Here is a 72,089-nt window from a genome sequence, read left to right on the forward strand (position 1 = left end):
AGCAGACCCCCGTGACCCTGTGTTCGGATTCAGCGGGTTGGAAAATGGATGGATGGATGGATATATATATATATATAATGGTAAAAAATTAGGCAACAGACAGAAAAAGGTTTGTGATGGCCACCCCAAATATTGAAAGCAACACGTCTTTACAGAAGCGAAGCTCCCAACTGACTAGCAGGTTCAGTTTGCTCTATAAATATGCTGGAGAGGAGGAAGAGGTGCAGTCAGGGCGGCCGGAACAGGAACTGATGTGGCAAGAAGGTGGATTCTGGGTACCGTAAATGATGTCATCAGGGTTTGACAGAAGTGATGTCAGCAGTGGTTGGACCGGTGGTGATGTCACAGGGAGGCGGGGCCTTTGGCTGAACTGCAGAGGAACAAGAGGAGAAAGGATTGGGTGAGAGTGCCAAACGCCCAATCCGGCTGATAGAATGACACTATTTGAACCTGTAAACTGTTCCTCCATGTGCACCTGTGTGACAATATGTATGTTGTGACCTTGTGAAGGAATGACAGACAGTCATATGATAATTTGGGGTGCCAACTGGGTCATCCCATGTAGTCACAGCAATCAAACAAAAATAAAAAAACTAGCCCTAGCTTTGGGTTCTCAGCAAAATTAAAGTAATGCAGTAAGTAATATCAGAGTTCCGACCAGCGGCAGCTTCCCTTGGTGAAAAGATGCCCTCTTCTTGGAACCTGGTGGCTTTATTTCCCAGGAGCGGAAGGGGTAGAGTCAGGTGCCCTCATGGGGCGGGTCCTTAGTCCTGCAGGGAGAGAAGCAGAAGGTAGTAATATAGCAGCAGCACCCCCACCTGGTCCGACGGGTCATTACACACTTTAACAGAGCCCATAAGGAGATCCTCAGACGCACATACATGATGCTGTATACTAGCCGTGTTACCCAGATGGTAATGGGTGCCACTTATTGTGCCCTCTGTGCTTTTTCGTTTGTAGTTTACTAAGGGCTAACATTATTGGCAGGCAGTGTGTTGTAGTGGTTAAGGCTTTAGACTTCAAACCCTCAGGTTGTGGGTCCAAATCCCACTACTGACACCATAAGAAAGCCAGAGACAATCTGGTTTGCATACAGCGGAGGCGGCTCTGGCGGATTTTCAGGAACTGGTTTGCGGCTTAGCGGGTGGCGTCGAGTAGTTCATTAATGTCGAGTTACGTTCTGTCTCTTAAATCTGAATGCAACACAAGTCTTCAGTAAAGATTAGTGAAGATTACGTGCCTGGTCTTCATTCCTTTTGTGACCGTTCAAGGTAAGCCTTCCAGAAACATCTCTGTATTTAACCGACAGCCCGTCATGAACGGAGCAGCCTGAGTCAGCGTCCTATTGACAAAGACACTTTGTGACCCTGAGCAAGTCACCTCACCAGCCTGTGATTCAATCCGAAAAACAAAAGAGATGGAACCGATTGTATGTCAGATTTTGTAAGTTGCTTTGGATAAAGGAGTTGGTTCAGCAATAAGTAATAATTGTTAGTATTGGTCAAATATTAGTAGTCCACACCTCTATTGGAGAAGTGTTGTCAAATAAAAAAATAGCAACCCCATATTAAAATGGAAATAGCTATGGAAGAAGAAGATGAAGAAGAAGAATTATTAGTCTGTGGAGCTGCTTACTCTTGAACACGCTTTACACGATAGCCCAGGAGCAGAACATTCCTGCGTTAGCTCAAGTCCTGGTTTTCATGTTCTGCTTTTCCCAGCATTGTGGCCCACCAGGCTAAACAACAAGTGTGAATGAATTGATCTTGGTGCCATCTAGTGGCAGAGTTATTCTCTTATGTTAATGTTGTGTTTAGCACCATCTAGTGGTGTTAGTCGTTGAGGTACACGTTTTGTTGTTTTGTGATTGCCCTCTGACCCCTTGGTAGCCATTTTGTTTACTCTGCACACACTAGTTGATATGCTGCATTCGTCACACAGTTGCAACTGGGAATTTACCATTGTGTCGTTTCTGACTTTGGCACATCTGCGCTACCCAAGTGGGAAAGTAAACATTGATGCCCCCATGAGAGCTGGTGCTCCATCAGCAAACGCTAACTAATAGTTCTGTAGTCCACATTGAAGAAGAAACCAAAGAGAAAGAAAGGAGTTAAAGGTATGTTGTCACCTCTAAAAAAACGATTTTTATGCTCTTGGCAATGATAAATAGTACTGTTTGTGCTTGAATGCTGCCTGTTGCAGAGGAGCTGTCATGTTTCAACCAGCATTTCTCACAGTCATGTGTTTCATCTAATTTTGTATCATTTATTTGTATTTATGTTTCTTTTGTTTATTATCTACTAGACGCTCCCCACGGCTCCACCCGCATAGTAGTGAAACAGCACAAACTTTAAAAATCAATAAACAAACAGGTATCGCTAGCTAAGCGGAGGCGTGGTGCACTCCAACCTGTGGCGAGTGGTAGAGTCACTCAAATGGAGGCTGGCGCGTGAGTGAGGAAGGCCCCCACCTGCTGTGTGAGAGAGGAGGGCCCCGCCCACTGTGTGAGAGAGGAGGGCCCCCGCCTGCTGTGTGAGTGAGGAGGGCCCCGCCCACTGTGTGAGAGAGGAGGGCCCCCGCCTGCTGTGTGAGTGAGGAGGGCCCCGCCCGCTGTGTGAGAGAGGAGGGCCCCGCCCGCTGTGTGAGTGAGGAGGGCCCCGCCCGCTGTGTGAGTGAGGAGGGCCCCGCCCGCTGTTTGAGTGAGGAGGGCCCCGCCCGCTGTGTGAGAGAGGAGGGCCCCGCCCGCTGTGTGAGTGAGGAGGGCCCCGCCCGCTGTGTGAGTGAGGAGGGCCCCGCCCGCTGTGTGAGTGAGGAGGGCCCCCGCCCGCTGTGTGAGAGAGGAGGGCCCCGCCCGCTGTGTGAGAGAGGAGGGCCCCGCCCACTGTGTGAGAGAGGAGGGCCCCCGCCCGCTGTGTGAGAGAGGAGGGCCCCCGCCCGCTGTGTGAGAGAGGAGGGCCCCCGCCCGCTGTGTGAGTGAGGAGGGCCCCGCCCACTGTGTGAGTGAGGAGGGCCCCGCCCACTGTGTGAGTGAGGAGGGCCCCGCCCACTGTGTGAGAGAGGAGGGCCCCGCCCACAGTGTGAGAGAGGAGGGCCCCGCCTGCTGTGTGAGTGAGGAGGGCCCCACCTGCTGTGTGAGTGAGGAGGGCCCCGCCCACTGTGTGAGTGAGGAGGGCCCCGCCCACTGTGTGAGTGAGGAGGGCCCCGCCCACTGTGTGAGAGAGGAGGGCCCCGCCCGCTGTGTGAGTGAGGAGGACCCCGCCCGCTGTGTGAGTGAGGAGGGGCCCCGCCCACTGTGTGAGAGAGGAGGGCCCCGCCCGCTGTGTGAGTGAGGAGGGCCCCGCCTGCTGTGTGAGAGAGGAGGGCCCCCGCCTGCTGTGTGAGAGAGGAGGGGCCCCGCCCACTGTGTGAGAGAGGAGGGCCCCGCCCGCTGTGTGAGTGAGGAGGGCCCCGCCCACTGTGTGAGAGAGGAGGGCCCCTCCCACTGTGTGAGAGAGGAGGGCCCCGCCCACTGTGTGAGTGAGGAGGGCCCCGCCCACTGTGTGAGTGAGGAGGGCCCCGCCTGCTGTGTGAGAGAGGAGGGCCCCGCCCGACTCCTCACTCCTGAGGTCTGCCTGCAGCCTTTCTCTGATTCGCCTGAATATATCGCTCCTGAAGTGAACTATAATTCTTAGCAAGATGAGAGAAGTCGTAAAATCAACGGAATGTTCAAGTTACAAAATTATAGGAAAAAACCCAATCTAAATCTGTTAAGTAGTTCTCTCATTTGCTAGCTAAGCAGAGGTAAGGTAGACGTCCCGAGTCTGGCACGTAGATAGATAGATAGATAGATAGATAGATAGATAGATAGATAGATAGATAGATAGATAGATAGATAGATAGATAGATAGATAGATAGATAGATGTGAAAGGCACTATATAATAGATAGATAGATAGATAGATAGATAGATAGATAGATAGATAGATAGATAGATAGATAGATAGATAGATAGATGTGAAAGGCACTATATAATAGATAGATAGATAGATAGATAGATAGATAGATAGATAGATAGATAGATAGATAGATAGATAGATAGATAGATAGATAGATAGATAGATAGATGTGAAAGGCACTATATAATAGATAGATAGATAGATAGATAGATAGATAGATAGATAGATAGATAGATAGATAGATAGATAGATAGATAGATAGATAGATAGATAGATAGATAGATGTGAAAGGCACTATATAATAGATAGATAGATAGATAGATAGATAGATAGATAGATAGATAGATAGATAGATAGATAGATAGATAGATAGATAGATAGATAGATAGATAGATAGATAGATAGATAGATAGATAGATAGATAGATAATTTATTAATCCTAAGGGGAATTTCACAACACAACAAAGTGCATTCTCTGTAGGTCCTGACATTTTTCACCAGCGTGGCCAGTTCGTTGATCTTATTTGTTAGTGAGTTCACATTTCCCAGGATCACAGAAGGCACCGAATGTTTGTAACGCCTCTTTCTCGCAAGCCGCTGCGTCTTTAGCTTAGCTCCGGCTCTGCTGCCACGATACGGCCTTCTTACCTCGTCAGGTAAATAGGGAACCACTCTGGCGCAGGCATTTGTTCTCAGTGCTTAAAGTTGACTACCTGAATAGACGAGTCTTGGCGTGTAAAAATCCATGTCCAAGTAGTAAAATGTGTCCAGGGAACGAGTCCACATAAAAGAAAGTGGTAGGAGTGATCAGTGAAATAGATAAAAAGGTAGAAAGATAAAGTCGTACACTCGCGGCAGCACCTGAGTCAATGAATTTTATGAAATCAATGGAATGTTCAAGCAAATTCTAGAAAAAGCCCGTTAAGTAGTTCTCTGGTGAAAAGCGGACAGACAGAAAGACAGACATTGGAGTTTATATATACAGAGATATTATCTTTATGTTTATTTGATTACGTGCTGTGTGTTTTGTGGGTGGTTCCCCGAGGGGTGGGGCCACCTGCCAATCACCACCAGGAACTGCCCTCTGCCCTATTTATTGAGGGGGCCTTCTGTAGTTCTGTGGGGGGTTCATTTCAAGCACGCTATTGAGTGGAGTGCCATTCGTAAATTTGCTGTGCTTTATTACTTTTTGTGAATTCTGGGTTTTTGAACCCGTGCTCTGTTTTTGACTTTGCCTTTGGATTCTGCATTGGGACTGTGTTTGCAGCGGATTGCCTGACCTTCTGAGGCAATTCTTATTGTGCTCATAGGAGCTTCATGGATTTTAAGCCTTTGTTTCAAATAAATCCGTTATTTTATAAGGATTATTCAAGGCCCTTTCTAGTTGGGGTTTTGATGATATACCACCCCCCCTCCCCCCCAAGAGGGCAACATTGAAAGTGGTTTTGGGGACTTCTGAGTAATGACAGAATGAGCCACCAGAAGGAACAGACGTTCATTTTGGACCTGGAACTCGATGATGGCAGAGTGCCACTGAAGTGCCGTACCTTCGGCTACTGAAAGACCCCATAAATAGTGGCTGAGGGCACTAGCCTTTTTATTATACTTTCTACAATTGAAGGATGTTGGCACCTCACCCTTTTCTCCTGGCATCCTTGGTCACGTGTGGTAAAATGAAACGCACCATGCACATATGCATTGCATTGCAGTGTGGTTAGCACATTTAAGTCTGGCACATCTACTCTTCCAAAGATGGCAGCTTTCATATCTTTGATAGCTTAACGGATTTCCCAAAGTACCACAAAACTCAAATGTAGTTAGCAGCCGTGTTCAACCGTCTTTTTGACTTGGCTGTTTCTAGAAAAAAAAACAAAAAAAACAGATCAATAATGAGGGGAGGGGCTTCAGTCACTGCCAGTCGCCCCGCCCTCCTCCTCCCCAAAAACCCCACAGCCAGACCTGGCAAACTTGGTGACTCATTGGGGTTCACCAGGGTGATATCTGTCCAGATTTTTCCTGCCAATTTCACTTTTAATGAAGACACCAAAATGTTAAAGTATAGAACAGAATACCATATATGCAAAAACAAAGTACACAAAAAAATCCTTACATATGTCACTTATCTCTAAATGTTTTTCCTTGATGCAGGATTGTATATGTGCATCGTAACTGGCAAATCCATCAAGACATTTGCAGGCGATTCACTTAAACAGGTTGATTCACTTGTAAACTTCCAGCAGGTGGCACTGTTGTATATGATATGCTTACAATTCCACACTAGACAGCCCTGTGCCCAGAATATCTACTGTATGTATCAATTGCTTTTCCATTTCATAAAGTACAAGTACATATTTTTTCTTTGGAAAAACGTACCATTTATACTCAACTAAATCAGTACCAGCAAACTGGCAGAGAGAAGTCGGGGGGACAAAACAAAAACCTGAGGCCACAAAAGCCTGAAGGGATTGCTTGACTTGGATAGCTGGGTGGTTCTCCATTGCCATCGGGGGCTGCATTATTTACATTTGAACCTGCACGGCGCCCTCCTTTACTTCCCATGAGCACTTTCTCCTTCCTCATTTAAGGTAGCTGTGACCCTATTTGAGGAAACTGGAGTGAAAAAGAAGAGTAAAGGACTTGTGAGAGTGATGCCAGTTTTGACCCTAAGTTTGTACAGAGAAATACGAGCGATTTAAGACGAGTTCTTGGACTTGAGAGTACTTGCTGGAGCTGCCTTATGTATTTACGATCGATAAGTCCGGGCAGCAGTGGATATGAAATAAAGTTCTACGCTGGTGGTGTTGGAACAGATCATCGGGTCTTAATTTTAGAATGGATTCTGAGCCATTATTTGTGTGGAAATCCAAGAGAGGAATGTGGTGGAAGTGAAAGAGAGTCTGGTAACAGGAGTTTGGCTTGAAGTAATGCAAATTATATTAAAAAAAAATAGAAAAGTAATTTATTAAGATTGCACTTGATGTACACTTGATAACCATATGACTCAAGGGAAGTCGGCCGTCTCGTGACAGCGGCGTAGGGCAATGCCAGGGATATATCAGAAGGGAGGCTCACGAGGGGCGTTCGATAATTTATCTACCACAGTAGGAAAGAACAGTTTTATTTTTCAATATCGTCCCCCATGATAGCTCCATCCACTTTTCATGCAACGACTTTAACCCCTGTGGAAAAAAAATAAATCTTGGACGTCACAGCTGCCTCGACGTCTTCATCACTTGAGAACCGCCGTCCACGGATAGACTTCCTCAAAACTCGGAACAGGAAACCGTCTGAGGGCGCCAGTGGGTGGATGGTTCAGCTGCTGGAGCCCACCTTAGCGGAATGGCAGCCTGCGATTGACGTGACATGTGAACCGGCGGCTGCCTTGTCATGAAGAAGCTTCATTGATTGGCACCAGGACTCTCCTGATCTCCTCTCTCTTTTAACGTTAGACTCGCACTGTGCAGGAATTACCTTGAGACACGTCACAATGTTCCCAGACTTGTGCCAATATGCTTGCTACTTTCTTTCATACTCAGGGAGATAAATTATTGAGCACCCCTTGTACATTAGGTACTTGTTTTCCACGGTGGGTGGGTGTAAAGACCTGATTGACTTTGATAAGAATCGATTCTTTATGGGCAGACCACTGGGGCAGAGCATTTACCACAGTGACTTATGTGGTGCTCTTGGTCAGCCGTGGTGAGCACCCACTGGTAGAGGTCTGAGGAAGGAGAAAGAAAAAGACCACAAACCACCAAGAGGGCCTTGAGCGGCAGAGGCTTATTGATGGGGTGGGGGGGCGTCCCGTCTGATACAAATCAACAGGAGGGCTACTGTGGCACAAACCGCAGATCATTTGAATAAGAGTTTGGGAGTGTTGTGCTACCACACATGGTGCATATGGGAGGGCATAACCCATGTTGACCCCTGTCCACTGTTAAAAGGGTCTACAATACCAGACCCTGGATCAATGGAAGAAGGTCACCTCTATCTGATGAATCCCAATTCCTATTGGCCGGGTAGGTGAGTTTGCCTTCGGCTGCCTTTCATTTTGTCAGTAGTCCGCCATCCACCAGACATCCCAACATCTCTGCTGGTATCTTTTGTTTTTTAGGACATTAGAACAATCTAGATGAGAACAGGCCATTCACCCCAACAAAGCTTTCCAGTCCTATCCACATTCATTCATTATTACGAATGTGTGTGATGTGCCACCTGTTGGAATGACAAAAGCAATGCATTTTATTGCTACAAATAATTGTGGTTGCACCATCTGTTGGAATGACAGAGACCCAGCAACTGGACAGACACACTTATTAAGGTGGGCAGGATGGGGTGTAGTAACACTGCATATATGAAAAAGTAACATCAAGATCAGGGCGGCACGGAGGTGTAGTGCTGGCGCTGCTGCCTCGCAGTGAGGAGACCAGGGTTTGCACCCCAGCATGAAGTTTGCATGCTCTCCCTGTGTCCGTGTGGGTTTCCTAACTCTGTTAAATGACATGCAGGTTAGGTGAATTGGCCTTAGTGTGTGTGTGTGTGTGTGTGTGTGTGTGTGTGTGTGTGTGTGTGTGTGTGTTCGCCCTTCGATGGACTGACACTTTGCTCAACGTTTGTTCCCGGCTTGCACCCTTTCCTAGCTGGGATGGGCTCCAGCCAATCACAACTCCGGTCAGGATTATACGGCTTCGAAAATCCTGATAACAATAAATGTTCTTATCAAGATGAATGGTTCGGGGAATGGGAGGTATGCCCACACTGTCCTGTTTCTGATAAAACTCTGTGAATATTTTATACTATGGAGAAACGTAATGATGAATTTATCAAACAAAATATTGACATTGAGAGAAGAAAAAAGCAAGATTACAAAAATAAATTCTGCTTGCAGCTGTGCTATATGACAGGGCCTTTCTTAATGTTTTTAATGGCAGCAATAAATCTACCGAAAATGTAATTATGTCATGATAAATCAACGTGTTATCTACTTGTCCGTAGAAAATTTATGAATACATAAGCATGCGGCGATAAGCCTCGTTGTAAAACAGGGTATGACTTATTTAAGGCTCCGGATCATTCCTGGTCTAACTGTTTTTAATGGCTTATCTCTTCAGGTGCTCCCATTCCCCTGGCATGTAAATACAACAGAGTTCTGTCTTCACAGATAATTTAGCAGATTCTTCCCTTTCTTGACACGCAGCGTGGGTTCCGTTGATGCTAATTCTTGGGAGATGGCCTTTGACGATTCAAAATATTTTATTTATGAAAGTGAAACAAATACATCTCGCCTGAAGAAGGGGCCTGAGTTGCCTCGAAAGCTTGCATATTGTAATCTTTTTAGTTATCCAATAAAAGGGGTCATTTTGCTTGGCTTTTCTCTGCAAAGTGAAACAAAAAAAAAAGAAAAGAAAAGATGCCAGTGTTGCTGCGAGTTTTCCAGCTAGAAAGAATATCCTCTGGAGAGCGTTAAATATCTTTACATGGCTGAGCCGGCTCATAATTTAAACCTGATCACATGTGGTAATCTAGAAAATGCGAAGGACTCTCTAACGGCCCTGAAGGTAGTCTAGATTAACAGCCGTCCCAAGGTTTCTGGTTTGGATCGGCGTAGAAATGTAGGACTCGCTATTTTGAGAGCGGAAAAGGTAGCAAAAAATGTGACACAAGAAGGAGTCGCCGACCCACTTTTATGTATTAAGAGTCCCAAAGTGCACTTCAAAAAAAAAAAATACCCACAAGGGGGAAACCCTGCCATAAACCCTGGCCAGACACACAAAGGGTTTTGTATAATTTTCTCTATATACTGTATGTGTGTATCCAACAGGGGGAGTTAGCTCCCTAGGAATGAGATCTTTTATAATCGTGGCATGTTACATAACCCGAATCTATATATAATTATAAGATAAAAAGGCGATACCCCTCCTTTAGTGATACAGCGGTAAGAAGTCACATAGGAGAAATGACTTAGCTTTGTTTAACGATGGCTTACGCTGCATAACAGAAGATGGAAGCCAATGGCAAGAACCCAGTTTGGGAGTGGGGGCCTGATGTGTAGAGTCTGCCATTTTCACCAAAGCCAACGGACGGATGGGAGATAACGTCATCCGATCCTGAAAATCCTTCCACTGCACAGCGAAAATGTAAGACTCCCAAACTGGGTCCTTGCCATTGGCTTCGTTTGTCTGTTATGCAGCGTAAGCCGTCATTAAACAAAGCTAAGTTATTTCTCCTATGTGATTTCTTACCGCCGTATCACTAAAGGAGGGGTATCACCTTTTAAAATCATATGTATATAGATTTGGATAATGTAACATTCCACAATTACAAAAGAACTCCTTCCAACAAGGGAGCTAACGCCCCCTGCTGGATACAATATGTAAAATGTAACATCTGTCTGTATGTCTGTCCGCTTTTTACGAGAGAACTACTTCACAGGTTTAGATCCTTTTTTTATTTTCTATAATTTGCTTGAACATTCCGGTTGTTTCTGCGACTTCTCTCATTGTGTATCATAGTTCAGTTGTGACACCAATTTATTCGCGAGAGAGAATCCGAGAGAGGGGCTGCGGGACCTCAAGACTCTCCTCACTCACGCACCAGCCTCTGTTCGAGTCGCTCTACCTCTCACCACGTGTTGGAGCGCACCTCGCCGCTACTTAGCTAGCAAGGCCTGTTTGTTCAGCAGACATCATCATCATCTAGATATTGTTAAGGAGTAACGTCTGATGTTTTTGAGAGACAGAGATCAGAGCTACATGTGTTTTAGAGGGGCAGCCACTCATTAGCCATGTGCTCTTCTCCCTATGCGGGGGACGCTCTCCCATCAGAGCTGAACACGATCAGATACATTGGCCAAAGTTTGACATCGGAGCGCACCAACCTTCCACTTGGCCAGAGATACCATGCCAACTTTTTACATTTTTGGCAAAGAGATCACAGCTACGTTCTCACCCCTGATGGCAAAACCAAAAATATTGTACATCAAGAGGCCCTCAGATACAAAAAATATCGATATAAATTCTTCTCAATACAAATTATTACATTTTTTCTTATTAATTTTTAAAGTTTTTTTTCTTTCACTACACTGCAGGTGGAGCCGTGGGGGACGGGTCGTTTTAACTCTTTTAGGGTGGATGTCGACTTTTGTCGACAGGAGAGGTTGAGGGCAAAAAGTTGACATCCAGGGGTAGAGGTTGACAATCAGCTGTTAATGGCGGCAAAACTCACTGTTACGTCACAGGCATTCCCTCTCTGCTTGGAGGAATGTTAGACTCATTGACTCGGCATCTAATCCTTGCGTGTGCGTGAGTTATGAAATGTAAACAAACGTACACAAAGGCAAGATGGCATCGACATCTCACGAGGGAGCGAAGCGAGTGCAGAAAACAAAATACTCAACAGACGATGTTTTGCGCACTATCGCCGAGTTGGACTCTGATTTTTCAGAATCTGCTTTTGTTGAGAGTGATCAGGAGGTTGAGCAAGAGAGCGAGGAGCTGGCATCAGCTGATCGGACACCAGCCGATGCCACCCCAGCTGATCGGCTGCCAGCTCAGTGCATTCGCGCAGCCGACGCACCTACGACAAGGTACACGTGGGAGGAATACCCAGACATTGATCCGTGGGAGCCAAACTGGCTACCGGACTTCACAAGACGGCATGACTTGCTGTTGGACATGACAGATTACCAGCCGCTGGACTACTTCATGCTGTTCTCTCACCTGATGCTGCTTTTCAGCTGCTGTCAGATGAGACAAACAGGTATGCAGAGCAATTTTTTGAATCGCGGGCTGCACATTTATCCAAGTGGAAATCCACAACAAAAGACAAGATGAAGGGCGTTGTGGTATTACAAATAGAGACGGGACTAGACTGGCGATATAACTTCAGGGAGCATTGATCCTAACGTGCTTTGTCCCCTGGTGGCATTGGACAGGTTATGCCGCGTGATGATAGCAAGGGGTGAGCCAGGCTATAACCCCGTGTATAAAGTTCAGCCCCTGCTTGACATTGTGGAACCAACATAGAAACAATGTTATCAGTCTGGCCGTGATTTGTCTGTGGATGAATCTATGATAAAATACAAGGGATGCCTTTTTTTTCGCCAATATATGCCAGACAAGCCCACAATGTATGGCACAAAGGATTTTGTACTGGCAGAAGCAAACACTGGTTTCTCCCTGAAAGTAATCACATATACAGGAAAGTATTTATTTCAAAGAGAGAACTGTCCCTTGACAAGTCAGGTTCTGCTGGAGCTGCTTCAGGGCTATGAACATTTGGGTCATGTTGTGTACATTTGGACAATTTTTATACATGACCAGAATTGTTCATGGAGCTACAGAGCTGGGCCATTGGAGCTTGTGGCACAGTGAGGGTGAACAGGAGACACAGGCCTTCACAGGCTGAAGAGGAAAAGAGGTGACAATCCGGTTTTCATGCGGGCGGAAAACTTGTCAAGATGTCAAACGGGTGACTTGTCTCTCTACAGTACACACTAACAATACATGTGAGAAAGTGCAGCAACAGACAATTGAAAAGGAGGCACCAATGCAACACAAATTGTAAGCAGTGCAACGTGGCAATGACTGCAACTGGCTGCTTTGAGCGAGATCAGACTTTGCTGTGTAACATGTATGAGATATGTAATCCTTACACTGGCTCCCGGTTAAGTTTATGGCAGATTTCGAAATCCTCCTTTTAACATATACAGTAATCCCTCACTTATCGCGGGAGATAGGTTCCAAGGCCGACCGCGATAACAAAATTTCCGCGAAGTAGGGACACCATATTTATTTAATTATTTAACGTGTATTTGGACGTTTTTAAACCCTCCCTGTATTGTTTACAACCCACCCTTTACTCTATTAATAACAGGGACAACTGCTAAGCAATATGAAATCGGTAGATAAGTTTACACTTACTGTATAGCGAAGTACACGTAGCTATATATGACGTGATGATGGTGATGAATATGCTGCGCAGTAAAAATGATGACGATGAAGGTGATAATCCCCTGAATGCAGTAGCAAGAGCACCTTAATACTGAATGAGTGAGATGAGACTTCCTGGTTAATGCAGCACTCCGTCGCTGAGCCAATCAGTAGCACACAGGAACTTAACTGCTTGCTCTGATTGGGTAGCTTCTCAGCCATCTGCCAATAGCATCTCTTGTATGAAATCAACTGGGCAAACCAACTGAGGAAGCAAATACCAGAAGTAAAAAGACCCATTGTCCGCAGAAACCCGCGAAGCAGCGAAAAATCCGCGTTATATATTTAGATATGCTTACATATAAAATCCGCAAAGTCGTGAATCCGCGAAAAGTGAACCGCGAAGTAGCGAGGGATTACTGTAAAGTATTAAATGGCAGAGGTCTGGCTTACTTATCTGAACTTATCATGACTTGCAAACCAGAGCACACATTAAGATCTCAAGATGCCAGTCTGCTTATGGTTCCAAAGATTAATAAAATAACAGTGGGAGGTCGAGCTTTTAGTTACAGGACCCCTAAACTGTGGACTGGTCTGCCAGCTACTATAAGAGATGCCCCTTCAGTCTCAGCTTTTAAATCCTGGCTGAAGACTCACAACTTCAGTTTAGCACACCCTGACTAGAGCTGCTGATTAACTGTACAGACTGCATCTCTGTTGTTGGTCATTAGCACTAAAACAGAAGTGACATGATAGTTCTAATTTGTTACTAACCCTCACCTATTCTGTTTCTCTTCTCGGTACTCAAATGTGGCACTTGGTGCCCACGGCCCACCTGCCAAGTTGTTTTGCCTGCCTAAGGTAAAGTCATCTCTGATGGAGGATCACAGGAATCATCAGGTAGAGGGGTCCTTTCATCAGATTGGCTGGCCCAGCACTGGCCAAATGGGAGAGGCTGCTTGATGGATGAGGTCTCCAGAACTCTAAACAAATCCAAATCATATTCTGGGATATCATCTACTGTTACATTCTGCTCCGTATTTGTAAAATTTTTTATTTTCATACTGTATTGAGGATTTGTTCTGTTCTGTGTATTGTATTGTACTGACCCCCTTCTTTTGACACCCACTGCATGCCCAACCTACCTGGAAAGGGGTCTCTCTTTGAACTGCCTTTCTACTCCTAAATTCTCTAAATTCTACTCCTCTCAGGACCACCCAAAAAAGACATAAATCATTTTCAACGAGTGCAGAATGCAGCTGCTAGAATCCTAACTAGGAAAAGAAAATCTGAGCACATTTCTATCCAAATCTTATTATGGGATATCATCTACTGTTAAATGCTACTCTGTATACTCTGTGTTGAGGATTTGTTCTGTTCTGTGTATTGTATTGTATTGACCCCCTTCTATTGACACCCACTGCACGTCCAACCTACCTGGAAAGGGGTCTCTCTTTGAACTGCCTTTCCCAGGGTTTCTTCCATTTTTCCCTACAAGGGTATTTTTTGGGAGTTTTTCCTTGTCTTCTTAGAGAGTCAAGGCTGGGGGGGGCTGTCAAGAAGCAGGGCCTGTTAAAGCCCACTACGGCACTTCTTGAACATATTGCAGTGCATATTGACAAGCCGCAGTGCTTCTGGGAGAGAAGAGACACAACTGGAGCTTTATGGCAAAGTCACGTCAGCTCTGTGTCCAATGAAGGGTCCAACGAAAAGAATACCAGAGCTACGGTGAAACATGGAGGAGGCTCGCTGGTGTTTTGGGGGCTGCTTTGCTGTGTCTGGCGTGGGGTGTCTCGAGTCTGTGCAGGAAACAATGAAATCTCAAGACGATCGAGACATTCTGGAGTGAAACGTGCTGCCCAGGGTCAAAAAGCCCATCTCAGTCGCGGGTCAGGATAAGGAGCCAAAACACACAGCGAAAAAGCCCCCAAATGACTGGTGAAGAACAAAACGTGGGACTGTTCTGATGTGGCCTCCTATGATCCCATCAAACATATCATCTGGAGAAGACCCCTTCACACCTGACACCGCTGGAGCCGTTTGCTCAGGATGAGTGGGCCGGGCGACCTGTGGACAATAGCAGACGTTTCATGGAGAGCTCTGGGAATCGCTGGTGGGCAACATGAGCAAACAAAATATGAGGTGAAGGGTCCCCTCATTGCTGTCCAGGCCGTTTTCATCTGTGCTCTTGAATGTTCCACTGAGTGGAAACGCTAAAGCAAAATCTGATTTTTGTTAAATATGCAATAAACAATAAACAAACAATAAACAACCCGGACACAGACAGGTTTCGCCACACTACACACGTTTATTTACAATCTAAAGTGCCCAAAATACCAGTCAACACCATTCAGTCCCTTCTTGCCTCCAGTCCTCCTCAGGCTTTGTCCTCTTCCTCCCGACTCCCACTCTAGAATGGTGGGGACTGGCCCCCTTTTTATAGGTGCCCAACAAGCTTCTTCTAAACACACTTCTGCAACAAATAAGGTCCTGGAAAGGTCCATGTGCCCCCTGACCCAGGCCAAGGGTTCCAACAAGGTTGAGCTCCCATGATTCATGACCAGTGGCCATACTGGTAACCAAGGGGGCTGCCCTTTATCGGCCCGGGGGAGAAAGTGCCCTATGCTGAAAAAATACTATTTCCCCCAGTCCTTCCACACTCAGGGCATCCCAGCTGGGTAAAGGTTGCGGCCGCCCATCACAAAGGATCGGGGGCCAATTACCTTTGCCGGTGTCAAGTTACAGCATGGTGGCGCAGTGGGTAGCGCTGCTGCCTTGCAGTTAGGAGACCCGGGTTCGCTTCCCAGGTTAGGGTTAGGGTTAGGGTTTGCATGTTCTCCCTGTGTCTGCTTGAGTTTCCTCCCACAGTCCAAAGACATGCAAGTTAGGTGCATTGGCGATCCTAAATCATCCCTAGGGCGTGCTTGGTGTGTGGGTGTGTGTGCCCTGTGGTAGGCTAGCACCCTGCCCGGAGTTTGTTTCCTGCCTTGCACTCTGTGTTGGCTGGGATTGGCTCCAGCAGACCCCGTGACCCTGTAGTTAGGATATAACGGGTTGGATAATGGATGGATGGATGGGTGTCAAGTTATTTCCAAAAAAAATTGTGGGTTCATCTTTTTTTCGTGGAGGGGTGCCAACAAATTTTGTCCATTTTTTTTTCATTAAATAAATGATTGCAAATTCAATCTTTTTGTTTCAATCACATCACCTTCACCTAGAGATTCTGTTTAAGTGATGACATTTTACGGGGCGCACTTTCTTTTTCACACGACTGTAAATATAATAGCTACTTCTATGTATTTCTAGAGAGAGTGACTGATTAAATAAATCTAAAAGGTTTTACTCAGAAATGGGGAAAGTAGGGATTAATTAGATTTACCGATGTTTTTATTGGCGCCATAGAATGGAAAATAATCCAGTTGCAATTATTTGTGTAATTGACACATAATCAATGCCACCTGCACTTGGCATGGAGTGCTCATGGCCCTGATCCATGCATTCAGAATAAATGTATAGCTACCCACTGGTGCGCACGAGTTCCTGTCTCTGATTTTATTTGGCATCGGATTCCAGCTAACATTACGTCCCATTTTACAGAGTTAAAGAAGTACACAGTAAGGTTCTGTCGGATTAATCAGAGCCTAAATTTTGCAGGCCTAGAGACGAGCAGGTAGCTGTTTGTTTGTGACGTCTGTATGGACGTTTAGAAGTCATTTAAAGTTGAGCTGAGGTGGTGCAGAGGTGAGTGCTGCCATGTCACGCAACTTCTAGCCGTTGGGTCACACTTGCTGATTTTGTTGTTGGGCCGTGTCAATTTTTGCGACAGCGCATGTCACATTTAGGGACAGCTATGCTTGCCCCCTTTTGGTGCCAGCCAATAATACACTGCCTGGCAGAGCCTGTGGCTGTATGCCAGATTAACAGGTGTGGCAAGTTCTACCACAAAGTTACCCCCCTTTTTTTTTAGTTTCTGTTGTGGTAGGTAAACTACGAGACATCAGACAGACGAGCTTTCTCATCTCTTTTGCAGTCCAAAAATGGCCGCCTTCCTTATTTCTTATCGCTGCTTTATACGCATTGAGCCGAATGCTCATTGGTTGTCAGTTCTCACGCACACAGAGCCCACCACTACGACTAAAGATGAAATCAAACCTGTTTGAGGGGCAGGTTGTGGACTTGTTGGATTGAGCCGCAGGGCACATCACATCATGTGAACGGCTGCACGGGAGCACACTGACCACTGCCTCGCTAAGATTACGTAAATGATGGAAAAATTACTGAGAAAGTCATCCAATCTGACATCATCCGGACTCAGCAGGCAAAAACAGGTCGCTGATTTTTTGAGTAAACTGGGAGAAGTGAGCAAAAAAGGCAAAACAAAGGGAAATAAAAATAAACTGAAGTGACCGAAACCCAGACGAAAGGTAAAATTCAAAGTCAACAAAAGACGTGAAAACGGTCGAAACCAAGCAAGACGAGAAAAGGAATCGCGCGAAAGGTCACAAATGTAAATGAGGATTTTACCCGCTCAGAGCAAAAGGCGGACCTTTATATGGCGTTTACGACCCTGGAGACCACGTCCCTAGAAACACGGGACATAACCATGACAACGGCACCCAATATGGCTTTCCCTATAAGCAAAAGGCTACAAAACGTCAATTTTCAAGCCAAAATCACGACAGACTTGGCCTTTCCAGTGTCGGTTTATGCAAATCACGATTATTTTTTTATTGCTATTTTATGATTATTGTTACTATTATTTCAGTGGCATGCTGGACAATGAAGAGACAGAAATAACAACACAGGCAGTCGATCAGGAACTCTCCGTTTTTATGGAATGCTAGCGCGTGTTTCGTGAGAACTTTATCTCGTTGGTAAACGTGTGACCAAAATAGGAAAAAAAATAATTATAACTGAACTGAATTTAGGGGAAAAAAAGAAAAAAAAACACGCAATTTCACTGGCACTTACCCAATTAGCAGACAAAACGGCAAAAACATATGACAATAATTACAATAAACTTGGTGCTTTTATTGACTTATCCAAAGCATTTGATACAGTCCGTCACGGCGTATTACGAAAAAACAACTTCACGGTGTTTTCAATAATGGACTGGACCGGATCCAACGCTTTATACGGAGTCTTACAAAAAATAAAAACAAAGAGGCAAATCACTTGTATGCCTGGCGTCTCTCATGTACAGTACTGGGATCATTATTTAAAAAAAACTGTTAATTTACCCTATATGACATTGTATTTCCATCCATCCATTATCCAGCCCGCTATATCCTAACTACAGGGTCACGGGGGTCTGCTGGAGCCAATCCCAGCCAACACAGGGCGCGAGGTAGGAAACCAATCCCGGGCATGGCGCCAGACCACTGCAGGGCATACACACCAAGCCCAATTTAGAATCGCCAATGCACCTGACCTGCATGTCTTTGGACTGTGGGAGGAAACAAGAGCACCCGGAGGTAACCCATGCAGACACGGGGAGAACATGCAAACTCCACACAGGGAGGACCCGAACCCTGGTCTCCTAACTGCGAGGCAGCAGCACTACCCACTGCGCCACCATGCCACTCACATTGTGTTTCATTTATGTTATTATAGGACATTGACGCACAGTAAATAATTCAACAGAAAAACACTTTAATATCAAATTGGAAATAGGTCGACATTAATTATTAATTATTTATTAATAAATTATTTTACTTATTTGAGTATCCCTCCCCCCCATCCCGGGAACAACTAATGACTGATCACAAGTTATAACAGCATTAAGGATCAAGAAACCCCTAGCCGTCTCACTGGGGTTCGTTATGTAAATTTAGGACCCTGTCGATGAGGGTTGGGTGGCTCCCCCCCTTTTCCACCGTCCCAAAATACAAACGTAGCCCACCACCCACCTTCACTCTTTTACTTGTTCTTTCTCTCCTCCATGTGGCCCATAAGGCTCCCCCACCAGTTGAGGCGACTGCCCGACTGACCTCCTTCATGGAGCTCCTTCTACCGTCTCCATGTCTCACTGATATCCTGAGCCCCAATACGCCAATCCTTGGGCTGGGCAGATGTGGTGGCACAAGTCATGAGCTCCAATGTACATTCCAAGGGCTAGACGTATGTGGTGGCACAAGTCAGGACCTTGAACTCCCAGTCTAAGTGCCAGAAAAAAGATGGTGACACAACAATTGAGGCTCAATACACACTCAAAAGGTCAAGCCAAGCGGTGGCACGAGTAATAAGCCCCAAAGGTCCTGACGTACCTGGCGACTCAAGTACTAAGCCCCAATGAACAATCCAAGGGCCAGAAACACCTCTTGGGTGGCACAAATACTGAACCAATCCACAGTCCGAGGGCTATGTATATATGTTGGCACAAGTAATGATCCCCAATATACAGTCCAAGGGAAGACAAATTTTGTGGCACAAGCAATAAGTTTGTATACACTGCCCAGTGACCAGGGTACCCGATGGCACAAATACCTACTTCAAGGTTCAAGTATACCTGTTAGCACAAGCACTGAGCCCCAATACACAGTACAAGGGCAGACATGCCTGGTGGCACCAAGAAATGAGTTACAATACGTGGTCCTGTAACAAAAGTACCTGGCAGCACAAATACTGAGCACAATATATAGTTCAGGGTTCAAGAATACCTGGTGCCAAAAATAATGAGTTCCAGTTCATGGTCCAATGGCCTGGGTACCTGGTGACACAAGTAATGAGCCTCAATGAGCACTTCAGGGGTTGGGCATATGTGTTGGTATAACCCAAAACACTGTGCAATGGCCAGGGTACCTGGTGGCACCAACTCACATTCCAAAGGCAAGCATACCTGATGGCACAAGTAATGAGCCCCAATACACAGTCAAAAGGCCTGGCATTTGGGGTGACACAAATACTGTGCCCCAATGCACTGCCCAATGGCCAGGGTATCTAGCGACACAAGTACTGAGTCCAATACACTGTTCAATGGGCTCTGGGTGGCACAAGTAATGAGATGCAAGGCAGAGTGCTAGGGCCAGGCATACCGGGGGGCACAAGCGCTGTGTGCCCAATTAAACATGCGCCCATACCGGAGCCCTCAGCTGTGCCCCAGTGGCTCATTCCAGCTCAAATGGCTTCTTCCCACCCCACTATAAACGTTTCACTATACCAGTGCCCACAGCTTAATTACTCGAGGGGCACACAGCCCACCACATCATGGATCCCCTCAGGAACTAAAGACGTTTCAGTGCCATTAGTGGGGTCTTTTTCTTTTCTCCATGATGGGTTCTTCTCTGTGCTCCTTTCCTGCCTGGCACCTCCCCATTATAGTTCACAGTTTATGAATGTCTTATTTCTTCCCTTTTTCTTTTATTTAACTAATAAAGTTTTATAAGGTGAGTGTGGTCTTATTAATTATAAAAAGAAAGAAAATGTGCCTAAATAAATCTTTGGTTTCCATACAAAGCACAACATACATTTGTACGCGGAACTTCACATGGAGGCAAAGACGGCTGCCTGCTGAAACTTGAACAATGCATTAATGTAGACGTTGGTAAATATGAAAGCCAGCAGAATCCAGACTGCTGACCACAATATGAGCCATTGAATCAGTCGTATTGCCAGGAGATAAAGACAACAATATTCCCTTTATGCTATAAACAGTTTTAAGTACCCTCTCTAGCTAAGTAAGAGCATAAGTTACAGGGCCCAAAACCATTTCTCGCAGACGAATAATCAGCTCTTTATATCAGTGGGCACTGGCTGCAGACACCTGTTTATTATAAAGGAAAAATGCCTTTTGTTCTTATTAAGACAACCACAAGGCACACAGATATGCAGAGGGGAAAAAAAAAGAAAACGAACCCGCGCAGCAGGAGCCAAGTCAAATAAAACGCGCGTTAAAGAAAACTAAAACGGAACGGGGGAACAAACAAGTCAATAAAACGAGAATAGACTTACGCAGAGGGAGACACTTTGAGTCGACAGAAAAATTGGGCTCTCTTTTCAGCCCCTGGTTGGAATGGCACGGCTCCTTCTGAGACTGAAGAAATTACCCCTGACTAATTACTACACCTTGGGTGGCATGGTGGCATAGTCACCCCAGGGCAGCACCTTGGGTTCAAATCCCCTAAAACTGCGATGGTGTTTGCATTTGTGTGTGCATTGGGTGCAAAGCCCAGGAACCTTTGTCATCAGTGTGAGTCTATGTGTGTGTGTGTGTGTTTGGGTTGGTACTGTGAACATTTCAGTTTGTCTTCCTCATCTTCAAGACGTTCTTTTTAATGGTTGACCATGAACTGGCGACATGTGATGGAGCTTCTTATTTTCATTGTTGGGTCCGGTTCTGCATGATGTGCTATCTATCTATCTATCTATCTATCTATCTATCTATCTATCTATCTATCTATCTATCTATCTATCTATCTATACTGTACATGTACACTATATTGACGAAAGTATTTGGACGCCTGCATTTTCTCACACATGAACTTTAATGTGTAATTTATATACATATAAAACTTTATATTACTATATATGATGTTAATATGTATATTTATATACATATACATATTTTTTATCTATGTATATTGTGCATGTGCACATGTATACATGTAATAACTATAACCTTGTGGTGCTGTGACTAGTGCTGCTGTCTTACACATGTAGTGTCTCTGACGTGTGAACATCTCACAAAAACTGAACCTTTTGCAGCCAGGGCGTATTATATGGGTGTCTGCCCCAAACCTTTATCGATGTCTTTTTGTCATTCTTGTGACACTATATATGCTGTACATGTGCACTATATTGCCAAAAGTATTGGGACGCCTGCCTTTACACACATATGAACTTTAATGTGCAACTTATATACATAAAAAACTATGTATATAACTTTAATATGTATATTCATATAAACATATGCATTGTTTTATCTATGTATATTGTGCATGTGCGTATGTATACATGTAATAACTATAACCTTGTGGTGCTGTGACTAGTGCTGCTGTCTTATACATCCAGTGTCTCGGGTTCAAATCTACGGCCATCTCGCTGTCCGTGTGGAGTTTGCATGTACTACCAATGTCTGTGTCTAAGTCTGTGTCTAAGTCTATGTCTGTGTCTGTCTGTGTCTGTGTCTGTGTCTAAGTCTGTGTCTAAGTCTGTGTCTGTGTCTAAGTCTGTGTCTATGTCTGTGCCTAAGTCTGTGTCTGTGTCTGTGTCTAAGTCTGTGTTTGTGTCTGTGTCTAAGTCTGTGCCTGTGTCTAAGTCTGTGTCTGTGTCTAAGTCTGTGTCTGTGTCTATGTCTAAGTCTGTGTCTGTGTCTGTGTCTATGTCTATGTCTATGTCTATGTCTATGTCTATGTCTATGTCTGTGTCTAAGTCTGTGTCTAAGTCTGTGTCTGTGTCTGTGTCTAAGTCTGTGTCTATGTCTGTGCCTAAGTCTGGTCTGTGTCTGTGTCTAAGTCTGTGTTTGTGTCTGTGTCTAAGTCTGTGTCTGTGTCTAAGTCTGTGTCTGTGTCTAAGTCTGTGTCTGTGTCTATGTCTAAGTCTGTGTCTGTGTCTAAGTCTGTGTCTGTGTCTGTGTCTAAGTCTGTGTCTGTGTCTGTGTCTAAGTCTGTGTCTGTGTCTAAGTCTGTGTCTGTGTCTGTGTCTAAGTCTGTGTCAGTGTCTGTGTCTGTGTCTGTGTCTAAGTCTGTGTCTGTGTCTGTGTCTAAGTCTGTGTCTGTGTCTGTGTCTAAGTCTGTGTCTGTGTCTTTGTCTGTGTCTATGTCTATGTCTATGTCTATGTCTATGTCTATGTCTAAGTCTGTGTCTAAGTCTGTGTCTGTGTCTAAGTCTGTGTCTGTGTCTGTGTCTAAGTCTGTGTTTGTGTCTGTGTCTAAGTCTGTGCCTGTGTCTAAGTCTGTGTCTGTGTCTAAGTCTGTGTCTGTGTCTATGTCTAAGTCTGTGTCTGTGTCTGTGTCTATGTCTATGTCTATGTCTATGTCTATGTCTATGTCTATGTCTATGTCTGTGTCTAAGTCTGTGTCTAAGTCTGTGTCTGTGTCTGTGTCTAAGTCTGTGTCTATGTCTGTGCCTAAGTCTGGTCTGTGTCTGTGTCTAAGTCTGTGTTTGTGTCTGTGTCTAAGTCTGTGTCTGTGTCTAAGTCTGTGTCTGTGTCTAAGTCTGTGTCTGTGTCTATGTCTAAGTCTGTGTCTGTGTCTAAGTCTGTGTCTGTGTCTGTGTCTAAGTCTGTGTCTGTGTCTGTGTCTAAGTCTGTGTCTGTGTCTAAGTCTGTGTCTGTGTCTGTGTCTAAGTCTGTGTCAGTGTCTGTGTCTAAGTCTGTGTCTGTGTCTGTGTCTAAGTCTGTGTCTGTGTCTTTGTCTGTGTCTATGTCTATGTCTATGTCTATGTCTATGTCTATGTCTAAGTCTGTGTCTAAGTCTGTGTCTGTGTCTAAGTCTGTGTCTATGTCTGTGCCTAAGTCTGTGTCTGTGTCTGTGTCTAAGTCTGTGTTTGCGTCTGTGTCTAAGTCTGTGTCTGTGTCTAAGTCTGTGTCTGTGTCTGTGTCTGTGTCTATGTCTAAGTCTGTGTCTGTGTCTGTGTCTAAGTCTGTGTCTGTGCCTGTGTCTATGTCTGTTTCTCTATCTATGTCTGTGTCTCTGTCTATGTCTGTGTCTAAGTTTGTGTCTGTGTTTGTGTCTAAGTCTGTGTCTGTGTTAAGTCTGTGTCTCTGTCCATGTATGTGTCTGTGTCTGTGTCTATGACTAAGTCTGTGTCTGTGTCTGTGTCTGTGTCTGTGTCTAAGTCTGTGTCTGTGTCTGTGCCTGTGTCTATGTCTGTTTCTCTATCTATGTCTGTGTCTCTGTCTATGTCTGTGTCTAAGTTTGTGTCTGTGTTTGTGTCTAAGTCTGTGTCTGTGTTAAGTCTGTGTCTCTGTCTATGTATGTGTCTGTGTCTGTGTCTATGACTAAGTCTGTGTCTGTGTCTGTGTCTGTGTCTATGTCTGTGTCTGTGTCTATGACTAAGTCTGTGTCTGTGTCTAAGTCTGTGTCTATGTTTGTGTTTGTGTCTATGTCTATGTCTGTGCCTGTGTCTATGTCTATGTCTAAGTCTGTGTCTGTGTCTGTGTCTCTATCTATGTCTGTGTGTAAGTCTGTGTCTGTGTCTGTGTCTATGTCTGTGTCTGTGTCTGTGTTTGTGTCTATGTCTATGTGTAAGTCTGTGTCTGAGTCTATGTCTATGTCTGTGTCTGTGTCTATGTCTGTGTCTGTGTTTAAGTCTGTGTCTGTGTCTGTGACTTTGTCTAAGTCTGTGTCTGTGTCTAAGTCTGTGTCTGTGTCTTTGTCTAAGTCTGTGTCTGTGTCTATGTCTATGTCTAAGTCTGTATCTGTGTCTGTGTCTATGTCTGTTTCTCTGTCTATGTCTGTGTCTAAGTTTGTGTCTGTGTCTGTGTCTAATCTGTGTCTGTGTCTATGTCTGTGTCTGTGTTTGTGTCTAAGTGTGTGTCTGTGTTAAGTCTGTGTCTCTGTCTATGTATGTGTCTGTGTCTGTGTCTATGTTTCTGTCTATGTCTATGTGTAAGTCTGTGTCTGTGTCTATGTCTGCGTCTATGCCACCTTACCTATCGTACAGTTTCTGAATTGACCGTTTCCAATTGCAAGACACCAGTCATTTGGGATGAGAGTAGAAAGTGCTTTAAAAGCTCACACTTATTTTTACTCGTTATCATAAGGGTGTCATTTCCAGCAGAAAATGTGATCTTAAAGTGAACTAAAATGAGTACTTCAGGTCTAGGGGTCCACAAATAGCTGGGAACAGCAGAAAATATGGATGTAAAAATGAGATAAGATGAAGTGACGTTCCAGAATGCACCTGAATGCTATGCGGTGGGCCGCGGTGCGTCTGTTCTCTAACTTGTTCAAAACGAGGTTGTTCTCAGAAGTTTACGCGCACAGCTACAGCTTTGGCACGCCGTGTCTTTCATTTTTCATGAGTTTGTAGGAAACGGCTGCTCCTTCCCAAGTGGGGCGCACAGACTGCTTTGTGACCTTTTCATTCACAAGCTCCAGTGAAGTTCCTGTGTAAACGCAGTTGACAGACTTTATACAGAAGCAAAACTGTTTCAGAGTCACTGCAGACATGTTTATGTAACCTCTCCCAAAGTTGAGCTGTTAATTTAATCAATTTCTTCTAATCTAATGTTCCTTTTATAAATGAAGCAGTGCTTATCTTTGGCCTTCCTTTTTGTATATCGTTTTTTTTTTTTTTTTTTCCAAATTTCTGGGTCAGTGGCTCAAAGTTTTGCTTACATAAAGCAGCAATGCCTAAAGCCGATTTCTAGTATTTAGGTTTTATTCATCTATTAGTGTAAATGAACAGAAACATCAGAAGATCTATACAAGTTACTGCGGCTCAGGGCAGGTTCTTTGCCAATTTAAAACCAGACTGAGGGATATCTGGTTCAGACAATGGATGGATGGATAGCTGAATTGAAAAAAGGGAAGGAAAAACACAAATCAATGAGTTCACCAGGAAGTTCAAGGGAGACAGCAACTTCAATCTTCTTCAGACGCAGTAGGACCAATCCAACTGAAAATAGTCTCAGGTCAATTAACTGCTAAAGTAAATGTGAAAGAACTGATGATGTTGATGATTATTATTATTATTATTATTCATCCAAGGCAAATTACAAAGCAAGTTATAATACATACAAGAATACAGAGGCAAGAAGGATGGTGCAGGGATAGTATTGCTGTCTTGGGTTTGACTCATCTCATCACATTTTCGGAAATGGCTTTTCCTGCTGATGGTCTTGGGGGCACGGTGGCAGCAGGCCAAACAGGGCAGCCCAGACTGCCCTGTCCCCAGCTTTAGATTCCAGCTCTACCGTTCCCAAGCCAGCCGAGAGATATAATCCCTCTGGCATGTCCAGGTGTCAGTGGGATTTCACTGGAGCAGCTCTAGGGGGACCTGCCTGGAATGGAAGGGGTGGGGGGGGAGGCTTTTAGACAGGAGGCACAACTAGTGCATACATATTTATAAATACATTTGTGTTTACTGTTTGTACACACCAGATAACTTGTGGTCACTAGTGGCTTTACCGAGCCCTAAACCCCGGACACAATTACTCCAACTACAGTCCCATTGTCCAAAAATTACCTCTTTTTTTAACTAAATACCTCCTTCCATATGTCTTTGATATTCCAACAGGTGGAGCATTACAATCATTTGCAGTAATAAAATGGCTAGCATTTGTCATTCCAACAAATGGTGCATCACAAACATTCATAATAATGCATTATATTTTACTAGTCAAAGAGCCCGTTTCGACAACGTAAGATGAAACAGGTATGAGTTTGTGCCAGCAGTGTATGAAGAACAAATGATAAGTAACGAAGAAGTTGTTTTGTAATGATTGTAGTCCGCTTTACTCATTACTGTACAGGCTGGTACTGTTAGTTGGTGAATTTTCCAGGCCTATAGCATAATATTGAATGATGAATGTTCCAGTACAATAGGAAATAGTAATAAGTATAAGCACCACAAACCTGATATAGGTGTATTGAATGAATGTGTAATTGAATCAGAATGCGTAATTAGGCCTCGAGCTGTAGTTGAAATCGCCTTTCAGGCCTCTAGAGCTTTAATCGAAGTCGCCTTTCTCTTTGAATTTTTGCAGCCGTAAATCCGCCGCCTGCCGCAATGTTGGGGTTGGATGTCGGTCTCGTAAGGTTTTTCGGGCAGCTGTGCAGAAGACGAGTGCGCATTCGGCTTTGGATGGACGTGAGTGAGTGAGTGAGTGAGTGAGTGAGTGAGTGAGTGAGTGAGTGAGTGAGTGAGTGAGTGAGGCGAATTATGTATTAAGATACTAGCTGAAATACCCAGTGTTGCCTGGGAGGGAAATAAAGTCAGTCAGTCATTATCCAACCCTCTATATCCTAACACAGGGTCACGGGGGGGTCTGCTGGAGCCAATCCCAGGGCACATGGCAGGAATAAACCCTAGGCAGGGCGCCAGCCTACTGCAGGGAACACACACACAACAAGCACAATTTAGGATCGCCAATGCACCTAACCTACTGTACATGTGTTTGGACTGTGGCAGGAAACTCACGCAGACACGGGGAGAACATGCAAACTCCGCACAGGGAGGACCCAGGAAGCGAACCCGGGTCTCCTTACTGCGAGGCAGCAGCGCTACCACTGTGCCACCGTGTCGTCGGAAAATAAAGTGTTTTTTTTTTAAAAAAAAAACAACTATAAAAATAAATTAACAAATAATGAAGACTCACTAATGTGCTTGTCTTGCGGCCTTCTATGTATGTTATCATCCAGTTGGTGCTCGGGACCGGCCAACTCTATTTAATTTCAAAAGCAATAGGGGAGCGGCGGCGCTCAAACATAAAGAAGTCACCTCCAGTTCGCCCTCTGGTGGTCGTTCCGAGTGTCACCTGGATGATAACATGCATACAAAACTGCAAGATCACCCCCCACCCTACCCAGAAGGGGGTGGCTTAGGGTTGATTTCACCACCCTACAGTATTTTTAGTCGACCAATGAGAAACATGTATACCAAGTTTCATTAAAATCACTCCAGCCGTTCGGAAGTGATGCTGGAACATACATACATACGCACACATATATTGACCTTTACATATATATAGATTAATGTTTCTGATGTGCCATCTGTTGGAATGACAAATGCAATTTTTCTTTTATTAATTCATGCATTACAGAATACATTTTAATGGATGGTACATTGGAGATGCTAATGCTGAGGTTTCCATTGATTTGCTTAGATTTTAACCTTTAAGTGCGAGTTGAACCCTCCCAACCCCCAATTAACCCCCCCACCCCCACCCCCATGCAGCAGGGGTGTCCCTTGTTCTACTTTATTCAATGGCAGGTTTGAACATAAAGCACCTTGGTTAGATGGAGGGCCCCTTCATTACTTTGTTTTGTTTAGTAAGGAAATATTTAGGCAGGTGCTACCGAGACCCTTGTTCGGATTTCAGTCAGATGGCACGCAAGGCAATCTGTGATGAAAAAAGAAAGTGAACACGTGTTTTTTATTCTTAAAATAAACTGAAAATAAACAAAGCTAATACAAAACAAAACACGGGGCTCACTAGCGCGAGTGTTCATCACAAAGAACGGTGTACTGTGTTCCGTTGGGGCTCCATTTTGAGCTCTTGGCTTGGCCCTGAATACCTGGAGATGCTAGTGCTCATTACGCCAGCAGCGGCTCTCTTGCTGCTTTCCATATGTGCTTTCAAATAAGCCGAAGATTAAAACAGCAGGTTACTGAAAATTAGTGGTGAATTAAAAACTATAAGTGAAGTAATTAAGGCTCCGTCTATGGCTGCGATCAAAATGCCTTAATAAGAAACATGCAAACTTTACTAACGGCTGCCTAACGACGGTTATTGAGTTCCACGTACTTCGTTTCATGTTTTTTAGAAAGCCGTACATTCTATACGTGGAACATTTAAGCAAAGTGGGGGGGGGAATGTAAGATTGTTTGAGTAAATGCAGTTCGCTCTCCTAAGGATGTTGTGCTACCGCAAGGCATATTGCAGCTCCGTCTCCTCAGTAAATTGGGTGGTAGTCGACATCTTAAGGTCACTGGCAGTTTAATAAGAATCTGCCCCATAATTACGCTGGAACCTGCTCATAGAGCGGAGTTAAGCCAAACATTCAGTCGGAGGACTAATGAATGTTTAGCATTGAGAGGAGAACACACGACAAATATACAGAGAACCACAGGACAGCTGGAAGCAAACTATCAGTTCAGAGCCGTAAATTATCATATTACTATTTATGAATCGACCCCAAATGACAGTGTTTTGCTAAGGGTCAGCGTTGGAAACGTATTAGACATGGCGTACAGCTGTGTATGATGAGAAAAAAAAAAAAGAGGAAAAAACAAAATGTTTTTGAAGAACTTCGGAGAAGCCGAAAGCTCCTCCAAGCGTACAGTACGTCTCTTGCGTTTTACACTTTTATGGAAAGATTCGCAAATTCACTCTTCTCCTATAAATATTGTGAGGGATGGTTGGCACCCTTACCTGGCCGGGACGAACTACCTAATAGTGGTAGGACCGAAGGAGAGAGCGTTATATCTCCCGGATCACTAGATAACAGCCCCTCCTGGGTTGCAGCGGTGCCTCGGATTCCCACAGGGCATCATGGGACTTTGGAGTTTGCCCACTCAGCCCTGTTGGGTTTCCTTGGGTGCCGCCAGAGGGTGCTGCAGAGCCTGACTTTGCCGCGGCTTCTGCCTCACCGGACCCCGCTAACTGACTACCGGAAGTACTCCCCGCTGCCTTCATTCAGGGAGTCAGAGTCGGGGGTGGAGGACTGAGCGTGCCAGGGGGAGCAGAGGTTGGCAGAGATGTGCTGAAGACAGAGAGAAGAAGAGGCAAAGAGTGGCTGTGTGCTGGCTGTTTTGTGTTTGTGCTTATGGCTGTGGTGGGAAACACTTACAGAGGAAGGGTTTCCCACATCAACCCTTCCTTCCATCAGTCACAAAGAGAACTACTCTAAGGGTTTCAAAGGATTTATCTGAAGATCGGATAAAGCTTAGTGCAACCAGGTCAGCTTAGGTTGGGGAGCATGCACTGGTACCGCACCCACCACACAATGAAACAGCTTGGCATCCTGGTTGGCAAAGGCAGACACGCGGTCCAGTCCCACCCTCCAGAAATGACCATTACGTGGGCATCCCCTTGGCCTGGTCCAGCCACTTGGGTCTTCAACAATGGGGATCATGCAAGCTGGGTCAACCTCAGGGGATCGTGCCACATGACCGTAGTGCCATAACTGACGTTCCCTCACAATGCAGGTCATGTGCCTCGTTCGGGACTCTGTGAGCAACACAAAGTCAAACCAGTGGAACCCATGGATTCTCCAAAGAGACACAGCACTGAAGAAGTTGAGTCTTCATCTCAGGTCACTGGATAACGTCCATGTCTCACAAACAGGAAGCAACAGGACTCCATTTTTGTGCCAGTACGCTCACCACACGTTAGCTGTTAGGTGGTGAGGGGGTAAGATAGTTAGCTAATTAGAGAAAGGGGATCATTAGGGGGCCAGAATGAGTAGGTTATGGTGGGCAATTTATCCAGGGCATCAGGATACACCCTACACTTTACAATGGATGCCCAGGAATCTCAGTTTTATTTCTCATCTCAAGGGACAGCACCATTTTCATAGCACAGTGTCCCCCTTCACTGCACTGGGGCATTGGCATCCACACATCCGGAATGGAACGAGAACATCGGGGTACAGCCCTGCTGTTTACAAAGGAAGCCTGAGGATCTTTTATGACCGCATAGAGTCAGTACCTCGGTTTTACGTCTTACCATTTTTACAGTACAGTGTCCCAGTCACTGCACCCTGGCATCGGGATGCACATTCAGACCACAGGGTAAGCTTTTCCTTGTTTGTCTCCCATCCAAGTACTGGCCTTATAAATTTTGTTGCAATTGGGCACAATCTGTTTCTGACAATGTCTATATGCTGAGTTAGTTATCCAATCACAAGTGCACTTACAGCTGGTCCAGCCAATCGGATCCTCAGCAATTAGGATTCTGCAAGCTAGAATCACCCTCAGGGAAATGCTCCACATGGCCGTAGTGCTGTAAGTGACGCTCCCTCATAATGCAGGTCATGTGCCTCATTCGGGACTCTGTGAGCAACACAAAGTCAAACCAGTGGTACCCAATGACCCTCCGGCGAGACACAGTACTGAAGAAGTTGAGTCTTCATCTCAGGTCAATGGATAGCGTCCATGTCTCACAAACAGGATGCACCAGGATTCTTAAAGACTTGGACCTTCGTCCTTTTGCATAATTATCAGAAGCGCCACACACCCCTTTCCAGTGACCTCATGACCCCCGTGTTCAGTCCGTCTACTGACGTCATCGGAAGAGTCACCTGACACATGAATGTCACCGCTGAGGTAAGTAAACCTCTCAATGACGAGGTCCACACTCTCTCCGCAGACTGACACACTGCTGATGGCCGTGCCTAAGAGCTCATTAAAGGCCTGTTTAGTGTAACTGCTGACTTCTTATCCTATTTGCAGATGAACTCAATGTCATGACCCCAGGATACCACACCCCTAGAAACGAGGAATGCAACCCTAACAACGGCATAGGAAAAGGCTATAAGACTCCAAAGTTCTGACACACATGAGACACGGGGGTCAAAGCTTCAAGTAGCTCTGGAAGTCTAGGTCTTTGTCTCTCTGGACATGTTTCCCTTCCTTTAGTCCTTTTGTCTTCATATCCTTGTTTTACAGAATGTATTTTTTGTTCACTTTTGGGTTATTGTTTTATGTTAGTGTTACTTTCAACTATTAAGTGCTTTGCTCACCATGCCCGAATTACGTTCTGTGTGTTTTGTGGGTTGCCCTCGAAGGGGAGAAGACACCTGCCAATCACCACTAGGAACTTCCATCCGCTCTAGAAATCCAGAGGTTCTCCCGCAGTTCTTGGGGGTTCATTTTGAAGTCGCTAAGGAATGTTTGGTGAGCTGCTGCAAGTTTTCTGTGCTTATGAATTGTTTATTTTGGAGCCTATGCTTTTTTGATATCACTTTGAATTCAGTATGGGAATAATAATCTATCTATCTATCTATTGTGAAGGATTGCCGGCTTTCTACTCCGGCCCTCACCCCCAGGCCACCAGGAGGAGCTCTCCCGACAGCATGAACGTGCCCCGAATTCCAGCAGGGCATCATGGACTCTGTAGTTTATATGCACAGCCCTGCTGGATACCATGGGGGCCTCCAGGAGTCGCTGTAGGGAGGTTGTCGGACTCTTATGTGCCCTATAACCCGGAGGTGCGTCAAGATCAAATGACAGGAAGAAACGACGTGCCTCCGGGGTGAAGAAGAGTTTTTTATATGACCCGGAAGTGTTCCTAGTCACGTGGACAGAGAGGACGAAACACTTCCAGATCAGGACTATAAAAGGACTATGGGAAATCCCAGATGTTGAGCTGAGCTGGGAGGAAGGGTGGCAAAGTGTCTGGGAGTGTGGAGGATTGATTATTGATTATTGTGGTTTGTTATTGAGTATTGTGGAGAGGAGGGTGCTTTGTGCACTTATTTATAATAATAAATATTATATTTGGAATTTTACCTGGTGTCTGACGTCTAGTCTGAGGGTTCAAGGGGTCACGGAGACCTCAATCTGTCACACTATCTATCTATCTAATCCTGCCAACTACGCTATCTATCTATCTATCTATCTATCTATCTATCTATCTATCTATCTATCTATCTATCTATCTATCTATCTATCTATCTATCTATCTATCTATCTATCTATCTATTGTGGAAGACGGCCAGGGTCCATGCCCAGCCAGGACGTCCCTTCTACTTGTATTCCGGGGGAGCAGCCATGGACTCCTCAATACCTCCCCCGGGACGCTTGGTGGCAGCCTCCCTGGTTGATGATGCCTCAGTTTCCCACAGGGTTTCATGGGAGATGGAGTTCTTCCCAACCCTGTGGGGACCTGGGATGGCCACCAGGGGGCGAGGCGGAGATAGTTAAGCCCAACTGGTCTAATCATTGGGCCCACACGGGAGTGCAATTGGGAACAAGCACGTGCCCCACGGCTGAAGATAAAATAAAAAGATTTGTGTACAATTTATACATGCCTCAGTGTGAATCTGTGCCTGGTCGGACTCTTATATAGCGCCTTATTCACACTATCTATTCACTTCATCAGCACTGCTGCTGAGAGCCGTTTCTTACGAGACGCAATTACGAGGCTAGGAGAAGACGCGTTTACACTGTTGCCCTTATGGGTAACTCTCGGGCCTGACATTTATGCAAGACATGCTTATACTGTTGCCCGGGTACCACTCGCCACTAACGCTGTTGGCACTTTTATAGCCCGAGTAATGGCGAGACGCGTCTACACCGTCACCTAAGTGACTCTCGGGATTAACACTTTTAGCACAGTTTTTACAGCCCAAGTGACTCTCAGCTCTAAGGCTAAGGTGGTTAAACCTGGAGTTGTGTTTGGTGATATTGTGTCTGAGGTTTGGAGCTCAGTGCCCCCCCCCCCCCACCCCTTGTGGTTATATAGCATTTTTCTCACTATTCGGTGAGCGCTTCGGTGATTGGTTAGTCACTTCATACACCACTAATGTGCAGCATCCACCCAGATGATGTGACGGCAGCCATTTTTGCACCAGCACAACTCGCCACACAATAGATGGTGAAGGGGTGATAGATAGCTACTCAGTTAGAGACAGGGGATGATTAGGGGGCCAGCCCCACAAAGCTTGCCAGTCCTGTTCACTTAATTCTTGACATCAAGTTGAGCTTTGAAGGTCCCTAACATCTTACACTACTTGGTCATTTATTCCATAATAATAATAATAATACATGTAGGTAGCACTTTTTCTCACTTATCAAAGCAAGTCAGTGAGTGGGGAGCCACATCAGCCAACACTAATGCACAGAACCCACCTGGATTATGCAACGGCAGCCATTTTGGTACCACACATGAGCTGTTAGGTGGTGAAGTGGTGAGAGAGAAATAGCCAGTCAGAGACAGAGGAAGATTAGGGGGCCAGTATGACCAGGCCACGGTGGCCAGTTTCACCCAGACATCGGGATACACCCCACTCTTTTTGAAAGATACCCAGGGATCTTTAATGGCCACATATAGTCAGGACTTCAGTTTTATGTCTCATCTGAAGGACGGCGCAATATCATGTCCCTGTCACTGCACTGGGTCATTGGGATCCACACACAGGTAAACAGTAAGCACCCCCTACTGACCTCACCAACACCTTTTCCAGCAGAAACCCGAGCTTTTCCTAGATGGTCTCCTATCCAAGGACTTTGAATTGCCTTACTGTTTAGGGAACTCCTTTCAGAGCATTATCATCTTGTGAGACCCGGGTCCAAACACCACCAGACTAACACCAGCACTTTATCAACCGCACGTTTATTAAACAAGTTCCGCACAGCACATGGTGCCCCCAGCACCAATCACCTTCCACAGGCCTCTCTCTAAATGTCTGTGCGCCACCTTTCCTCTCCTCACGGGAGCGTCGTCCTGCTCCCACTCCCGACTCTAGCTCTCTGATTGGAGTGAGGCGGCCCCTTTAATACCCACCCGGATGTGCTCCAGGTGCCTGATGACAATCTTCCAGCAGCACTTCCTGGTGTGGCGGAAGTGCTGCCCTTGCACCCGGAAGCACCCCGGGCGTCCCTGGTATGTCCTTCCTCCACCTTCCCAGGTGTGGTAAAAGTGTTGATCTCCCGGGTTCTATGACACTCGAGGCAACCCCTGGCGGTGGCCACGGGCCCCAGTGGGCTTGAAGCTCCTTGCTCCTTCCCCGTGGTCCACTCAAGACCCAGGGCGGTTTGTCCCCTCGTGGCCAAGGGGACATATAAGCCACCTCCTGGTCCTTCCAGGCGTCCCTGTGACAATCTATATATATATATATATATATATATATATATATATATATATATATATATATATATATATATATATTATATATATATATATATATATATATATATATATATATATATATATATATATATATATGTATATATATGTTTATATATGTATATATAAAATTCAACGTCTGTCTCTCTGTTTGTATGTCTGCTTTTCACGAGAGAACTACTCAACGTATTTAGATCTGGCTTTTTTCTAGAATTTTCTTGAACATTCCGATTCATTTTGCGACTTCTCTCATCACACTAAGTATCATAGTTCGCTTGCAGCATCGATTTATTTGCAGAAATCCGAGAGAGATGCAGTGGGCCGAGGGGAGGGGCTGGGGCCCTCGTCACTCACGCGTCAGCCTTAGGGCATATCTTACATCCGCTTAGTTAACGAACGAGAGAACTACTTAACGGATGTAGATTGGGCTTTTTTCTAGAATTTGCGAGTTCTCTCATCACGCTAAGTATCATAGTCCGCTTGGGGTACCAATTTATTCGCGCGAATCCGAGAGAGACACAGCAGGCCGAGGGGAGAGGGAGGCGGGACCTCAGGAGTAGGGAGCCCGGGTGGGGCCCTCCTCACTCTCGCGCCAGCCTCTGTTCAAGTCGTTGTACCTCTCGCCACATGTTGGAGCGCACTTTGCCTCCTCTTACCTGTTTGTTCAGCAGACATCATCATCTAGAGATTGTTAAGGAGTAACGTTTGACGCTTTTGAAAGAGATATAACAGCCACGTTTTTTTTTCCCCACGTAAGGGACGCTCTCCCATTAGAGCCGAACACGATCAGATACAGTGCCGACGTTTGACGTTGGAGTGACCTACTTTCCCCTTGGCCAGAATTACATTTTTTATTATTGATTTTTAAAGTTTGTCCTGTGTCACTTCTATGTGGGCACAGCCACGGGGGAAAGCAAGTTAAGGATAAACCAACCTTCTAATATTATAATATTTCTACTAGGCCCTTTTGTGTCTTGCTGGGGTTTTTGATGGGGTTTCCCCCACGTGGGCATTTCTGGGACTGTCAGAACGTATGGGCTTTGTGACTCTTAGTCTATGCAACTTATTTATTTCCATTCTGCATAAAAACATGAGATTAAAATTTTGTCTTGGGCCATCACTGCAACCTTCTTGCAGTCAGCAACATACAAAAGAAAATACATATGAGTGAATTATTCTTTTAAATAAGACTCAGAAGAAGGCCAGCAGATAAGAAATAAGAAACAAATAAAGTGCTAGCGTGTAGAAAGCAAAATGAGTGTGACAGTAAGCATCTGTCAATAGATGTGTCACTGCGTTTTGTGTTATATAGAGGAAATAATAAACTGTGGGATAACCAAAAAAAAAATTAAAATGCAATCCAGGAAGAGATAAGCGCAGATTAAAGCTGACGTTGCGGATGTGGATTCATTTATGAGATGTTACACGAGTTGAGAGGCAAGTGTGACTCATCCATCAGGTTTAATGCCAAAGTTTCTTGAAACTGAGATATAGGAAGCATCTTCTTACGGCTGATGGAAACTGTTCCCAGCAAATGAAAGTTTCTGTGCCAAAAATTGGAAGATAATTAAAAACCTTTTAGCGGTGTTTGTTCGGGTTTAATATTCACTCAGTTATGATAGCTCGGAGATTTGTTTTGGAGGGCATGACTATGAATCCATGATCAAATAAAGAACCTACTCTAGACGGAAAAACTACAGCCACACGGTGACACCTGTGTCCCTACCAGAATTAATGTGGGATCCTTCCCTGGACAGGACACCAATATTATGGAAGGACAAAGGAATACAGTATTTTCTGATTATTGTATTCTCTCAGATGCTAGGTGGCAGCATCGCTGGGCTACGGTATCCATTCGGATGCCCTCAGGGAATGCTTGGAATTGTAGTTCGGGGGCACAGCACTGCTAGGGACTGTGGGTGCTGCTAAGGTTACACTCAGCTATTCTTACGGACTTCCAACCAACTCCAGATGGGAAAACTGTAAGCACCAATCAACTTAACACAGGGAAAATGTGCCCAATCCGTTCAGGCACTGTCTGCTCCGTGGTTCAGACCCAGGACAATAGAATTGAAAGGCAACAATGCCATCTTTTCTCAACTGCAAATAAAACAAATTTCATTGAAAAGACATATTTCTTCCATAAAGCCTTTCAGTGTTGCATCTCTGAATTGAGAATCTAAAACAGGGACGGCGTCAGTATTGCACCCACCCACTTTCTTCATTGGCCCACCCGGAACTGGGTTAGTGGCTGTGTCACACTTTCAATCTTCCCTTTTGTACCCGTGAGACACTCCCAGTGCTCACATATAGCATGTGACTATCTCCACAGCAGCCCCCAAAGGGCGAGCAACAGAAAAAGAAAACAAGTGCAGCAGACTTGAATGTGCTGGCACCCCTTTAATTTGACATGTGCCACCTCTTGTTAGTATGTGTCATGACTTATTTTGTACACAGCACCTCTTGTTTGTGTGTGTTACATCTTGTTTTGCATACATCACCTCTTGTTTGTGTGCATCACGTTTTATTTTGTATGCTTTACATTGTATTTGGCGCACATCACCTCTTGTTTGCGTGCGTCACATCTTATTTTGCATGCGTTTCATCCTATTTTGCGCAAATCACCTCCTGTTTGAATGCTTCAGATGTAATTTTGGTGCACATCACCTCTTGTTTGCATGCGTCACGTCTTATTTTGTGCGCGTTACATCTTGTTTTGCATGTGGAACCTCTTATTTGTATCTTTTACGTCTTATTTTGCACAAATCACCTCTTGTTTGTGTGCTTTACATCTTGTTTTGCACGCACCACCTCTTGTTTGTACATTTTGTCTTATTTTGCATATAATACCTCATGTTTGCATGTGTCACATCTTATTTTGTGTGTGTTACGTCTTGTTTTGCATTCAGAACCTCTTATCTGTACACTTTACATCCTATTTGGCGCACATCAGCCATTCTTTGCGCACATCACCTCTTGTTTGTGTGCTTTACATCTTGTTTTGCACACAGCACCCCTTGTTTGTACATTTTTTGTCTTATTTTGCATACGTCACCTCTTCTTTGTGTGCGTCACGTTTTATTTTGTACGCTTTACATCTTATTTGGCGCACATCACCTCTTGTTTGCGTGTGTCACATCTTATTTTGCATGCGGCGCATTTTATTTTGCATGCGTCACGTCTTATTTTGCCTGCGTTTCATCTTCTTTTGCACACATCATCTCCTGTTTGTACGCTTCACATCTAATTTGGTGTACATCACCTCTTGTTTGCACGCGTCACGTCTTATTTTGTGTGCGTCCCATCTTGTTTTGCATGTGCAACCGCTTATTTATACGTTTTACGTTTTATTTTGCATACATCACCTCTTGTTTGTGTGCATCACGTTTTATTTTGTATGCTTTACTTCTTATTTGGCGCACATCACCTCTTGTTTACGTGCGTCACATCTTATTTTGTGTGTGTCATGTCTTATTTTGCGTGCATCACCTGTTATTTTACATGTGGCACTTCTTATTTTGCGCACATCACCTCCTGTTTGTATGCTTTACGTCTAATTTGGTGCACATTATCTCTTGTTTGTGTGAGTCACATCTTATTTTGTGTGCGTTACGTCTTGTTTTGCATTCGGAATCTCTTATTTGTATACTTTACATCCTATTTGGTACACATCACCTATTCTTTGCGCACATCACCTCTTGTTTGTGTGCTTTACATCTTGTTTTGCACACAGCACCCCTTGTTTGTACATTTTGTCTTATTTTGCATACATCACCTCTTGTTTGTGTGCATCACGTTTTATTTTGTACGCTTTACATCTTATTTGGCGCGCATCACCTCTTGTTTGCGTGCGTCACATCTTATTTTGCATGCGCCGCATTTTATTTTGCATGCGTCACATCTTATTTTGCGTGCGTTTCATCTTATTTTGCATGCGTCACGTCTTATTTTGCGTGCGTTTCATCTTATTTTGCGCACATCATCTCCTGTTTGTATGCTTCACATCTAATTTGGTGTACATCACCTCTTGTTTGCATGCGTCATGTCTTATTTTGTGTGCGTCCCATCTTGTTTTGCATGTGGAACCGCTTATTTGTACGTTTTACGTCTTATTTTGCATACATCACCTCTTGTTTGTGTGCTTTACATCTTGTTTTGCACACAGCACCTCTTGTTTGTACATTTCGGTCTTATTTTGCATACGCCACCTCTTGTTTGTGTGCGTCACGTTTTATTTTGTACGCTTTACGTCTAATTTGGTGTATATCAGTTCTCGTTTGCGTGTGTCACATCTTATTTTGCGCACGGCGCCTCTTGTCTGTGCACTTTACATCTTACTTGGCGCACTTCACCTCTTGTTTGTGTGTGTCACATCTTATTTTGCGTGCGGCACCTCTTGTTTGTGCATGCCATGTCTTATTTTGCATGAACTACCTCTTATTTTGTGCGCGTTGTTTCCATTTTCTGCCGCTTGCCCTTTGGGTCCAGTGTTAACCTCCATTAAACAAACTCCAGCAGACCATCCATATGGATATGGACACAATTTTGAGGTCACGTCAACAGGCTAGGACTGTGCAAAGAACACTTTGTGCGTTACGTGTCCCTTCTCAAAAGAACACTGGTATACCAGAAGCTTCTCCATGTCTGCTAGGAAGTCAGTGTGGACGTCAGTCTCTTCCTGTCGTTTCTCTCTTGTCTTTACATTCCTTCTTATAAAAGCGTACTCAGCCCAGTAAGTGGTGGCTTTGTGTAAAATAATTAGTTGCATGCCACTGAACTAACAACCACACAATAAAAACAAAAAAAAAACTCTCAGAGCCATTCATCTGCCTCCTAAAGTAAATATGTAATGAAGAATAACCCACCATTTACAAGCGTGACTTAGACATGCTTTTTTAGTAAAGCATTATTGTTACTTTAAACTTGTAAATACACAGAGGGCCCTTGTGGTAGTCTCCTTGTTTTCCTTTCTGCAGGTGGTTTACTTGATCCATTGTCTTCACTAAAGCCCCAGTTAGCCTCAGGGCACAAAAGGGGAGCTTTAAGCCACTCGAGACGTGCGTGCAGCTCTTATAAGAATGATCAGGATCAGCGTTCTTGACTCGAGTCATTTTTTGAAGGGTCAATTGGTATAAAAAAGCAGGCAGTGCAAATGCATTGTAAAGAATATGTGCATCTGGACATTAGTTTCCATAAATCTATTGTGTGGCATCCCGAAAAGAACTGATGTGGGATCCTTCTCAGGACAGGACATCAATATTATGGAAGGACAGGGGAAGGCAGAATATTCAGCTTATTGTTTTCCCCCAGACGCTAGGCTGCAGCATCCCTGGGCTACGGGATCCATTTAGATGCCCTCAGGGAATGCTGGGAATTGTAGTCTGGGGACCCTGCTAGGGACTGTGGGTGCTGCTAAGGTTACACTTCCTATTGTTGTGGACTCCCGTATGGTGTTGAAGTACTTCCATCGGGTGATGCCCTGGCACGAATGAAAGAAGACCACACTGCCTTGTCCAGGCGAGTCGGAGCTGGGAGAAGAGATTGCTGACCCTTGCTTGGGAGGAGTAGCAGAGGAGGAAGTAGAATTACTTTATTGTGCTTGATATTTTACTTAAAATAAAACCTTTGTTTTATACCCGGGACTTGTCTACACATTCATGATTGGTGTATGGGGCTCTTTGGCACCATCTAGTGGCCACAAGATATATTTGTACATGTTGTAGATAAGGCAGAGACACGAAAATAAAAAAGGTTGGGGGGCCACCCTGGTAGCCTCATTTCATCAAATAACTGAAAAGACAGCTGATAGCGGCTCAAAAAAAAAAGATTGTCTCTCAAGGCTAGCTGATTGTGTGAATCACGGAAGTTCTTTCCTCCATGTCTCCTCTGGTTAGCATCTGACCAGGGAATGAGCCGTCCCTACATTCTGAGGACCGGAATGGGCAGAATTTCTCTGATGAACGGTCGGAATCAGTCATGCCCCCCTGGGCACTTTTTCTTGGTTGCTGGGGAAAAAAGGAGAAAATAACATTAGCATCAGCGCCATCTCTTGGCCCGGGGTGGTACTGCTTTCCTCATCAGAGTCAAGAAGGTGGTTCCCAGACACACATGCATGACAATATTTTATTTATCACTTTGTCATTCTGGGGTGTTGAGTGTTGTTTGATGAAGGAAAAAATGAATTGAAATGATTTGAGCATAAGGCTGCAACATAACAAGATGTTTAAAAAGCCACGGGGTCTGAAGCCTTTCTGAATGCCCACTATGAACAATCAGTTGAGTACGTTGCTCTACCGAGCCCATTTACTTTGCTGCTTGTTTAATCTTTTCTTTGATTTCTACATTTCCCAGCATTCAATGCTTTAAGCTTCCTAAAGAAGGTCACAATTGTCCTTAGAGTGAAGGCGTTGCGGTAATTAAAAACTTTTGTCTCGCCGACAAACCCTCGTGCACAGCTCCCCATTCACGAAGAAGCCTTAAAAATTCCACCACAGGACATTCTTGTTACACCACAAGGGGGCTCGGATAGAATCAAGGGGAAAGCACAGGTTGGTATTCCTGTCATGACTTGACTTTTATTTATAAGAAAAACATTATAGTAATTATCATTCCACCATCTGGGCCACAATCACAATTTAGAACTAAATCCTTCATAATCCACGTGAAGTTTTCACAGGCTTCGTTGAGTTTTTTGAGAACATTCCGAATACATGTGGAGACCAGACACGGACATCTGGCATTTTGGTTTCTCACAACAAAATTTTCTTTGTGGAAATGTCTTTTTTTTTTGTTGTTTTAAAATTATCCTGGCATGGCCCTAGGAGTTCGATGGAAAGGAAAGTTGTTTTGCAATAGTAATTACAATTGAGTGAGACTCTTATCGATGGATGGTTGCTTCATCACAAGGGAAATAATGAGGTCAGCCTATTTTGTTCTTCTGTAAATGGGTTTTAATTGTTTGAGTAGGGGCTACCTAGGTGCATCTTGAAGTCAGTTACTGCTGAGGAAGAAGACCTTAACAGGGTCCTCGTTTGGTCCTAATAATCCATTATCCTGTTACAACACTTTAGACGTGGCGCAAAAAACGGTTAACATTAATTGAATAAACGTCACCCAGGTGGGACTGTATGCGAGTAAGGGTCACAGGACAAGAGTACAAAATGGACTATAACAAGTGAAGAGCACAGAACAGATACAAGCCCATTAAGATCCCTTAGTTGCAAGAACTTCTCAAAGCCCCTAGAAATCCCCCAAGTCTTCAAACACTTCTTAAAGAGGATTTTAGATGGTGGTGGGCAACTCGTTCCACCGGCTCAGAGCAGTAGATTGAGATGTGAGGTCCCACAGAGGTAGTGTCACCAGCGAGAAGGAGCTTTGGACATCACAAGCGTCTCCCGTTGACTGCTCTCTAGGAAAGCATCAAGGATCTGAACTTCACATGTGCTGCCGGAAGGAGCTGTATGGTGATCCGAAAGGAGGAGTGACGTGTGTCCGTGTGACAGGTGTCTGACATTCTACTTTTGGTCATTTAGAGCTTTGCTAAATCCTAGTAATCTTTGTTATGTTGTGTCTTTTCCTGTTGGGTTCCCATTGTTTTTCCCTAATCTGTTCCCCATTGTTATGTCACTTCATCCGTGTGAGCTTCTCCCAGTGTTCAATTTGCGTAACTGTGAACGGAGTTAAGCACGATGTACATTGTATAATAGAGTTAATTAATAAAAAAATATTAATAATATATTTATTTATATACCATGAATATCATGTCATTTGCAAAAATTGTCAGATGACTCTGCACTAACGGGGTGTGTTGATAAGTGGGGGACGAGATAAAGGAGAGGAGTCACGGGGAGAACTTTGAAAAGTGTTTGAAACTGAACATCAGCAGAACCAACAAACTGCTCATTGAGTTTTGCTGCCCCAAAGAGCCTCTACGCCCGGTCGCTATTCAAGGAGTGGATGTAGAGTGTCACACACGTGCGACTGGGAGGCAGCTAATGGGCCTGAATAGTGATAATTCCACGCCAGACCAGGGTTGTGTCGAGGTGCACTGACTTTCTCTCTCAATCCTCTGCACACCATGCATGTGAAATCCCACCGGGTCCTGGCATCCGTTATGCCATCACTTCTGGTGCACATGATGATGTCACTTCCGTTTTTCGGCGTCCATTATGCCATCACTTCTGGTTCTGGCACCCATGATGATGTCACTTCTGGTGCCCATGATGATGTCACTTCCATTTCTCCGGCACCTATTATGCCATCACTTCCGTTTCCGGTGCCCATGATGACGTCACTTCTGGCATCCTTGATGACGTCACTTCCGTTTTCCAGCGTCTATGATGTTGTCACTTCCAGTTCCGGTGCCCATGATGACGTCACTTCCATTTTGCAGCGCCCGTTATGCCATCACTTCTGGTGCCCATGATGACGTCACTTCCATTTTTCGGTGTCCATGATGCTGTCACTTCCGTGGTTCCGGAGCCCATGATGACGTTACTTCCATTTTCCAGCGCCCATTATGCCATCACTTCTGGTGCCCTTGATGATGTCACTTCCGTTTTCCAGCATCTATGATGTTGTCACTTCCAGTTCCGGTGCCCATGATGACGTCACTTCCATTTTCCAGCGCCCGTTATGCCATCACTTCTGGTGCCCATGATGACGTCACTTCCATTTTTCGGCATCCATGATGCTGTCACTTCCGCGGTTCCGGTGCCCATGATGATGTTACTTCCATTTTCCAGTGCCCATTATGCCATCACTTCCGGTTCCGGTGCCCAAGATGACGTCACTTCTGGCATCCTTGATGACGTCACTTCCGTTTTCCAGCGTCTATAATGTTGTCACTTCCAGTTCCGGTGCCCGTGATGACGTCACTTCCATTTTCCAGCACCCGTTATGCCATCACTTCTGGTGCACATGATGACGTCACTTCCGTTTTTCGGCGTCCATTATGCCATCACTTCCGGTTCCGGTGCCCATGATGACGTCACTTCTGGCGTCCATGATGACGTCACTTCTGTTTTCCAGCATCCATGATGCTGTCACTTCCGCGGTTCCAATGCCCATGATGACGTCACTTCCGATCTCGGCCTTTAAAGCCACCATCTTTGCACCTATGAAGCAGTTCTGTTGTGGACTTTGTACTGAACACATCTCTATGAAACAATATCCATTTGCAGCCAGGGCATACTATATGGGTGGCTGCCCAAATCTTTGATGTCTCCTGTGTATTCTTATCACAAGAGGTGGTGAACTCCTACAAATACCTGGGGGTCCACATCAGTGACAGACTGGATTGGTTCTTAGAACACAGAGGAACAAGAGAAGAAAGGGCAGAGCAGGCTCTTCTTCCTTAGGAGACTGTGCTCCTTTAATGTGGGTCATGACGTCCTTCACATCGTCTACAAATCTGTGATGGCCACGGAGATTTTCTACACTTTGGTGTGCTGGGCTAGTAACATCATTTCAATAGAGGACCACCAGATCAAAATGCAGGAGGAAAGGGCAGGGTCAGTAATGGGATAAATTCTGGACCTGCTGGAGGTAGAATTGGAGGGGATATTGAAGTGTTACCAGTAGTGGTCACCACCGAGGCCCAGACCCCCAACACAGTCATGAGATCAAATAAAGGCTTTTTCTTAATCCACCCAGCACTTTGTACAGTGAAGCACAACCAATAACCACACAGACAAGGAAACTCTGTCCTCTCCTTCTGCCTCCTGTTGAGTGTTGCCCGCTGCCTCTCGACTCGGACCCCCTGAGGCTCCTTTTATACTGGACTCACAATGGCTTCCAGTGACTTGGAATGACTTGTGGGGAGAACATCTCGGTTGTTTGGGAACCAGGGCAGTCCATCAGTGACGGCGGCACCCAGGGACCCCGACAGGGTTGCACTTCCAGACTCTAGTTTCCTACTTGTGTCCAAGTTGGGCAGACCAGTGCCACCTAACGTATAGGGGGATGGAACTGCTCCTGACCTCCAGCTTCTTCTTGTCCATCCCCTGGCACCTTCATTCTTGGCAAGAGGTGATGCTGTCGTCTAACCGGGATGCCCATCTGTCCTCCATGGCTCTCACATACAGTTGTGCTTGAAAGTTTGTGAACCCTGTAGAATGTTCTATATTTTTTGCATAAATATGACCTAAAACATCATCAGATTTTCACTCAAGTCCTAAAAGTAGATAAAAAGAAACCAGTTAAACAAATGAGACCAAAATATTATACTTGGTCATTTATTTATTAAGGAAAATGATCAAATATTCCATATTTGTGAGTGGCAAAAGTATGTGAAGCTCTAGGATTAGCAGTTAGTTTGAAGGTGAAATCCGAGTCTGGTGTTTTCAATCAATGGGATGACAATCAGGTGTGAGTGGGCACCCTGTGTTATTTAAAGATCAGGGATCTATCAAATTCTGCTCTTCACAACATGTGTTTGTGGAAGTGTATCATGGCACGAACAAAGGAGATTTCTGAGGACCTCACAAAAAGAGTTGTTGATGTTCATCAGGCTGGAAAAGGTTACAAACCCATCTCTAAAGAGTTTGTACTCCACCAATCCACAGTCAGACAGATTGTGTACAAATGGAGGAAATTCAAGACCATTGTTACCCTCCCCAGGAGTGGTCGACCAACAAAGATCACTCCAAGAGCAAGGCGTGTAATAGTCGGTGAGGTCACAAAGGACCCCAGGGTAACATCTAAGCAACTGAAGGCCTCTCTCACATTGGCTAATGTTCATGTTCATGAGACTATCATCAGGAGAACACTGAATAACAATGGTGTGCATGGCAGGGTTGAAAGGAGAAAGCCACTGCTATTCCAAAAAAAACATTGCTGCTCGCCTGCAGTTTGCTAAAGATCACATGGACAAACCAGAAGGCTATTGGAAGAAGGTTTTGTGGACGGATGTGACCAAAATAGAACCTTTTGGTTTAAATGAAAAGCGTTATGTGTGGAGAAAGGAAAACACTGCATTCCAGCATAAGAACCTTATCATCCCATCTGTGAAACATGGTGGTGGTAGTATCATGGTTTGGGCCTGTTTTGCTGCATCTGGGCCAGGACGGCTTGCCTTCATTGATGGAACAATGAATTCTGAATTATATCAGAGAATTCTAAAGGAAAATGTCAGGACATCTGTCCATGAACTGAATCTCAAGAGAAGGTGGGTCATGCAGCAAGACAACGACCCTAAGCACACAAGTCGTTCTACCAAAGAATGGTTAAAGAAGAATAAAGTTAATGTTTTGGAATGGCCAAGTCAAAGTCCTGACCTTACCAATCGAAAAGTTGTGGAAGGACCTGAAGTGAGCAGTTAATGTGAAGAAACCCACCAACATCCCAGAGTTGAAGCTGTTCTGGACGGAGGAGTGGGCGAAAATTCCTCCAAGCCGGTGTGCAGGACTGGTCAACAGTTACCGGAAACGTTTAGTTGCAGTTATTGCTGCAATGGGGGTTCACACCATGAACTGAAAGCAAACGTTCACATACTTTTGCCACTCACAAATATGTAATATTCGATCATTTTCCTTAATAAATAAATGGCCAAGTATAATATTTTTGTCTCATTTGTTTAACTGGTTTCTCTTTATCTACTTTTAGGACTTGAGTGAAAATCTGATGATGTTTTAGGTCATATTTATGCAGAAATATAGAAAATTCTAAAGGGTTCATAAACTTTCAAGCACAACTGTAAGACAAGACTCCTCTGCTCCCAAGTGCCTCCTTGCTGCCGGTCACACTGGCTACATCTTGCACAAAGGACAAGCTACACTACTGCGGACATCCAGGCTGATTATTTATCCCTATTTATTAATAAACAGGTAACATTTTTGGGATGCAGGTGGAAAGCAGAGCATTTAGAAAATCCCCCCAAATGGGAACACCATATAAAGTGCAGTCAGTGTCCAGGCTGTGTCAGCTCGAGATCTCTGGGGTTGTGTCATAACAGTGCCAACCGCTGTGCCAACGACACACAAAAACCACAGCCCTAGATTAGCACGAGTCCAAAAAATAATTATTTAGGGGAATTCTTTAATAGTGACTGGCATCATTCTGACAGGTTGGAAAGAAATGCACTTTATTATCATGTTATGACTAAAACTCACTAGTCTTTGGCAATAATAACAACGAGGAATACTCAGAACAGCTGGTGATCTTTCAACACTTTGAATTATGAAGTGATAAAATAGGTGGCATTTATTACAGCCAAATAACGTTTGTTTTTACACATGCAGGTTTTCTCCTAGCACTCGCACTAAGTTCACGAGCTTCTCACCATTGGAATCTGGCGAACTGGTTTGTTGTTTTTAAACCATTGGAATGCTGTGGGTTTACATGAACAACCTATAAGGCCTTGGAGGAGTCGTAATGCCATAAAGTTGGCAGGTATGGACGAGTCATTTACTGCTTTCAGTTGAAGTGTTTCACCTCCAATATTTATTTTTCACTCCGTCCTGAGGTATTTAAATAACAGCATCCCTGCTCTTTGTACTGCAATCGTCCTGCCTTCTTAAACAAAAACACCTGCGTCTTCCGCAAACCTATTTACATTCTTTGAAAAGTAGCATAATTGTGCTTTTTGAAGCTCAAAACATGGCTGCGAGTCCCGAACCTGCCTGGTTTAGAAGGGAGCACGGAATTGTTCTCAATTGTTTCAATACCGTTTGTCAGGTCTGATTTAGAAATGGCGCACTTTTACACCTTTTATATGTTAGGTGTTTAACTCCGCCCAGGTTAAGACACGCCCCCCCCTTCTCTGCTGACCTGCCAGACCCACATGTGGTCAGACCATCAGCCGCTCCGCTGTACATTAGCCTTTTTTTTTTTATTACCTATCATATTTTTTTTAATTTAAAATTTTCTTTTTATTGGGGTATAATGTCCGCTTGACCTTGCCCTGGATAAGCGGGTAATGAAATTTTTTTTTTTTTTTATTTACCTTGTTGATCCATCCATCCATCCAATTTCCAACCCGCTATATCCTAACACAGTGGTTCTCAAACTGTGGGGCAAAGTAACAAAAAGGGGGGTGCGAAGATGTGAAAAAAAGAAAACAAGAATCGAAAATATGAAAAATATGTCTATTGAAACCAAAACAAATGCACTTAAACTACATTCTGATACTAGAAAAATAAATATGGAGTTAGATAAATGTCGATAAAAGTTAAGTAGGTATAATAAAATATGCATCTATGATACATCATTAATTAAAAAAGAACAAATTGGTATTAGTGGGCTCCTTTCAAAAAACTGTTATGAAAACTTAAATGTTGACAAATGCTGGTCTAACACAGGGGTCTGCTGGAGCCAATCCCAGCCAAAACGGGGTGCAAGGCAGGAATAAACCCCGGGCAGGGTGCCAGCCTACCACAGGGCACACACACAAAGCGACAATTTAGGATCGCCAATGCACCTAACCTGCATGTCTTTGGACTGTGGGAGGAAACCCACGCAGACACGGGGAGAACATGCAAACTCCACACAAGGAGGACCCTGGAAGCGAACCCAGGTCTCCTTACTGCGCGGCAGCAGCGCTACCCACTGCGCCACCGTGCCACCCACCTTGTTAATCCCCATGGGGAAATCATCTTTTCACATGACCATATATGAATACACGCGCACACACATATATATTGTCATACAAATTATAGACAGAAGTTATAAAAGGTTTGGGGCAACCACCCACATATTGTTCCCTGGCTGCAAAACACGTAAATTGATAACAATGTTGTGCACAGTTCGGAGTCCAAAACAGAACTCATGAACTGTATGTTAAATGGCGGATTTAAAGGCCCAAACAGGATATGATGTCAACAGGGGCCAGATCCAGAAGGATCTTCCTCCATGGGTTCGGGACTGGAAGTGACATCATCAGAAGGGCCAGAACCGGAAGTGACATCATCACGAGGGCTCAGAAGTGACATCATCAGAAGGACCAGGAAGTGACATCATCAGGAGGGCCCAGACGTGACATCATCAGAGTGGGGGGGGACCACACCCAAGGGAATCGGAAGTGCCGTCATCAGGGCCAGGAGGAATTTCCCGTGAACGGCCTGCAGGAAAGTGAGAAAAAAGGTCAGTGCACTTCTTCTGCCTCCTGGTGTCTGGTGTGGAATTACTTTCATTTAGACCCTTTAGTTGCCTCCCATGCGCACATGCGTGACAATATATATATATATATATATATATATATATATATATATATATATATATATATATTAAATAGTTTACTGTCAAATAAAGCAAAGAGTACGTGACACGTGTTTCGCCCTCATTTGGGCTCATCAGGCGTACACACTCTACTGCACCCCTCTTGGGGAATCGAACCTCGGACGTCAACGTCGGAGACGAAGTCCCTTTATGGCGTGTGGATTGCTTATTTGACAGCCTGTAGGTCCAGAGTAATTACATTCATTGCATTCGTAGTCCGAGTCTCAACGACATGAATTGTGTGGGTGGTTACCTACCAGGTAACGCTTGTGGCGTGGTGGATGTTTGCTGAATGGCAGACCAACCACAAGCATTACCTGGTAGGTAACCACCCATACAATTCAGGTCGTCGAGACTCGGACTACGAATGGAATGAATATATATATATATATTGTGAAATAATCAGCCTTGATACACAAAAAAAGGTTTGGGACAGCCCCCCATATACTTGAACTTAGCTGCAAAACAGCAAAATAAGAGGCACAGTTGTGTACAGTTTGGAGTCTACGAGGACTCAAGGGTTCTATGAGGAAGCACACAACCCAGCAAAGAACCATATGGTGCCGTTAAAGAACCAGCATTTTCTAAGAGTGAATGCCACCCTTTAGTGAGCGCGTCTTGGGTAATGGTGTTGGCGTTGCGGACTGCAGTCACGTTCAGTTGAATTGATTTCAATGCGATGAGGCTTCTGTGCTTAAGAGCTAGTCTACAATACAGCTAGTATAATGTAATATACCGTATAATTGAAGATTTTCAAACATGATGTCACATGACCCCTCCTGCTGCGTTGCTGGCGTCACAGGATGTGATGTCATAATAATGGCGACAGTCACAACATTCGTATCCTTCGGTGGAGGTATTCCTCAGCCTACTTAGCCTATTTGTCAAGTTAGGCCCCAGCGCCAGGTGTTAATCGGGCACCTTGTTCTTCATTTTTTTAGTTTACGTTACATTTGGTTTACTGTATGTTTAAGCCCAGAATTGAACCTTGGAGGAACATTGTGATGGGAAGTTGCTGCCGTTGTTTGTTCATGGTGGTGAGGAGGGTTTTATATGTCTTAATGGCAGCATTGATGCCACTATTAACTTTCAGAGCCCGGACCATATAGGGATCCCATGCTTAGGTTCATTGCCAGAAGCCTTAGAAGGTGAAGGATGCTTGGGCGACATCTTAGGACTTTAAGAAGAACAAAACAAAAAGCATTCAGCGAAACACTCGAGACAGCTACACGCCGTAAACTATTATGATGCGGGAATTCTAGCCTGGATCTGCCGGAGAGACGTCACAGGGCAGCAGCCAATCAGCAGCCAGGAGAAATGAATAACGCTCTCGGATTGGCTATTTTCAAACCTCCCACATCTGAGTACAGGGGTACAGTTTTTCACCATCCCAAGCCGCGTTTTCCTCTACGGTTGCTTTGTGCTCTCTCTACAGTACTAAAACATTTATACTGTATTATATTTTATATGGAAATTAAGCTGAATTAAAGTTAATATTTATGTTTCAAAATTAGTAAATTATATTGTTCTTAATAATTTTGCGTTAAAATTTTATGCCATGAAAAAATGGCATAAAAAATTGCGGAGTATATTTGCGGTTTCCGCAAACAATTATTTAGTTGTGTTCTAAGGAAAAATCCGTGAACGACTGAGGCCGTGAACTCTGAACCGCGACTTTGCGGGGGTCGACTGTATATCTAAAATCCTGTTTTCGCTTTGTCATTCTGTGGTATGGCATGTTGTTTGATGAGGGAAAAAATGAATTGAAATGCTTTTAGCACACGGCTGTGTGACCACAAGGGGACGCCACTGAGCCCCTAACAGCTTTTACCACCAGGCCATTCGACTCCTCAACAGCAACACCTGAACACTTACATACACTTACATTACATCTACACTGCACTACATCTACATTGCACTACTCACACACAAACTGTACCTGCACACACTCAGAATACTGACTGGAACATGCACCTGCACTTTATGGAATATGCATCTGTACTTATAAAACATTATCTGTGCAATAACTGTCATTTGTACTTGCTGCTCATTCAACTCATATTGCTCTATAACTTCTTTTAAAACATACACATTTTATTTTATATGGCTTGTCTATTTTTAACTTGTAATCTTTTTTTAAGCTTTATTGGATCTAGGCTGAGTGACTTGTTTTTCTCGTCATACACATTTCATTGTATGTTGACCCTGTGTTAACCTATATATGATAAATAAACCTAAACCTAAACCTCAGACACAGTATCACCTAATGCAACTGTGGATTTAACCTTCTTAGCCTTAGGACCGAGCTGGAAAAACAGCGGTAAAAGCGTTAATCCTGTGGGTCACTCGGGCAACGGTGTAGACGTGTCTCACTATTACTCGGGCTGTAAAAGTGCCAACAGCTTTAGTGCCAACTGTTACTCAGGCAGGCGTCACGGTGGCGTAGTGGGTAGCGCTGCTGCCTCGCAGTTGTGTGATCTGGGGACCTGGGTTCGCTTCCCGGGTCCTCCCTGCGTGGAGTTTGCATGTTCTCCCCGTGTCTGCGTGGGTTTCCTCCAGGTGCTCCGGTTTCTTCCCACAGTCCAAAGACATGCAGATTAGGTGGATTGGTGATTCTAAATTGGCCCTAGTGTGTGCTTGGTGTGTGGGTGTGTTTGTGTGTGTCCTGTGGTGGGTTGGCACCCTGCTCGGGATTGGTTCCTGCCTTGTGCCCTGTGTTGGCTGGGATTGGCTCCAGCAGACCCCCGTGACCCTGTGTTCGGATTCAGTGGGTTGGAAAATGGATGGATGGATGTTACTCAGGCAAAAGTATAAACGTGTCTTCTCCAAGACTCGTAATGGCATCTCATAAGAAACGTCTCTCATCAGCAGTGATGACGAAGTGAATTGGTCTTCAGGCAGTGAAAATGAAAGTGATCCTGATGGATCCGAAAATGACGCTCACGTCACTGGCACATGTGCAGTGTGCTCATCATAATATTATTATTATTCTTCGTCATCATTCTTATTATTATACTGTACTTTCTACAATTCAAATTTTGTACTTTTAGTGTTTTACACGTTTTACAGTAGCAAGACGAGATTTAATAAAAACGTAATTTTTCAAGCAAAAAAATGCGACGCTTTTTAAGTTTTTTTTTTTTGTGAAAAAATGTAATGCTAAGGAGGTTAAAATAACACCTTTTTATTTACTTTACAATGCACACAGCCACAAATATTACGTGAATGAACATCTTCCTCTCCTTCCACTCCTCCAGTGGAGCGTCAGACCCGGACGTGCTCCTGACACACAGTGCAGTGACGCATTCTCGGGTGTTACTCGAAAAGGAAGCCCTCCGCCTCACGTCAGGGAGTCAGAAATGGGAGGCAGTGGGCTCCTTGTCAATAGATAGATAGATAGATAGATAGATAGATAGATAGATAGATAGATAGATAGATAGATAGATAGATAGATAGATAGATAGATAGATAGATAGATAGATAGATAGATAGATAGATAGATAGATAGATAGATAGATAGATAGATAGATAGATAAATTCTTTATTAATCCCAAGGGGAAATTCACATACTCTGGTGGCACCCAAGAACCCCATCTGGGCTGCACCTCTGCACTTCAATTCATGCAATTCCATTCAGCCCTCTGGGGGGTCCTGATTAGAATCAGCCTGGAGGAACACTGCCACCTTCTGTGTGGGTGGGTGGTCTGAACTGCTCTGTGGTTTCCATGTTCACACAGTCCTGTCATTAATCCACAATCCCAATAGTGTAGCATGCAGCCGGGACACCTCCACGTTGGAAGTACCGGGGGAGCAAGTGTGGCCAGAGTGTTACCTCCCCCGGGACACTAGATGGCAGCCCCCCTGGGTTGTTGTGGTGCCTCGGACTCCCGCCGGTCTTCATGGGAGTTGAAGTTTGGTGTAGCCCTGTTGGGGTCCTCGGGCACCGCCAGGGGGTGCTGCAGCAGGATCTGCTGAGCCCTTTTGGGCACCTGGAAGTGCTGCCTGGATGCTAGGTGGAGCACTTCTGGGTGGGTTATTAAAGGAGCCAGCAGACACAACTCGGAGAGCCAGAGTTGGGAAGAGGAAGACGAAGCTTGACTGGAATAGTGGAGGAGAAAAGGAAGAGAATTTGTTTGGTGTCTTTCTGCTTGTGAGACTGTGCTGTACTTGTGGGAAACAGGGGAAGGCGTTTCCCACGAGGTAAAAAAAAATAAAAAAATCAATGTGTGCCTTGAACTTGTGTGCCACGCTTGTCTGTGTCGGGTTCAGGTGGCGGTGCCAGACTGGGTGGTCCACACCCAGCCAGAACAAAGATCTCCACTTCTGCAGTCCTTCCATTATGGCCTTATTGGCCCGGCTGGGATGCCCGCCCATCCTCCATGGCATTTACACCCGAGTGAAGGGGTCAGAGGTATTTGTAAATGCACTGTAGGCCCGTGGCGGTGCGAGACTCAACCAGTTTCTGTAATGGCTGCCATACCGCGCATTAAATATGTCAGAATTTACAGTGTTTGCCATCCTGATGCGGTTCTATGTTGCTGGCAAACTCTTACACAATCCACACACCCAAAAGAAATAAATCTCCTAAGAAATGTTTGTTTCCCTAACTACACACAACCCTTCTGTTGCTGCTGAGAGATTTAGCAAAGCGCATGCACTTGAGTTTCATGGTCTTCTTAACGTTTCTGAACGTGAAGGTATACAAGCCTCTGGGCGATGCCTCGTCAGACATTCTTAACAGCCTAAAGTCTCCGTCAGAGAAGTGCCGGACCCTAAAGCACAAATGTTTTAAAATGGGAGTTTTGTTTTATGGGCTTGTAAAGAAACATGATGAAAAAAATAAATAAAATAAAGGTTTATATCGTCATTAATGGAGATGTGCCTTGGGAAAAGTTCTCGCCCATTACATTTGATTTGTGCCTGCTCCAACTTTATATCTGGTGTGTCTAGAAACAAGAAAAAAAATATAAAACACGTTAAATACTAACTGCGCTCTCTGGCAGCCGAGGACTCTACTTAACAATGAGCCTTCCCACTGAAATGATATATAGCTTTGGATTTGAAATACTGTAATAGGCATAAAGCAATTGCACTTCAAGGAGAGTAAATATTTCAACACCTCGCTGAGGCTCTAAATTAAACAGGTATGAAAGATTGGCAAATACAGCAGCGAGATGATGAAACACATTTCTGCACTGCAACTTGTTGAAACACAAGAAAAGAAAAAAATAATAAAACTCTACCGTCGCGCCATCCTCAGTGTTATCAGGCCCGTGTCTTGGTTGGGGACCAGCAGCTTTCCTGAAGGCCCATCATCTAGACCCTCTCTTCTCCAGACATCTCTTCTCCCAGTTTGAGTGCAGCATCTTGTGATGCTACAGCCAAGGTTTATGCCCTGGTTAAGTTCATTCTAATTCTCTATAGTGTCACATAGGTGGGCACGGGAGACAGCTAGAGGGACCAATCAAAGGTAATTCCACACCAAGCCAGGGGGCGGCAGAGTACACTGATCTTACCTCTAATATTCCGGCAGATCAAATACGGGAAATTCTACCTGAGTCTCCGATGACGTCACTTCTGGTCCTGGCTCTGAAGATATCACTTGCGGTTCCGGCAACAAGAACTCAATTCAGGTTCTGGCTCCCAGATGACTTCACTTCCGGTTCTGGCCCTCATGATGTTGTTTCTGGTCCTGGCACTGAAGACGTCAACTCTGGTTCTGGCCCCAAGAACTCACTTTCGGTTCTGGCCCCCAGATGACGTCACTTCCCGGTCCTGGCCCTGAAGACGTCACTTACAGTTCCGGCTACAAGAACTCAATTCAGGGACTGGCTCCCAGATGACTTCACTTCCGGTTCTGGCACCCAGATGACGTCACTTCCAGTCCTGACCCTGAACACGTCACTTCTGGTTCCGGCCCCAAGAACTCACTTCCGGATCTGGCCCTGATGACATCACTTCCGGTTCTGGCCCTGAAGGCATCACTTCTGGTTCAGGCCCCAAGTACTCACTTCCGGTTCTAGCCCCCTGATGACATCACTTCCGGTCTCAGAAATGAAGACGTCATTTCTGGTTCTGGCCCCAAGAACTCATTTTCGGTTCCAGCCCTCAGATGACAACACTTCAGGTTCAGGCCCTGATGACGTAACTTGCAGTTCCTCCATCCATCCATTTTCCAACCCGCTGAATCCGAGCACAGGGTCACGGGGGTCTGCTGGAGCCAATCCCAGCCAACACAGGGCACAAGGCAGGAACCAATCCCAGGCAGGGTGCCAGCCCACCGCAGGACACACACAAACACACCCAACACACCAAGCACACACTAGGGCCAATTTAGAATCGCCAATCCACCTAACCTGCATGTCTTTGGACTGTGGGAGGAAACTGGAGCGCCCGGAGGAACCCACGCAGACACAGGGAGAACATGCAAACTCCACGCAGGGAGGACCCGGGAAGCAAATCTGGGTCCCCTAACTGCGAGGCAGCAGTGCTACCACTGCGCCACCGTGCCGCCCACTTGCAGTTCCTGCTACAAGAATATCACTTCTGGCTCTGGCCCTGATGATGTCACTTCTGGCTCCAGCCCCAAGAACTCACTTCTGGTTCTGGCTCTCAGATGACGTCACTTCCGGTCCTGGCCCCGAACATGTCACTTCTGGTTCCGGCCCCAAGAACTCACTTCTGGCTCTGGCCCTGATGACATCACTATGGGTTCTGGCATTGAAAACGTCACTTCTGGTTCAGGCCCCAAGTACTCACTTCCGGTTCTAGCCCCCAGATGACGTCACTTCTGGCTCTGGCCCTGATGCATCACTTCTGGTCCTGGAAATGAAGACGTCATTTCTGGTTCCGGCCCCAAGAACTCACTTCCGGCTCTGGCCCTGATGACATCACTTCTGGTTCTGGCCCTGAAAACGTCACTTCCGGTTCTGGTCCGTTTTAGAAAAGGCTGCGTGGAAATTCAAAGCAAACAGTTCACGCAAGAACAGAGAAAAGGGTTGTTATATACGCAGAATAAAAGGCAAAAACAATAAAGATTCTTCATTAAACTGAATGTTTTACTTTTACTTAAAAGCAAGTTACTTCTTTAGGCTTTACTTAATACATTCAGTACGTTGCATACAACTGGGACCGGTTTGAAACTGTGTGCCCCCCATGCCTCTCACTAAGGGTCAAGAAACAGTTAGAATATTCCATTTCAATTCAGCTATTATAGGACCTCCCATTTACTATGCACTAATATATACCATGCCAGCACAATTACCCGGCCGGGATGCCTCCAAAATGGAAGGACAGGAGGGGGAGAGGACTTCCAATGGACACTATCTCCCCCAAACTGTTACTGTACTTGGCAGCCTCCACATCCGGGGTTGCCACGGCGTATCGGTTTCCCAGAGGGCTTTATGGGAATTACTTTTTTTTGGCGGCACAGCCCTGTTGGGTTCCAGGGGAGCTATGGGAAGTTTGAGAGCTGGCAGAGCCCTACTTTGGGTTTCAGCCACACCAGGGGGCAATTCCAGACCTCCAGTGCTCCCGGGTTTGGCTCACAAAGGAGCCAGCCGCCTCACGGAGGCGAGCCAAAGTCGAAAGGATAGCACTTGTGGGGAAAGAAGGAAGGAGGCCGCAAGGCTCTGGACGAAAGGGACAGAGTTTACTTTGCCCGTGACCTTTGGTATCAGTCTCTGTTCCAGCTTGGGGGGGGGCCTTCCCCTGAAAAAAAGACTTTGTGTTCGACTGATGCTGTTTGTGCTGGGGTGGGGTGGCAGGTGCGCCCCTGGTCTTCACAATAGGCAAACGTTTACCATAACTAAGAAAATACTTCTATCAACTTAACATATCCTAAATGGCTCTTACACTTACTGTAGTATCATCTTATGTTCTTTGCGTCTTGTGGGTGGCACCCGCCCCAAGAGGCGGTGCCAGCATGACATCACTGCTCCTGGGTTCGCCCCTTAATTTTCAGATGGAAGAGATCAGTCAGTCATTTTCTAACCGGCTTTGAGCTGGACAGGGTGGCAGTGGGTCTGCTGGAGCCTCTCCCATCAAGTATAGGGCACAAGGCAGGGAACAAACCCGGGACAGGGGTCCGGTATATCACAGGGGACTCACACCAAGCACACACTAGGACCAGTTTAGGCTCGCCAGTTCACCTAACCTGCATGTCTTTGGACTGTGGGAGTTAACTGCAGCACCCGGAGGAAACCCATGAAGGGATCATTGGTTCTCCAACTTTATTTCTCCAAGAATACATGAGGGGGCTTCTCTACTCTACACAGGGCCATGATACAGTGTATGACGAGAATGTCCGAAAGTTGACGCGGAATACACAGGCGTTGCTCTTTTTTTTCACGCATATCCAATAATCCATCAGTCATAAAAGAAAGCTCAAAGAAACTAAGCCCTTTTATGGTCTGAAGACCCCAGAGAATATTAGAACAATCTGGACGAGGACAGGCCATTCAGCCCCACAAAGCTCGCCAATGCTATCCACATCTAAAATAACGTCAAGTCGAGTAATGAAGTTCCTGAAAGTCCTCCTGTCTACCGCACTACTTGGTCACTCATTCCATGTGCCTGTGGTTCTCTGTGTTTCTGCAAAGTGTTGAAATTTCCAATTGTGTCCTCATGTGCCTATTGAAGTCATTTTAATGTAACTGTCTCTACCCCACCGGCAAACGTAGGATCTTTATAAATAAAATGATTTATTAACATAATGCTCTGAAAACAAAGAGCACAAAAGGCACAGAAATGACAAAGAAACCAAAGCACACAAGTCCCAGAACACGATTCTAGAATATGAAGTCAAACACAGAGCTCAAGGTCAAAAAATCAGTGAATTCAAAAAGAAACTCACCAACGGCAGTGCATTCAATGAACCGCAAGGGACTGTGGGCTTTACTCAGCTTTTGTAGGGTAGTCCCTTAATGGTGATGGGCAGGTGGCCCTACGTCTTGGGGGACCGCCAACAAAACACATGGCACATCAACAAAATACATAATACATAAATAAATAAAAACTAAATAATTAACAATGTTCACATTAAAAAAATGAACAAAACAGACATACGGGACAAATCGGAAACCACAGCCAGGGTGAAACATGAAAGATTTTACAGACCTGTTAACAAGGGAACACCTGAATTCTGTCATTAGGAGAGGTGTCCACATACGTTTAGCCCTATAGAGTATTTTGCCTCTTGTGCTTTGTAATGGTGAAGGTCTCTGAAGATAGCCGTCCACTGACAGTCTCCATCCAACCTGATAGAGCTTTAGACGATCCACAGAGAAAAACAGCAGAAAATCCAAAAAATCCAGGTGTGTGTGGAGCTTGTTGTGTTAAATACAAAAACTGCAGGCTGGAATTGTTGCTGAAGCTGCTTGAAGGAAGTACTGAGGAAAGGGTCTGAATACGTGTTGTTGCTGTGATATTTCAAGTCTTCATCCACCTTAATAGAAGGATAAGTGTCTCTTTGTCTGTGTATCTGTGTGCCTGTGCGGTTGCTATGTCATTCTAACAAATGGTGCATCACAAATGTTTGTAGTAATCAAATGCACTGCATTTTTCTTTCCAAGAGATGGCGCATCATAAAAATTAACACTGCTTTTATGAGACTTATGTATTGCATTTGTCATTTCAGTAGATGGTGCATCACAAACATCCACACTGCTTTCACTATTTCCATACCAAATTACATATAACAGAGACATAAACATTGCATTTGTCATTCCAACAGGTGGCACATTGCAAAAGTCAACAATGCCTTTACAAATTTCATACCAAATGGCATATTGGAATGGAGTAGTGGCTCTATGGCTAAAGGACCTGGACAAGTAACTCGAACATTCCCGGTCTGAATCCTGGCGGTGACAGGAGGAATGTTACTCTGTTGGACACCTGAGCAAGAAACCTGCAATTGCTCCAGGGGTGCTGTAAAATCTAGTTGACCCTGCACTCTGAGCCCAACACTCTCTGAAGAGTAAGTTTGAGTATGTGAAAAATCACAAATTCCTAATACAAGAAATTGTATATGGTGAAATAAGGAGTAAAAACAAAACAGAGACATATGAATTGCATTTGTCATTCCAACAGATGGTGCATCACAACCATTAGCACTGCTTTTATGAATCTCATAGCAAATGCCATATAACAGAGACATTCCAACAGATGGTACATCACAAAAATCAACACTGCTTTTACGAATCTCATATCAAATGGCATTTAATGGAGACATATGCATTGCATTTGTCATTCCAACAAATGGCAAATCACAAACTTTAACACTGCTTTTGTGAATCTCATACCAAATGGCATGTTACAGAGACAGACATATGCATTGCCTTTGTCATTCCAACAGATGGTGCATCACAAACATTAACACTGCTTTTATGTATTTCATATCAAATGGCATATAACAGAGACATGTATATTACTTTTGATGCTCCAACAGATGGCACATCACAAAAATCAATACTGCTTTTATGAATTTCATATCAAATGTCATTTAACAGAGTCATATGCATTACATTTGTCGTTCCAACAGACAGTGCATCAAAAACATTAACACTGCTTTTATGAATTTCGTATCAAATGTTGTTTAACGGAGACATTTAGATTGTATTTGTCATTCCAACAGATGGCACATCAAAAACTTTAACATTGCTTTTATGTACAGTATTTCATATCAAATGGCATATAACAGAGACATGTGTATTACTTTTGATGCTCCAACAGATGGCACATCACAAAAATCAACACTGCTTTTATGAATCTCATATTAAATGTCATTTAACAGAGACATATACATTACATTTATCTTTTCAACAGACAGCGCATCAAAAACATTAACAGTACTTTTATGAATTTCATATGAAATGGCATATAACAGAGAAATATGCATTGCATTTGCCATTCCAACAGATGGCACATCACAAAAATCAACCCTGCTTTCACAAATCTCATACCAAATGGTATATATGCATTACATTTGTTATTCTATAAGGTGGCACACCAGAAATATTTATAGTAATGCATTTTATTACTACAATGGCTTGTGATGCACCATCTGTTGGAATGACAAATACAATGCTTATTATTATTACTTGCACTACAAAATACATTCCAATAGATGATGCACTGCAAATGTTAACGCTGAGGTTTACCCTGACTATGTCAATCTCATCCCGCCTTAGACTGGCAGCAACAGTTAATTTTTAATAAATATGTAAAAATGAGTAGAATCCTGTTTTCACTTTGTCATTCTGGGATATTGTGGGTTGCTTGATGCGGAGAAAAAAAATTACTTGTAAAAACTTTTAGCACAAGGCTGCAGCGTAACAAAATGTTGAAGGGTGATGGGGCCTGAATGCTTTCTGATGGCACTGCCTACTGCGAGGTGACCGGGTGTGCCAACGGCCCAGTGTGGCTCTTTCTCTTTCCCAGTTTCTGTTTTTGGGTGTTGCTCCCGTCATGTGCCAGCTTCGTGATGTCCTTGCCCCTGGCAACTCCTCACTATATATATATATAATATACACACACTATATCTCTCAACTGCTTTAATAGCTGTAAGTGCTTACATTTTCTATCTGCAAAATTTTAGGTCAAAAATCTGTGGTTTGACTTTTTTTTTCCCTTTTCTTCTGATGTGTTTGCTTTTTGGAATTCACTTTATTCCCTCTGGTCAGGCAAAATTGCCTTGTTAAGCAAAACCTTCCTTCACTTTTATGACTTGTGTGGTCACAGTCATATTTGCACATGCTTAAACAAATTAGACCAACATCTGCGAGTTACTGGTGTTTCAGATTTGGATTTTGTTGACAGCGAGGCTTGGAAACGCAATCACGGCAATGTGTTTCTCCTTCTGTGGCACTGAATGTTTAGAACGCACTTTTCCAGTAGTGATGTTTCTTTTTTCTTGGCTTGATAGCCCTGACAGGTCTGGCCCACTCCAAATGTGTCCCTTCAATTCTTGTTATATAACAGTGTCACTGGCAGAAAACACACAGGGCTAAATACGGGACGGTTTCTCCTAAACCCCATAATTTATGAGTTTTAATTTCATCTGTCTAATAAGACTGTGCATGATATCTGGCAGGTTATTTTTTTGTTCTTCTTCTAACATTTTTGTATCTTTCTGGAATGAAAACGCTTCCCGATTTATGATGGAACTCACGCTCTGTAATAAGGTAACGGCATAAATTTTCATTTTTTGCCCATCAAGCACTTTTTGGGAGTCTGACGCTTTTATTAGTTAGCACACAGGAACGCTCTTTCTTGATGTCTTCCTGAAATCAAAGCCACGCACATCCAATAATAACATAAGGCAGAGCAGAAGGCTTGCAGATACAAAGCCTTAATGTGCTCAGATGACCCCAGGAGAACATTAGAACAATTGGGACCAGAAGAGGCCACTCGGCCAGGTGCTCCAAAATAACTTTGTGAGGGTCCCCGGGAGTCCTGCTGTCCACCACACCACTTGGTCACTCATTCCATGTATCTGTGGTTCTCTGTGTGAAGGAAAACTCCCAAAGGTTTGTGCGACATTTAACCTTCACAAGTTTCCAACGGTGTCCTCAATGAACTCATTTTAATGTCACCGACTCGATCCACTGGACTAATTCCCTTCATCATTTTAAGTTTGTGCAAAACTTAAGATCCGTTGGTGTCTTTGGTGTGTACTCCGTTTTTGTTCTTGTTTCATCTTCTGGTCTCAAATTCAAATTCATTGTGATTCAGCAGAACAAAGGCTATGTCATATTTGATGACTTTTCCAGTGGTTTTCATTTGTAGCCTTCATTTTCTTTTAGAACTTGAGAATAAAGGGGCGGCACGGTGGCGTAGTGGGTAGCGCTGCTGCCTTGCAATAAGGAGACCCGTCTGGGTTTGCTTCCCGGGTCCTCCCTGCGTGGAGTTTGCATGTTCTTCCCGTGTTTGTGTGGGTTTCCTCCCACAGTCCAAAGACGTGCAGGTTGGGTACATTGGCGATCCTAAATTGTCCCTGGTGTGTGCTTGGTGTGTGTGGGTGTGTGTGTGCCCTGCCCAGGGTTTGTTCCTGCCTTGCGCCCTGTGCTGGCTGGGATTTGCTCCAGCAGAGCCCCATGATATAGCGGGTTGGATAACGACTGACTGACTGACTGACTTTAGAATAACCTAAATGAGAAGAGGCCATTGAGCTCTACAAAGCTGGCCAGTCCTGTCACTTAATTCTTCCAAAATGACATCAAGTTGAGCTTTGAAGGTCCCTAAAGTCTTACACTACTTGGTCACTTATTCCATAATAATAATAATTAGTGCTTTTTCCACGACTCAAAGCAATTCAGTGAGTGGGGAGCCACATCAACCAACACTAATGTGTAGAACCCACCAGCCATTTTGGTGCCAGTACACTCACCGCACAAGAGCTGTTAGGTGGTGAAGTGGTGAGAGACAGTCAGCCAGTTAGAGACAGGGAATGATTAGGGTCCAGAATGAATAGGCCATGGTGGGCAATTTCAGCCAGGACGTCAGGTCACACCCTACTCTTTACGAAGGATACCCAGGATCTTTAATGACCACAGGGAGTCAGGACCTCAGTTTTTACATCTCATCCGAATGACGGTGACATTTTTACAGCACAATGTCCTCATCACTGCACTGAGGCAATAGGATTCACATTCAGAGCCCCCTGCTGGCCTCACCAACACCTTCTTCCAACAAGAATCAAAACTTTTCCTAGATGGTCTCCCATCGAATTACTGACTGGACCTGAACACGCTTAGCCTCAGATGGGTGACCTCTTCTGAAGTGCAGGTGGTATGGCTGCTGGTCCAAGTGTCTGTGGTTCTCCTTGTGAAGAAAAACTAACGTTGGTGCAAAATTTACCCTTCACAAGTTTCCAACTGTGTCCCCGTGTTCTTGATGAACTCAATTTAATGTCACTGTCTCAATCCACCGGACTAATTCCCTTCATCATTTCAAACACTTCAGTCAGGTCTCCTCTTCTTCTCCTTTAAAGGCTCAGCTCTTTTCATCTTTCCTCATAACTCATCCCCTGTAGCCCTCTAATCAGCCCAGTCGCTCTTCTCTGGATCTTCTCTTGTGCTCCTATGTCCTTTTTGTAGCCTGGAGACCAAAACTGCACATGAGACTCCAGATGAGGCCTCACCAGTGTGTTATAAAGCATGAGCAGAACCTCCTGTGACTTGTACTGCACACATCAAGGCACTATATAACCTGACATAACCTGTTAGCCTTCTTAATGGCTTCTGAAGTCCATTACGACTCCTAAATCCTTCTCATAAGGTGGACTTTCAATGTTCAGACCTCCCGTTGTGTATTCAAACCTCACATTTTGACTTCCTACGTCTAAAACTTTACTTTTACTGACATGAAATTTCATCTGTCACAAGGCTGTCTGCTGTCCCAGTCCCTCTGTGATGATTCAGTGGATTCTCGATTATCTGCCAGTCCACCCAGCTTGGAATCATCTGCAAAAATTAACCAGCTTGTTACTTATATCTGCGGTGGGCTGGCACCCTGCCCGGGGTTTGTTTCCTGCCTTGCACCCTGTGTTGGCTGGGATTGGCTCCAGCAGACCCATGTGACCCTGTAGTTAGGATCTAGCGGGTTGGATAATGAATGGATGGATGGATGGATGTTACTTAGATTCCTATCCAAATCATTTATAGATATTAACAACAGCAGCGGCCCTAGCACTGACCCCTGCTGGTCATCACTCTTAATTCTGATGAGGTGCCTCGCACCGTCACCCTCTGTTTCATGTGTCTGAGCCAATTCAACACCCTACACCATGAACTGCAATTCTTTTAGTTTGATGCCCAGCTTCTCATGTGACAGGGCAAAAGCTAAAGGCTTGGTGTGCCAACCGGAGAATAAAAACACTGGGGTCTTCAACCCAAAACAACAGCAATGGATGTGCTTGTGTGCGCTCTTTGTGACGGACAATTTCCTTCATCTGTCGCTCACCAGCATGTTCTAATCTCCGTCTGCTTGTTTTCATGCTCAGCTCCGAAATGAGATGCCACATTCCGGAAGTGTCTCCCTTTTATGCCGGGTGGTCCGGAAGAGGTGGGGCTTCCTTGACTTTGTTTCCCTCAAGGGTTGGTTTCTCAAGGCTGTGAAGTGAAAAAGGAGACAAGAACGCTAGCGACAGCATCTCCTCTCGTCCTGGGGTGGTGCTACTCACATTTGTGATGACCATTAGCATTTGTTCTACACTTTTCTTCGGCATCCTCCTGTGTTTAACATACGATATCTTGGCACCCTCTCTCAATCGTGTTCCTGAAAAGTTTGCTTCATAGACTGTCATTTGGAGGAGAATGATGTCATTGCCCGCTGTGAAAACATCATTTGTATTCTTGCGAATACGTCCCGTGGTTGAAGGTGATGTAGCGCTCCTCGGTGTTTGTGCGAATGTCTGAGCCTCTCCTGTCTGCCGCTTCATCTCTCGATCTCGTTCCTGGTCATTTCAATGACCGCTGCTCCATTACCCACTTTAAAAACATTGTTTGTATTCTTGTGGATGCTCCCTACGTTTGAAGGCGACTCTCAGCATTCCTCCCATGCCGGGCCTCTCTGAACCTCTCCTGCCTGACGCTTCCTCACTCAAGCACCTTCCCTCAAAGCCTGCTTCGCAGACTCTTTGCTTCTCTTACTGCTCACCTCCTGTCTGTTTTTTTCACTACCACCAATGGTGGACGGGCCATCCTGATGTCAGAAGGGGACCTTATTTTTCAATTTCCTGGATAATCCAGTTACTGATTGTGTCAGGGTTGTCTGCAGGATGGAGGTATTTGCTGTCTTGCAAAGGAGTCACCACTTTGAAGTCTGGCTGGTTGAGTATATAACCCATACCAAGTTGTGATAACAGAACTGCTTCTTCCTTGGAGGATGTCTGCATTTACCTGAAATTAACATGTTTGACAATATTGGTTTCTAATCAGCAGATCTGTACTCATTAATGGTTGGTAACAATACATTTTGTTAACTTGTGTTTTCATTAATTGTTAAACCCAGGAAATTTAGATTAAACTGATTGTCCAGGACTGACAACAGCAGGGACTGAAGTAGATTTAAACTCCTGGGCAGCAGAAGGCAGAGAGGACAGTCCACAGAAAACGCTGCCAAGACACTCGGACAGAGCACAGGGGATCGCAGGCAGACAAGAGTACGTGGTTGGCACAACGTGAGGCACAAGGACGGCAACACTTCCAGGGAGGAAGAGAGAGCTCCATAAGGAGACGCCGGTTGTAGGTCCAGCGAGAGAGGGAAGCCGCATGAAAGGACCAAGCAAAGCTGGCAGACGAGAAATGAGGCATGCCGAGGTCACAGCAACACAAGGAGCCCAAAGTTGGAAAAAAAGGAACGACGAAGAGACGCTGACAGGGATTCAATGTTTTGACAAAACTTCTGTTGGAAAACGAGTGTCTGGTGAACAAAGTGCATCCGTGGACAGTTGAACAATTAAGTGTTGGGGTAACACAGTGAGCAACTTGGACTCTGCACCACTAAAGGTTGTATCCTCCAATTCTTGTTTGTAACGGACTTTTAGAGTGTGGACTGTGTGTTTTCCTTTTAAAAAAAGGAAATTCATTCCTGATATGTTTAGATTTTGTTATGTTCGTTTATCTTTTTAATGTACCTTATATTTGTCTAGTGTAATAGAACTTACTGTTGCTTTTTTCTGAAATTACTGTTGTGTCTTCCATTGTGTGTTTACTCACCGCCCAATTTAAAGAAACCTGTGTGCTATTACTGGTAAATTTCAGGAGTTCCCAGTCTCTTAATAAAACTGGGCGGCTTAGTCGGATATTTTAATGGTGTCTAAGTTAGATTACCTGTAAGTGTGACCAGACACCTGTTACACTTACATCCGCTGTGAAAACATCTTTTGTATGCTTGGAAATACTTCCCGTGTTTGAAGGTGAGGACGCTAGAGGTGCTGTTGCCCCGTGAAACCCCACAGACAGACATCCAGGACACACGTTTAAAAGCATCAAGAAGATATTTATTCAAATAAAGTGCACAAAGCACCGCACACTCCACAATTCACAAATCAATAATCAATAATACAATAAATACAATAATCCTCCTCTCCACCCAGCAGCTCTGACACTCTACCACCCAACTCCAGCTCTCTTTGCTGGGTCTTGACCAGTCCTTTAAATAGTCCATGACCCGGAAGTACTCCTTCTCTTCTTCTGGGTCAATGCCACATCCTCAGTTCTCAAAATAGCCCGGAAGTACTGCAGGCTTCTGTCCTCGTGCCTCCGAAGTACTTCCGGGTCATAGTAACAGTAGGAGTCCCCGAGTTCTTTGTGAGCTCCCCCTGGCGGCACCCACAGTACCCAACAGGAACTGAAGAAATGGACTCCATGTCCCAGGATGCCCTGAGGGAATCCGGGGAACCATTGTCATCCAAAGGGGAGCTGCTACCTAGCGTCCCGGGGGAGGCAGTGTCCCGAAAAGGCTGCTCTTCTCCCTTCTTCCCATTCTGGGACGTCCCGGCCGGACTGAACATCACAAAGGCAACTCTCAGCACTCCTCGGTGTAGCAACTGCTCCTGTCCGGTGCTTCCTCTCATAATCGTGTTTGACTGAGCAACTGAAGAGAAACTGGCCAATCAGATTGCTTGGAGGGGCCAGACACACACACACAGACAGTAGCATTTCATTATATGGGAGTTTATTAGTCTGATGCCTTTATAAAAAGCAACTTACAACACCTGAGAAACAATTAATTACATTTGTTTCGTTCTTCCAGTCGGAGCACAGGCAGGTGAAGTGGCAGTCACACAGCATCAGTAGCGGGATTTGAACCCACAACCTCAGGATTCGGAAGACCTAAACAAGTTTGAGAATGCTGTATTATTTTCCAATAGCGTATTTATCAATTCTCGTTCTTTACTTCTTTTTTTTTTTTCATGTCACTGTACTCTAGGTCTGCTCACTTATTTGTGAAACCGATCCAGTAACGGTCAAACGGTTAGCAAAATAAAGAATTCCTTTAATGGTGCGTTTTACTGCCTTTAAAGTGGGAGACCTATGACCTAAATAAAATCCTGAAATGAAAAAACTACAACCTAAATAAAAATAAAACGTTCACCAACTGTATATTTTTGAATCTATAAAGAAGCAATTGTTTTGGATGTAATGGTATCCAAAACGTCGAAATGAAAAATAACTAACATTGACTTTTGTAAGAGATTTATAGTATTTAAAGTGTATCAACATCAGCAGTTTCTATACGTCGACTGCATACAACACAGCATAAAATATTCTGACTGGTGACAAACTGGTTTGGTTCAATCAATGCAGTGGCTCTCCCACTTTGCCAAACGGCAGACGTGAATGCTGTCAGCCTAGCCAGATCTCTAGCAGAACATCTTAAAGTTATGATTATTCTCAGAACATGCAGACTCATTGATGGAGTTAATCAAATACGGTAAAACCTTGGTTTGCAAGTAACTTGGTCTGTGAGTGTTTTGCAGGACGAGCTAAAATTTTTAATAAATTTTAACTTAATAAATACAAGTACTATGTATACGCTTTGTCTGCTGAGCGTCACGTGATCACAACTGATGGCTCTTCTCTCTCTCGCTGCGGGATTGTGGGTAATCATCTCCCATTTTCGGTCTGAGCCAGCGTCATATAGTCAAATCTGTATGAGCGGATACTGTTTACTATAGCATGGTGACCACGTGTGCGTGTGTGTTGTAACGTGCGAGTCCCTGTCTTGCACCCTAAAACACGAGGCCGAGTCTCAGTACTTCAGCGACACCAGTTTTTTTCAGCTTGAAACAGGAACATCGCAGTTATTTATTGTAGTGGGATCTGCCGCTCTCCTATACACAGACTCGGCAGTCGGGGAGAACATGCAAACTCCACGCAGAGAGGACCCGGGAAGAGAACCTCAGGTCACCTAACTGTGAGGCAGCAGCGCTACCCACTGCACCACCGTGCCGCCCTATAATTAATGATACATTACATAAATTAAGCAGAAGCCTTTCTAATAACAGAGAAAAAGGAACATGAGTGGCAGGAGAGAAACTGATTGGTAGAGAAAGCTCTCTTTGATTGTTGTGGAGGTGGGCTCTGTACCCCAGAAAACGAAGTATAAGACTGGGCACCGTTTGTTATGGAATGAAGACACCAAGTAAAACATAAAAACTCCAGTACCTCTGTGTTGTATTTACTTATTACGCTGGTCGTTACAATATTATATGAATTCATTAATTTTGTTAACACTATATTATATTATATTTTGTTTTGTAAATAAATACGACTATTCACTAAACTAATCTACAGTAAATCATTTTTGAAGTAGCTGTTCTGTTATCCATCTTATCTCTTATCCATCACGACCTCGGTCCCGGCCCATGATAGATAATCGAGGTTTTACTGTGCCGCTTTAACGAGGCACACGTTCTTATTCGTTTGATTCACCAACGAGTCACTACTCAAGAGCCAGTCATTCTCGTTCATTTGAATCGGGAATAAATCCATACCATTTGCCAGTAGCGTAGCATGGGTGTCAGCCGCCCGGGGCGGAGGAAAATTCCGCCGCCCCCTTATTTAGGTATGGTTCAGATTTTTACAAGATATTATTATTATTTATTGTGAAATTTTGCCTCCTCAAAGTGCCGCCCGGGGCGGGCCGCCCCCACTACGCTACGCCACTGCCATTTGCACAATTCTCCGACAAAATCCACTTATGATTCTGTAATGAACACTCTTATTACGCACTCTTATACACGCTCTCATTAGACATCTTAAGTGTGTCATCAGGCTTTATTATGCGCATGGGAAACAGTTTAGGGGCTTATATAATTGTAATTATCTGCCGGACCAGGGGTTGGCGCTGTCACCTAACATTTTGTCTCTTTCCTCTTCTGCAGACCAACAGGAGGAAATCCGCCTGCTGGCCTCACTTCCCATCCGACTCTATATAACCGCCATCTTATCTCATTGTAATCAGTTCTGTTATGAGCTCCGTCTGAAAAGACGCTATATATTCAATTTTGTCTTGTTTATTTCCAAGTCATGGGGTGGCTACCCCAGATCTTTATGTTTGTGATTCTTTGACGCATGTTAAATATATAATTAATCCCATATTTATATATAACTAGCAAAATACCCGCGCTTCGCAGCGGAGAAGTAGTGTGTTAAAGAGGTTATGTAAATATATATATATATACGTATACATATATATACATATCTACATATACACATATCTACATATACATATATATATATACATACATATACACATCCACATATACATATATATACATATACAAATTTACACATCTATATATATATATACATATGTACTTATACATACATATAAATATATACATATCTACATATATATACCCATAACAACAACAACAACATTTATTTATATAGCACATTTTCATACAAAAAGTAGCTCAAAGTGCTTTACATAATGAAGAGAAGAAAAATAAAAGACAAAATGAGAAATTAAAATAAGACAACATTAATTAACATAGAAAGGAGTAAGGTCCGATGGCCAGGGTGGACAGAAAAAACAAAAAAAAACTCCAGAAGGCTGGAGAAAAAAATAAAATCTGTAGGGGTTCCAGGCCACGAGACCACCCAGTCCCCTCTGGGCATTCTACCTAACATAAATGAAATAGTCCTCTTGGTAGTTCGGGTTTTTCACGGAGTCACTTGATGCTGATGGTCATACAGACTTCTGGCTTTTAATCCATCCATCATTGTTGGAACATCATGGTGCTTTGGGTAGATGGTGGTGGCGCACGCCACCACCAACAGGACACCGGAAAAGGAAACAGAAGAGAGAGTAGGGGTTAGTACAGATTTTGAATGAATAGTTATTATAATGAATAATACATACATACATACATTCACATATATATATGTAGCAAAATACCCGCGCTTCGCAGCGGAGAAGTAGTGTGTTAAAGAGGTTATGTAAACATATATATACATATACATATATACATATATACACATATCTACATATACATATATATACATATATATATATATATATATATATATATATATATATATATATATACACATATCAACATATATATATATATACACATACATGTACACATATACATAAACACACACATATACATACATCCATCCATCCATCCATCCATCCTCTTCATATATACATATATACATAGATACATAGTGCGTTGTAACACGGGCTGTGATTGTTATATGGGAGGGAGACGACAAATCACAGCTTCCCGCTTTCTAATCGGGCTTGTGATTGGTGCTTTGACAGATGCCCAGATCCCACAGTATGTCCCCTTAGGAGAGGCGTTAGGCAAGTGTAATTGAATAGCGGTGCTGCAAGTTTAGCTTTACACCTGTTTTTAAGGCTTATTGACTGAAAGGGGCTTTCATGAAAAAACTTAGGGCTTTGCTACAGGAGACACCCTCCACAAGTTAAGGAAGTAAAAATAAAGGTATATATTTCTGTTTTATTTAAACCTTTTAAGTTTGTATGCGGGCGGCATGGTGGCGTAGTGAAAGGTGCCAGTTAGGAGACCCGGGTTCGCTTCCCTGCGTGGAGTTTGAATGTTCTCCCCGTGTCTGTCTGGGTTTCCTCCGGGTACTCCGGTTTCCTCCCACAGTCCAAAGACATGCAGGTTAGGTGTATTGGCGATTCTAAATTGTCCCTGGTGTGTGGGTGTGTGTGGGTGTGTGCGCCCTGTGGTGGGCTGGCACCTTGCCCGGGGTTTGTTTCCTGCCTTGTGCCCTGTGTTGGCGGGGATTGGCTCCTGTATTTAGGATATAGCGGGTTGGATAATGGATGGATGGACATCTGTATGCATAGCCCTATTTGCCCGTTTTCGTTTTTTTTCTTTTCTTCAGTAATATTTCAGCAAACCCGGAGCTTGTCAGTTCAAATCCTGGTACTGACACCACTGTGTGACCCTGAGGAAGTCACTTCACCTGCCTGTGCTGCAAAAAACAAAAGTAATGAAACAAATTGTACCTCAGATGTTGCAAGTTGCTGGAATAAAGGCATAAGTCAAATAGATAAATATGTATTATACACATAGGAACTATTCATTTATTTTCAGTTAAGTCATCTGCAGCAAACCTTTATAAATGAGGGTTTCTCCTTTTTAGATAGTGCAAACTGTTTCTTCTTCATTGACGTTTTCTCTTGGAGAGCTTTTTTCATTTCATTGAAAATTAAAGCAGCAGCTGCCAAAATATGTAGCTTTCTTATTAATTTTTCAACATTGTGTAAAATAAATTTATAAAGTAACATAAAAGGTTTAAATACTGGTTATCCTTTTAAACTAAAATATTACTAAAGAGATACAAAAAAAGTAAAATGCATATGTTCTTTTTCTTTAAGGAGATTAAATATTACTCAAGAAAGAAAAAAAAAACTTAAACAGCCAAATGGGGCTATGCATACGAACTTAAAAGGTTTAAATAAAACAGAAATATATACTTTTATTTTTACTTCCTTAACTTGTGGAGGGTGTATCCTGTAGCAAAGCCCTAACTTTTTTTGTGAAAGCCCGTTTCAGTCAATAAGTCTTAAAAAGAGGTGTAAAGATATTGACAATAAGCTACGCAAACCCACCAAGACATGGAATCATTTAAATCAAGTATCATTACATCTTCCTTTCTGAAAGAGAAGTAAGGCAGTACTTATAAGCTTCATATATATATATAGACATACATATATATATATATATATATATATATATCTATATATGTATATCTATATCTCTATATACATCTATATATATATATATATATATATATATATATATATATATATATATATATATATATATATATATATCCGAAGCCGTGCAAGCACACTCTTGAGAATGCAACGTATAGTTGTACAGGAGAAAAGCAATCTTGCCTCAAATCAATGGCAATCTTTTGTAGGTCTATGAACTTAATTTAAACTTTAGGTTTACACGGTGCTTTCTTTCCGAGGTACCTGCACTCATGAATATGTCTGTATGTGTCAGTCGCTCAAATCCACGCGCTTCGCACCGGCGAAGTACCGCTTTTAAATTTTTATTAAGAAGAAAAGAAAACCTTTATAAATTGAGGGAAAATATACTAATAACAGTTTGTTAAGGATCTGTTTTTTTGTGAAGCTGCCTTCACTCGAGTGATCACTTCAAGCTGACTTGCTGGCTAACCATAAGCGTTACCTGGTAGGTAACCATCCATACAATCAGATTGTGAATCAGACTATGAATGCCGTGAATGTAATTACCCCGATCTACATGTTGTCAAATAAACGAACCACACGCTGTGGTGCAATTTTAGGGGCTTCGCCTCTAGCGCTGACGTCCGAGGTTTGATTCCTGTAAGGGAGTGAAGTGAGTGGCTGGTTACCTACCAGGTAACGCTTATGGTTGGCCAGCAAGTCAGGTAACATCAGCCATGGTGCCTTCAGTTGTGAGAAGCAGATCATAGAATGGTTGAAAATAGTTTACTGTCAAATAATGCAAAGAGTACGCGACACGTCTTTCCCCCTTATTCTTGGCTCATCAGGCGTACACACT

Source organism: Erpetoichthys calabaricus, chromosome 15 (genome assembly GCF_900747795.2).
Source record: "Erpetoichthys calabaricus chromosome 15, fErpCal1.3, whole genome shotgun sequence".
NCBI classification, from domain to species: domain Eukaryota; kingdom Metazoa; phylum Chordata; class Cladistia; order Polypteriformes; family Polypteridae; genus Erpetoichthys; species Erpetoichthys calabaricus.